At 46.2% G+C, this 71,674-nt stretch overlaps 3 protein-coding genes across 3 annotated transcripts; 2 read left to right on the top strand and 1 right to left on the bottom strand.

Moving 5' to 3' along the window:
- The first annotated feature begins 7,476 nt into the window (after positions 1–7,476).
- LOC137829069 (uncharacterized) lies at positions 7,477–8,490 on the top strand. Its single transcript, XM_068635864.1, has 2 exons — positions 7,477–7,653; positions 7,774–8,490. Exons 1-2 carry the CDS (start codon positions 7,477–7,479, stop codon positions 8,488–8,490), a joined length of 894 nt encoding a protein of 297 aa, XP_068491965.1.
- Positions 8,491–30,462: 21,972 nt separating this feature from the next.
- On the top strand, positions 30,463–31,200 carry LOC137829068 (uncharacterized). Its single transcript, XM_068635863.1, has one exon. It carries the CDS (start codon positions 30,463–30,465, stop codon positions 31,198–31,200), a length of 738 nt encoding a protein of 245 aa, XP_068491964.1.
- Positions 31,201–44,748: 13,548 nt separating this feature from the next.
- Positions 44,749–46,026, bottom strand: LOC137829067 (uncharacterized). Its single transcript, XM_068635862.1, has one exon. The coding sequence runs from the start codon at positions 46,024–46,026 to the stop codon at positions 44,749–44,751; it is 1,278 nt and encodes a 425-aa protein (XP_068491963.1).
- Positions 46,027–71,674: the final 25,648 nt, after the last annotated feature.

Genomic DNA, 71,674 nt, shown 5'->3' with positions numbered 1-71,674 from the left:
AGCACAATACTGGAAAAATAATCGGTTGTTTTACCGAAACAATCGGTTGTTTATACCAGTTATCAATTGACAAAACTGAACTTAAAGAGATAGGTGATGGAGATCAAGCTCAAGAGGACATGGAGGCCAATCAACAAGATCAAGAAGAGGTAGAGGCACAAATGGAGGACGCCCATGGAGGTCAAAGCCCACCTCAAAGGATTACAAGAAGCATGTTCAAAGCTTTAGGAGTTAGGGGACATTTATTTTCTCTTTTTGTAATTTCTTTAGTTAAAGGTGCTTAGAGGGAAACATTAGAAACCTCTTTTGTTATAGCATCTTTTAGGCTTTAGATAGGAGCTTTAGGAGGGGGGGGGGTGTATTACTAGATAGGTGTAGGAGTAGAATAGGAGGTGCCAAAGTGAAGGAAGAGGTCACACCTTCCTCATGCATGGTTTAGGCGCCGGTTTTGTAATAGGTTTAGGGGGGAATTTTGAATTCTCTTAGCTTTGTTTTTCAGCACCTTAGGCTATAAATAGAGGTGCTCTCTTTGTATTTTTCAGATTTGAATTTATCTAAAGAAACTATACTCAAAATTGGAGTGAGCATTGGAGAGCTTTTGAGCCTTCTTCTCTAGTCTTATCTTGAAGGATCATGGTTTCCTCAAGTGGCGGCTTGCACACTCATCTAGGAGCATCCATACTTCTAGTGGCGTGATCATCCAACCTTTCTTCCATCTTCGTGAGCATTCTCTTCTCCTTCCTTTCTTCTCTTGTTAATTTCCTTGTCTTAGCTTGTTTCCTAGTTGTTTTGGTTCGGCAATTTCAGCTTGGTATTGTGTAGCTATGGTTCATTTGTGTTCTTGGCTGTTCTTCATCTTTTCTTCTTCAATTCCAGCAATTTGATTCGGTACCTTACTGTTTTGTTTTGTTAATTAGTGTTTTTACCTTTCCTCCATCTCTTTTGGTTCAATTTGACAATATGTGGAACATCCAAATGAGTTTGGGATTTGGTACTAGTTTTTGGTGAGTTCTTGTCTTAGAACAATGATCCAACTCTAAAAAAAGTGCCTCAATAATGTCCAGCTCAAGGTGATTCCTAAAAATGTCAAGAATCATTCTCTATATGGCTAGTGGAATCACATCATGTGGTATCATGAGTCTTAGGTTCTTCTTGTTTAATTGTTGAGTTGTGTGCACTTTAATTTCAAGAGCTCTTTAATTTTCTTGCAATTTAAGTTTCTGTTTTAGGTATTAATTGAGTTTTCTTGTTGTTTTTCTTTTGTTACACCAAGTGCTTGTGAAAAGGTTTATGGCACTCATTATTCATGAGTATGGTTGCTCTTTTGGAATGGCATTCTCCTTCCTTGAGTTTACCTTAAGCTTCCTTTCACTTGTTGTTATTTTTGTCATATGTCTTTTAATTTTGTAATCATGTCAAGTTTTGTCTTAGTCATGTTATTCCATAATTGTCATTACTTCTAGTAGTACTTTTATTGTTTTTGATTGTTTCTTGCTTTAGTGTCATATAATTTTCTGAATTGATGTTGATCCTTTGTGCATTTTCTTTTTAGAATTGAGTTCATACTTGTATTCTAGACCTATACAAGTTCCAATACATCATTTTCCATTATGTCTTTGCTAGTTCATAATTCTGTTTTTTATTCCTATTAGGATTCCTCTGTTTCTGAAAAAGAGTGCTTACTGTTTTCCTTATTACAATTGATTTACTCAATGGAAAATTCTGAAATTCTTTATTTGTGATATTCAAAGTGTTAGAAAAGAGTAGAAAAAAGAATCATTCAAAAATTCAAAGTACACAAAAAATGATAAATAAAATAAAAAAAGTGTACAATTCTGCCGAAAAGAATACGGTAATCTGGCAGCGATTTTAAAAAAATTATCTCAATTAATTGGCTTACTGTTTTTAATTGATTCCAGTGCCATTATTGAGTTAACATCTTGAAGTTTCTATGGTTTAAATTTCATAATCCAGTTCGCTCTACATCATTCCAGTTAAATCAGTGAATATCAAGCACAGTTTGCATTAAAAAAAAAAAATTTACAGTAGCTAATTTTTTAATTTCTTCATCTACTCTAGTGCTTTTCCTTAAGTATTCTTTTGTGTGCCTACTTTTCTCATTGAGTTCTTTATTTTCTTGATTGTCTTTCATTCTTACTCTTTGATTTTGTCTTACATATAGTTTTCCTTTTGCAATTACCTTTCCTTGCTTATACCTTTTCTTGTTTGTCTTTATTGTTTCATTGGTTTTGTGGTGGTTGCTTTTGATTTTGGTGTGCTTGCTTTGACATCTTTCATTTGAGGATTCCAAGGCCTCAAGATCAGATTGGTGCAAGGACATTATTTCTTTGAGAGTGACCTCTTTTTCTGCCTCATTTCACTTCGGCATTCTTGCTGGCCACACTCACTGTTTTTTGCTAATTTTTGTTGCTTAACTTGTTTGCTGTTTTTGTGTGTTTGCTGTTTTTTATTTCCAAAATGGCTGGATTTTCAAGTGATGCATCATACAAGCAGAATTCTCCATCCAAAGCTTCAATCCTTGGTGAATTACATGAAGCTCAAAGAACCATTAGACGGTTGGAGGAGAAATTGCAAAAGATGGAGGTGCAACAAGCTAGACCATCTCCTTCAATTCATGATGAGCATCATAGACCTTCCACAAGAGCTTCTTCAAATGATTTTGGCCGTGAAGATGAGCATAGGAGAAGGAGACCTCCACCCCAAGTCCATGGACAAAGACATCATCACCAAGGGGAAAGAACTCACTATGGCAATGGCTTCTATCATGATGCAAAGTCTAGGCTTCCTTCGGTCAAAGATTGATCTTAAAAGCGGCTACAATCAAATCCGTATCAAACCGGGTGATGAATGGAAGACGGCCTTTAAGACCAACTTTGGTTTATATGAGTGGTTAGTCATGCCTTTTGGCCTAACTAATGCACCAAGTACTTTCATGCGCCTCATGCATCATGTTCTTAGACCTTTCATTGGTAAGTTTGTTGTTGTTTACTTTGATGACATTCTCATTTATAGCTTATCTTTGAATGACCATAGGTTGCATGTTAGGCAAGTTTTAGAAACCCTTAGGAAGGAACATTTGTATGCTAACCTTGCTAAATGTATGTTTGCTCTTGATCATATAGATTTCCTAGGGTTTGTTGTGAGTTGTAAAGGGGTCCATGTGGACAAAACAAAGGTGGTGGCCATTCAAAATTGGCCTACACCGAAATCTTTGAATGAGGTCCGAAGTTTTCATGGACTTGCTTCTTTCTATAGAAGATTTGTCCCAAACTTTGGTACCATTGCCGCACCACTCAATGACATAGTGAAAAAGGATGTGGTCTTTCATTGGGGAGAAGCACAACAAAATGCTTTTGACACTTTGAAAGAAAAATTGACTAATGCTCCCATCTTGGCCCTTCCTAATTTCACTAAGGCATTTGAGATTGAGTGTGATGCTTCAAGCATAGGTATTGGGGCTGTTCTCCTTCAAGAGGGCCACCCCATAGCCTATTTTAGTGAGATATTGAAGGGAAGTCATCTTAATTATTCCACCTATGATAAGGAATTATATGCACTTGTTAGGGCTTTGTTTACTTGGCAACACTATCTTTTTCCCAAAGAGTTTGTGATACATAGTGATCATGAATCTCTTAAATATTTGAAAAGCCAAAACAAACTTAACAAGAGGCATGCTAAGTGGGTGGAATTCCTTTAGCAATTTCCTTATGTGATCAAACACAAGCAAGGCAAAATAAATATTGTGGCGGATGCTCTTTCTAGAAGATACACCTTGCTAAATCTTTTAACCTCTCAATATCTTGGTTTTGATCACATTAAGGAACTTTATCATGATGACCTTGATTTTTCTCTCATCTATCAAGAGTGTCTTAAGGGAGGACACAAAGACTTTTTTATTCAAGATGGCTTTCTTTTTAAAGGAAAACGTCTTTGTGTTCCTCAATGCTCTATTAGATTATCTCTTGTTAGAGCAGCTCATGAGGGGGGTTTAATGGGACATTTTGGGGTTACTAAAACTTTGGATGTGTTGCATGAACATTTCTTTTGGCCACATATGCATAAACATGTTCATATTTTGTGTGATAAATGCATAGCTTGCCGCAAAGCTAAGTCTAAAATGCATCCCCGTGGTCTATATACTCCTCTTCCTATCCCTTCAATGCCTTGGGTAGATATATCTATGGATTTCATCTTAGGCTTACCCAAGACATCAAAGGGAAAGGACTCCATTTTTGTGGTAGTGGATCGTTTTTCAAAGATGGCTCACTTTATTCCTTGCCAAAAAGTGGATGATGCATGCCACATTGCAAACCTCTTCTTCCAAGAAGTGGTTCGCTTACATGGGATTCCTAGGTCTATAGTGTCCGATAGAGATCCTAAATTCTTGAGTCACTTTTGGAAGACCTTGTGGGGCAAGCTTGGGACTAAGCTTTTATTTTCTACCACTTGCCACCCACAAACTGATGGTCAAACCGAGGTGGTGAATAGAACTTTAGGACAACTATTGAGATTTTTTATTTCGGGGAATCCTAGAGTGTGGGAGAATTTACTACCCCATGTTGAGTTTGCATATAATCGTGTAGTAAATTCTACCACCTCACGTTCTCCTTTTGAGGTGGTTTATGGGTTTAATCCCCTAACACCTCTTGATCTTCTTCCGATTCCCCTTCTTGGAGATGTCTTGTGCAAAGATGGTGATGAAAAGGCTTCTTTTGTGAAAACTTTGCATAAAGACATCAAGAAGAGAATTGAGAAGAAGGTTGGCAAGTATGCTGAACTTGCCAATAAAAGGAGAAAAGCATTGTTGTTTGATGAGGGCGATTGGGTTTGGCTTCACTTGAGGAAGGATCATTTTCCTACTCAAAGGAAGTCCAAACTAATGCCTCGAGGGGATGGACCTTTCCAAGTCCTCAAGAGGATTAATGACAATGCTTATGAGTTAGATATGTCTGATACATTCTTAGGTAGTCATACTTTTAATGTCAGCGATCTAACTCCTTTTTCTGTAGGTCTCCAGAATTCGTGGTCAAATTCTCTCCAACTCGGGGAGTATGATGGAGATCAAGCTCAAGAGGACATGGAGGCCAATCAACAAGATCAAGAAGAGGTAGAGGCACAAATGGAGGACGCCCATGGAGGTCAAAGCCCACCTCAAAGGATTACAAGAAGCATGTTCAAAGCTTTAGGAGTTAGGGGACATTTATTTTCTCTTTTTGTAATTTCTTTAGTTAAAGGTGCTTAGAGGGAAACATTAGAAACCTCTTTTGTTATAGCATCTTTTAGTCTTTAGTTAGGAGCTTTAGGAGGGGGGGGGGTGTATTACTAGATAGGTGTAGGAGTAGAATAGGAGGTGCCAAAGTGAAGGAAGAGGTCACACCTTCCTCATGCATGGTTTAGGCACCGATTTTGAAATAGGTTTAGGGGGGAATTTTGAATTCTCTTAGCTTTGTTTTTCAGCACCTTAGGTTATAATAGAGGTGCTCTCTTTGTATTTTTCAGATTTGAATTTATCTAAAGAAACTATACTCAAAATTGGAGTGAGCATTGGAGAACTTTTGAGCCTTCTTCTCTAGTCTTATCTTGAAGGATCATGGTTTCCTCAAGTGGCGGCTTGCACACTCATCTAGGAGCATCCATACTTCTAGTGGCGTGATCATCCAACCTTTCTTCCATCTTCGTGAGCATTCTCTTCTCCTTCCTTTCTTCTCTTGTTAATTTCCTTGTCTTAGCTTGTTTCCTAGTTGTTTTGGTTCGACAATTTCACCTTGTTATTGTGTAGCTGTGGTTCATTTGTGTTCTTGGCTGTTCTTCATCTTTTCTTCTTCAATTCCAGCAATTTGATTCGGTACCTTACTGTTTTGTTTTGTTAATTAGTGTTTTTGCCTTTGCTCCATCTCTTTTGGTTCAATTTGACAATATGTGGAACATCCAAATGAGTTTGGGATTTGGTACTAGTTTTTGGTGAGTTCTTGTCTTAGAACAATGATCCAACTCTAAGAAAAGTGCCTCAATAATGTCCAGCTCAAGGTGATTCCTAAGAATGTCAAGAATCATTCTCTATATGGCTAGTGGAATCACATCAATAGGGATAGAGAGATTGTACACAGTTGTTTATACTGGTTCACTCCAAACCCAGAGCTACATCCAGTCTCCTCAGAACCCTGAGGAAATCCACTAAGCAATCACACCCTGATCACTTACACAACAACCAAGAGAATGATCTTGAACACCTCAAGAAACACACTCTCCTTGGTCAACACACCAACACTAAGATTTCTGATCTTGATCCCCTCAAGAACGCACAACCAATCTCAGCAAAACACAGAAACAAATACTTGTTCAACAGAGTACAGGATTACACTTGTTACAGAAGATAATCTGAAATCAATACAAGAAGAATCCTATTCCATACACTTTGATCAATCACAAACTCTTAGCAATCTCAGTTCTTTGAAAAACTCAAAAACTGTTAGCAAAAACTTGTTAAAGATTCTTAATTCTCAAATCTGTTTTTCTGAATATATTCAAAGATGTAGTTTTGTACCGACCAGGTCCTCGGGTGTGATGACGTGTCTAGCACGTGACTACGTGAGGCGTGTTCAGCAGAGCACGTGGCTAGAGAAGGGCGAGTGGTTCAGAAGCTAGTGTAGTCGCCGCTCGTGGAAGCGGCGTGCTACAACGTACATGATCGGCTGTCGCCGAGATTGTATAACATTGACGTGTTAGACGATTGGCGACCGGGTGGCCTGACATCGCCGCAAGAAGCACGTCGCCGGATTTCCCAATGGACTTAGTTAAGGCTGCTGGGAACTCAGAAGAGTAAGTCCAAGCGTGTAAGTCCAACGAGATGATTGTTGCGGTAGCATGGGGCATGGAGGTCGAGTAGGCTGAAGGGAACAGCTTGCCCATCAGCGACAGGATTCCCAGAGTGGACATTCGCTGGTGGCAAGGTTTCCCTAGCTAGAACATGCATGGTGTAGGAAGGTACCACTAACGACAAGCGATGTCATAGAAATGGTGCATTTTGCTGCACCCGATACTCGCCTTGTCATGTGGTGTTCTAGGGCATATTGCGTGCTAGCTTGCTCCTTGAGTAGAGGACTTAGCCGCGCGGCTAGTTACTACACAGAAATAACGTTCGAGTTGCCCCAACCCAGATGAAGACACGTGTAGGGTTGGATGCTACCTGTTACTCCAACCCAGATGATGACACGTGTAGGGTTGGATGCAATAGAGAAATGACGCTCAAGTTATCCTAGCTCAGATGATGACACGTGTAGGGCTGGGCGCTACCTGCTATCCTAGCCCAGATGGCGACACGTGCAGGGCTGGATGCGAGCCACGCGTCCGAAAGCATGACGGCCTATTCAAGAGCGGGAGGAGCGCGTGGTCGGGAACAGATCCGCGCCCCCGTCCCCACCGCGTAGCTTTCCCATGCCATTTTCTCAAGAGATCATGGACTCGGTGGTCCCAGCCAATACAGTGGCGGTGAAGGCGTCTTTCACCAAGGTGGAGGACCCTGAGGCTCATCTCACGGCGTTTCACACTCAGATGATGCTCTCGAGGGGGTCGGACTCAGTTTACTGTAAGGTGTTCATGAGCACTCTTAGTGGAACAGCGTTGGACTGGTTTGTCAGTTTACCTACTGGCCACATTACCACGTTTCAACAGTTTTCCAAGATGTTTGTTGAGCAGTATATAGTGAACAAGGCACCACCATTGGTGTCTTATGACCTGTTCGACGTGAGGCAGTACCAAGGGGAGTCCCTGAAGGATTTCCTGAACAGATTCGGAGCTCAGATAGTCCGCTTGCCAGGTAAAGACGAGGAAATGTTTGTACATGCCTGCAAGAAGGGTGTGTTGCCCGGACCCTTTAGTGAGTCGCTTATCAGGAGTCACCCTGCCACGTTCGCTGAAATCCGGCGACGTGCCGTGGCTCACATCGCCGCTGAAAGCGAAGTCTCCGAGAAAAAGGGAAACGTGGCCCCAGCTAAGCCGCGTGCCCAGACGAGGGTCCAGCCGCAAAGAGTAATGGAGGCGGCGGCGGGGAAGAGGGACCAGAGGATGCGTCATCCTTATGACCCTAAGAAGAGTAAGGTGAAGGGGCCGGGGCGGCCCAGAGAGACTAATCGCCCACCAAGGTATGAGTTCGTGATGGGGTTGGCTGATCTGATCGCCATCCTGAATATCGCTGCCAGGCTCAAAGTGCCTGAGAAGACGACAGAAAAGGTTTTGGGTCCAAAACCAGACACGTGGTGTGAGTTCCACAAGAGCTTTGGCCACTCCATCAACTCGTGTTTGGCTTTGGGTTACCAACTCGCCGAGTTGGTCAAGTGTGGATTCCTGAAAGATTACTTGCTGGAAAAGCAAGCGGGCCAATCAGCAGGTTCCCAACCGGCGGGCAATGAAGGACAGCAGCACAAGGTGCCCGTCCACGGTGAGATCCACACCATAGCTGCTGGATTCTGAGGTGGAGGGTGCATTGCATCTCAACGCAAGAAGTACGCGAGGTTGGTGATGTCAGTGGAAGTTTTTGAGGATCACTCACCCGACGTGGACATCACATTCACCAAAGGAGACCTTAGGGACGTTGTACCTCACGACAACGACCCTATTGTGATCTCGCTTGTCACGGCGGGAAGGACTGTCCACCGGGTGCTGGTCGACCAAGGAAGCTCGGCAGATGTAATGTTTTGGCCGACTTTTGAAAAGTTACAACTGGCCCCCGATCAACTGAGGCCATATGGGGGCTGCTTGTACGGTTTCGCCGGCGATCGATTGGAGGTAAGGGGGTATATTGAGTTGAGGACGACCTTCACAGATGGTTTGGCCTCACGAACAGAGAAGATCAGGTATCTTGTTGTAAACACTCTGTCGGCATACAACATACTGTTGGGAAGGCCAACGCTCAACAGAACGGGAGCTGTGCCTTCAACAAGGCACATGAAGGTCAAACTACCGTCTATGGAGGGTTTGATCATCACCATCTGTTCTGACCAAAAGGAGGCGAAGAAGTGTTACGAAAACAGCCTCAAGAATAAGAGGTCTGTATGCCACGTAACCACAACGCCTCCCCCTGGCACGGAGCCTGCGCGGGAAACCTTGCGAGTGTTGGATACGGCGTTGGAGGTGGCCGCCGAGGGTGACGTCCCAATGGAGGATATCGAGGCGAGGTCCGAGAACGCCGCCCGGATGGAGGGAGAGAGAAACTGCTCGGAGACTGCCAGGGAAGCAGGTATCAAGATCAAGATCAAGTCCAGGATCAAGATCAAGTCCATCTATTTTGTTAGCAAGGTGCTGCAAGGCCCAGAAGTGAGGTATCAGGCCTTAGAAAAGGCGGTGTTAGCGGTTGTATTTTCGGAGAAGAGGCTGCGCCATTACTTCCAAAGCTTTACGGTGTTGGTAATGACTGACTTGCCCATCCAGAAGGTTTTGAAGAAACCGGATGTGGCTGGAAGAATGGTGAAGTGGGCAGTGGAGCTGTCGGAATTCGACATTAAGTACGAGCCCCGGGGATCGATCAAGGGACAAATCTTCGTCGATTTCGTGGTTGAGCTGTCTTCCGAAACAGCGCAAAACGCCAAGGATGACTTTCGTTGGGTACTCTCGGTGGATGGGTCGTCTAACCAGCTGGGCAGCGGGGCTGGGGTTATTTTGGAGGGACCCAACGGTGTGTTGATAGAGCAATCACTGAGGTTTGCTTTCAAAGCAAGCAACAATCAAGCAGAGTATGAGGCCTTGATCGCCGGTATCCTGTTGGCAAAGGAGATGGGGGCGAAGGTACTGATGGCCAAGAGCGATTCCCTGTTGATCACTGGACAGGTAACTGGCGAGTTCCAAGCCAAAGACTCGCAGATGGCAGCCTACCTGGAGTATGTGCAAGAGCTAAGGAGATCTTTCGCTTTGTTTGAAGTGGACACGTGTCGAGAGAGCAGAATGCCCGAGCTAACTTGCTAGCCAAGCTTGCCAATTCGGGCAAGGAGGGCAGACAGAGGACCGTTATTCAAGAAACTTTGAAGACTCCTCGGGCTTTTGTCGCAGATCACCAGGTCCTTTACGTTTGTAAATCGACGAAAAGGACAGCAAGGGGCCATAGATCTCTAACGCAGGAGACCTTGAGGACGCCAAGGGTCAGGGCGCACCCAGCGAAAGAGGTAAGAACGATGCAAGTTTGCGCTATCCCTGAGCCAGATACGTGCATAACGCCATACCAGCACTACTTGGCAGATGGCGTGCTCCCAATGGATTCAACAGAGGCCAGAAAGATGAAGAAAAGCTCCAACAAGTTTACCCTCATTGATGGCGAGCTGTACAGGTTCGGATTTACACATCCTCTTCTTGTATGTGTACACGGAGAGAAGTGCACGAGAATTATGGCCGAGCTCCATGAAGGGATTTGTGGGAGCCACATTGGAGGTCGAGCTCTGGCGACAAGGATTGTCCGTGCAAGTTATTACTGGCCCACAATGAGGGAAGATTGCAAGAGATATGCCCAGCGTTGCAAGCAATGCCAGCAGCACGCCGACTGGCACAAGGCGCCCCCAGAAGAGTTAAAGTCAATCTACAGCCCCTGTCCGTTCCACACGTGGGGAATCGACATTCTGGGGCCCTTCCCGTTGGCGATCAGGCAAATGAAGTATTTGGTTGTGGCGATCGAATACTTCACGAAATGGATTGAGGCAAAACCAGTAGCCCAGATCACCGCACACAAAATCCAGAGTTTTGTGTGGAAGAATATTGTGTGTCGTTTTGGCGTACCCAAGCGTCTAGTATCAGACAATGGGACTCAGTTCGCAAGCCACCTGTTGAAGAAGCTGTGCGAGGACATCGGGACATAATAGGTGTTTGCTTCCGTGGAACACCCGCAAACGAATGGGCAAGTGGAGTCCGCTAACCGGGTTCTGTTGAGAAGATTGAAGAGGAGGTTGGAAAAGGCCAAGGGGTCTTGGGCTGAGGAAGTTCCCCACATAGTGTGGGCATATCATACCACTGAGCAATCGGGAACCCACGAAACCCCGTTTAGCTTAGTGTATGGATGCGATGCAATGATTCCAGTTGAAATCCAGGAAAGCTCGCCGAGATTCCAGAACTTCGTGGCGGAAGACTCGAACGAAGAAAGGAGAATGAACTTGGATTTGCTGGACGAGGTCAGGGAGGAAGTGCGGGTGAAGGCCGAGGCAGTAAAGAGAAGAGTTGAGCGTAAGTACAAATCCAAGATAAAGCCGAGGCAATTCAGAGATGGCGACCTGGTGATGAGGAAGGCCCACCAGTACGAGATGGAAAACAAATTGTCACCCAAGTGGACAGGACCGTTCAGAATAACCGAAGCACTCGGGAACGGCGCCTACCGCTTGGAGACGCTGGAGGGAGGGGCTATTCCTCGCACTTGGAACGCCACCCATCTCAAGTTTTACTACAGTTAAGGCATTGTAAGTAGCAATTAACTCCAACAGTTTAAGATGTATCAGTTTAAACAATTTTTCAAGGGGGCACTCTTTCTCCCTAAGGAGGGTTTTAATGAGGCCACCCAGTAAAGAAGGTTTCGAAGTTTATCAAAGTTTCCCAGCTATTAAGTTTGCATGCTGTCTGTTTGCCAAGTTTGTGGGGAGAGACTCTATCGCCCTTGTGTAGTTTTAAAAAAATGGTAAATCCAAACCGCATGCATCCAGTACAAAATTTTCGAAACATGAAGTTTAAAACCCTCATCGCCACCCGGCGATCGGAGGCGCAAGTTTAAGTTTTAAGTCCTCATCGCCATATTGCGATTGGAGGCACAGGAATAATGTTTTTTAAGTCCTCATCGCCATATGGCGATCGGAGGCACATGAATAAAGTTTTTTAAGTCCTCACCGCCTCCCGGCGATCGGAGGCACAAGTATTAAATTTCCTATCGGCGAGAAAGAGATTTAAAAGACCTCCTCGCCTTGAGCGAGTGTAGGCGAGAAAGAGATTTAAAAGACCACCTCGCCTTGGGCGAGCATAGGCGAGAAAGAGATTTTAAAGACCTCCTCACCTTGAGCGAGCGTAGGCGAGAAAGAGATTTAAAAGACCTCCTCGCCTTGAGCGAGAAAGAGATTTTAAAGACCTCCTCGCCTTGAACGAGCGTAGGCGAGAAAGAGATTTAAAGGACCTCCTCGCCTGGAGCGAGTGTAGGCGAGAAAAGATTAAAGTCCTCCTCGTCCTGAGCGAGCACAGGCAAGAACAGATCACAAGACCTCTTTGCGTGAGCGAATTGAGGCAAGTTGAAAGCCCTCAGTGCATCCGGGGGAGGAGGAGATGTAAGCCCTGGGCAAGTTGAGGCATTAGGGAAAGTCCTTCTCACCCTCGAGTGAGTTCAGGCAAGATGAAACTGAAAAGTCAGGGGTGTTAACGATCTCAAGTATGGGAAAGGAGGGTTGGAGAAGAACTCTTTTCCCCCTTGAGAGAGACACCAATATTGACCTAGTAAGACCAGTTAAATCAGAGGTTAAAGGGTGGTTGGGGAAGGTTCGCAGAGGGCACCTCATCACCTAAATCGTTGTTCTAAAACCCAGGGAGGTAGAGAAGGATCCGAAAGGCGGCTCTACCCCCAGATGGGGGAACAATGATGTAAGTTATCTCAGGGTAAAGACTCGGGGAAGGTAGAGAGAGATCCGAAACACAGCTCTCCCCCCGGATGAGCAAAGATGAAATCCGGAGGTGGTCCTGCAGGGGACGCTCTCAGTTAAAAGGAAGATGACGTCGCCAAATGCCCATGGTTTGAGATTGAAATAGAAAGAGAATCGCATGGCGAGGGCCGCATCAGCGAAGTTCTGGGCGACGATGTAGAAATGCCTTTGGCCCTTGGTAGATCGGGCGAGAGAGGTTTCAGATACTAAGATTGACCTAAGCCCTTTTTGCCGAGTAAGTGATTTCGTATTAAATGTTATTGTTTCGATTTAACCGTTTGTTTAAGCTAAGGGAACTCAACGACTTAAGGACAAACCTATGTGAACATCCGATGGCCTTCGAGAAACTCGTAGGCGATGATGGAGGAAGTAGGCAGAATCACACCGGAGGAGGCGACTCTTTTCCAGAAACCGCACAAGTCCTTGTCGAGCTCCCCCATTTTTTCTGGCCCCCTGGCCTTCCTGAAGCTCGACTCCTTTTTTCCCTTGTTCACCCAATACAAGGGGAACCCGTCGAGGAGGGAAGGGTCTTGGTCGCTGCAGCAAACACGCACGAATTTCCCCTTCCAGTCCTTATAGGATTGCTGGAAGATGGAGAGAATGGACCTCCCAGCGACCCCATTGAGGCTAACCCATAGACGATCGCCCGAGTTCTTGGTCTCGAGCAGGTAGAGGAACACATCCACCGAGGCTGGATGTCCCAAGTGCGCGCAGATGATCTGGTAAGCCCGGACGAACGCCCAGCTTTTGGGATGAAGCTGGGCGAGGGCTGTGTCGAGCTTGGTCAGGAGCTCCCTCTCAAATCGTGTGAAGGAAAATTGAAGCTTGACCTTCTTGAACATAGTGGTGTAGACGAAGCAGAAAGGGGCGTCGTCGCTCCCCTGATTATCGGTGCAGATGGGCTCACCGGGAGGACAAGGGCGCACAGATACTCTGTCATCGTGCTCTTTGCTGAAAGAGAGGTGATCCTGATCACCTTTCTTGAGACGAAGGATATCGCGATCAGATTTGATGGATGAAGTCTCACCCAGCAGGGTTGCGGAGGCCCACGGATATAGTCGCTTGTAGTCTGGAAGAGGCCCCACCATCGCGCTGGGTTGTGGTGGGTTTGGTTGTGGTTGGCTAGGTTGAGAGGACGCAGGTCTTGCGTCTCGGTTGGAAGGGACGTTAAGATCCCTTGGGGGATCGCGGGAAGAGGAAGGGTTTGCCCTACGGGTTTTCGTCGGAGGGTTGCGAGGAGATGAAGGAGGGTTTGGTGTGATTTTTGAACGAGCCATCGAGGAAGCTGCAAGAAGACGAAAAGGGAAGATATGAGAGTTCGTAAGTAGAGAGACTCGACAGAAGAGAAGGAGATAGAAGAACGAGGGGGGGCTCGCAGAGAAAAGGTTCAGAAACCTTAAACGCAGAAAAGAGAAAACAAAGTAGAGAAAACATCCCACAACGTATGCTCCAGACAGTTAATGGATGATGCAAACCGATTAAAATGCAGCAAATATCAGTGGAAGTGATAAAAAAGTTACCTTTGGATGATCAGAAGAGTATTCAGAAAGATGGTAGTTGGGGGAACCGAAGCGTTCGCTAGAGCGTTTCGAGAGTTTGAAGAGAGGTAGAAGATAATGAAACAGTGAAATGGCGCGAAGTGTTTAAGAGTTTCGAAGAGTTTCGAACGTTGCGAGAAGCGCAAACGACAATGAATAATGGCCGTTGATGAGTCCACGTGTCGAATGATCGAAGGAGTTGGTGAAGTGTCAAGTCAGTGAACAGTACGAGCGCCAACGCGCAAAGCCACGTAGGCCTCCGGATTTAAACCTCTTTAGTCTTCTCGCTGAACAAGTCGCAGCTCGAGACTGGGGGGCTTGTGTACCGACCAGGTCATCGGGTGTGATGAAGTGTCTAGCACGTGACTACGTGAGGCGGGTTTAGCAGAGCACGTGGCTAGATAAGGGCGAGTGGTTCAGAAGCTAGTGTAGTCACCGCTCGTGGAAGCGACGTGCTACAACGTACATGATCGACTGTCGCCGAGATTGTATAACATTGACGTGTTAGACGATTAGCGACTGGGTGGCCTGACATCGCCGCAAGAAGCACGTCGCCGGATTTCCCAACGGACTTAGTTAAGGCTGCTGAGAACTCAGAAGAGTAAGTCCAAGCGTGTAAGTCCAACGAGATGATTGTTGCGCTAGCATGGGGCATGGAGGTCGAGTAGGCTGAAGGGAACAACTTGCTCATCAGCGACAGGATTCCCAGAGTGGACATTCCCTGGTGGCAAGGTTCCCCCAGGTAGAACATGCATGGTGTAGCAATAAGGAAGGTACCACTAACGACAAGCGATGTCATAGAAATGGTGCATTTTGCTGCACCCGATACTCGCCTTGTCAGGTGGTGTTCTAGGGCATATTGCGTGCTAGCTTGCTCCTTGAGTAGAGGACTTAGCCGCGCGACTGGTTACTACACAGAAATAACGTTCGAGTTGCCCCAACCCAGATGACGACACGTGTAGGGTTGGATGCTACCTATTACTCCAACCCAGATGATGACACGTGTAGGGTTGGATGCAATAGAGAAATGACGCTCAAGTTATCCTAGCTCAGATGATGACACGTGTAGGGCTGGGCGCTACCTGCTATCCCAGCCCAGATGGCAACACGTGCAGGGCTGGATGCGAGCCACGCGTCCAAAAGCATGACGGTCTGGAGAGAGAAGAAACCTAGCTATAAAGGTAAACTTAACAGAATTTACAGAGATACGTTTTTCATTACGACTCATTGCTAGGGTTGTGTGCCTTTAGTACGGTTCTACAGAGCATATTTTCTCTCAGTTTTTGAGTGTTCTTGTTACTGACTTGAGCGTCGGAGCGCCACCGGCCGCAAAGGCGCCACCTTGTGTTTTCAGGTTCTCAGAGAGGCTTTTTGTGGTGTGGACTTGAAGGGCACGTGGAGTCAAGCTGGTGAGGAGGAGGTTCGTGACGAGGCAACGCTCTTGTGCTAGGTCAACCGGCAGGATCAAGTTTGTTATCAAATCTTAACAAACTCTTAAAGTGCATTAAATAATTGGTCAAAGCATTTAATGAATGGAGCGTAAGCAGTTAAATCATTTAAAGCTCAGTCAAACAAAAAACAGTTTTTCTGTTATGGTCCCAAAACAAAAAATCGGTTGTTTCCTAGAATCAATCGATTGTTTTGGTACTTAACAGTTCAACCATTTTAAAAACAGTTTTCAATCTTTTTCTCAAAACACCTAAGTATAAACAATCGGTTGTTTCGACAAAACAATCGGTTGTTTCGACAAAACAATCGGTTGTTTTAACTTAGTTTGAAAACATTTTATTTTCACAAAGATTGAGAATGCCAATGCTTTAGATTTAATCAAAGGGTGGATTACAACATATAAACTACCCCAGAACTAAGCTAAACCAGCACAGCAACACCAAGCACAGCCAAGGCTTCAACATCCTTCAAGGGGTTTGGATTCTTCAAAACTTGAACACCACTTGGTTCAACAGAAACTAGGGTTTACCTTTGTGTTGTTACACTTGTGTAGGGTTCCTTGGGGAACGTCCTTGCGCAGCTATTTACATAATCTTAGCGTATCTGGCATATAGAACTTCCTTTAACTGGAGTGCAACGAATAACAGAGTGGTTGCCTGGGTACCAACTTGTGCACCTAATCTCTGGCGCCATCTGTTTCTACGGGTGCCCTTAGTATCCACGTGCCATGCATGTAGCAATCCTTGGAAACCCTAACCCTAATGGTTCTTAGCGCCTCCAAGGATTATTCTCACGTGTCGCGCCTGTATGCGATATACACACGACATGCATGGATCCCTCGTGACTTAGGCTTCCCCCGTATCTGATGTTCTAACTGATGATTTAGGATAATTCTGGAACTCACCTCTCATGGCCCATCATTACGTTTAGACTGCCGATGTCCAATCTCTCCTTCTTTTAGTAGATATTGTCTTGAGCAAATATTTTCAAAACAAACTAATATTTTTGTATTATAATTTTGACTGTACTTTTAAAATTGCAGGATGTTGATTTAAAGGTTTTAAACAGTTTAGGATTTTTATCATATCAGTTGAAAGGATTTCTAAGAGGTAAGTCTTTCTGAAATAGATTAAATAAGTATACTCATATGCGTATCCATTGCAATTTATTAGGATCTACATTATTTTGACTAATTGGTGACATGTTGGACTTCTCTTAGTAGAATAAGTGGGTCCAAAATTTGCTTTATTTTTTGTTAATTTGTAAATGGTTCTAACTGAAATTACATACTACATAGACTTGTAGTTTATGATAATCGTTTGTTTATATCATAATGGAGAAAAGTAGATTAGGAAGTGATTGATGTCCTGCATAGAACTTATATAAGTAATTGATGTTTTCATATAATGCAATAATTTAGGAAACAATTTGTTATTAAGAGATATCTTTATATTGGTTTAAGAGATGCTTTGTTCATAGATATAACCCTGAACAAGATACAAGCCAACATTTTTTTAACACAATTGATGGTTACATTACTTGCTACTTCAGCTTAAATACAAATGTGAAATAATTTATAATACTCTTTTTTAATACATCAAAGGGCTAAAAACATCTTTGTGGCAACTTCAATCTTTAGTTGTCATTGCTTCAGAACATGGAATGGTTTCATGTAAATCGTAGTTGGATGTACGATAGATGCTATATTGGTAGAGGGGGTTTAAAAGAAAGTTTTGTGAATGGGGTTGAAGAGTTTGTCATTAAAGCTTGTCAACAACAATCTTATTTGAATGAAAGGAAGCTTAGATGTCCATGCAATAAATGTGAATGTACAAAGATTTTTCCAATTGAAATGGTCAAGCTTCACCTCTATAAAAACGGTTTCATGTATGATTATTATGTTTGGATTCATCATGGTGAATAAGTGCCACATGTTAAAGACAATCATGATGACATTCATGTTTCAAGTAGTGATCTACATGTGGATGAAAGTGAACAATTTGTAGCATTGCAAGACATGGTGTATGATGCTCTTGGGCAACATGAGATATTTGAACCATCTAATTTTAATAATAGAGAGGAGCCTCCCAATGAAGAAGCTCATAGATTTTATGATCTGTTGTTATAGGCTAATGAGCCATTGTTTGAAGGGGCTGTAGATTCTAAATTATCAATGTGTATGAAATTGTTAGCTTGCAACTCTAATTGGAATGTTCCTAACCAATGCTTAGATTTTATCACAACAATGTTGTCGGATGCTACACCAATAAAAGAGGGTTTGCCAAAAAGTTATTATGATGCTAAGAGGTTAGTGTCAATGATGGGGTTGAAGGCTAAGAGGATAGATTGTTGTGTAAAAGGTTTTATGCTTTTTTATGACAATGAATATGGGAAAAATTATGGACAACTACTACAATTTAAATTTTGTCATCATGCACGATATCACGACCCAAAAGTTGGAACAAGTAAAAGAAAACCAATTCCTTTGAAAAGAATGTTCTATTTTCCTATAATTCCAAGATTAGAAAGATTGTTTGCATTTATGCAAACTGCAGGACAAATGACATGGCACTATGATAATAGAAGGCCTTCGGGTGTGCTACGACATCCCTCAAATGGTGAAGCTTGGAAACATTTTGATCAATTACATCCTGAATTTGCCGCTAAGAAACGTAATATACAACTTGTTTTATGCTCTGATGGATTTAATCCATATATTCAAGCATCAGCAAAACCTTACTCTTGTTGGCCAGAAATTGTCACCCCATATAATCTTCCTCCTGAAATGTGTATGTCTAAACCCTATATGTTTTTGAGTTGTCTCATTCCTGGTCCACATAATACCAAGGCTTGTATCGATGTTTGTTTAGAACCACTTATCGATGATCTTAAAAAGTTGTGGAGTGGTGTTCAAACATACGATATTTCAAGGAAGCAAAACTTTATGATGCGAGCAAGTCTAATGTGGAAAATTAATGACTTCCCTGCAGTAAGTGCAGAAAAAATAGTTCACAACCGATGAAACCAAATTTTGGTTTTATTAAGAAATATGGGAAACAAAGGTGTTCATAGCAATTACAAAAAAGAGCAATTTTGTGCAAGTTTACAAAGTGTTACAAAGGAAAAGCTAAGCTGGTCTTCAGAGGCCTCTAAAGGCACAAGTTCGCCATCGACCACCTCGTTGAAGGGGCTGCACTCCGTAACGTCGATGCCAGGGTTCGCGCAAGCCGCCTGAACAAGGGCCTCTGCAAACCCATCAACAAACCCCGTCGCAGCCTCTTCGCTTAACTTTTCCTCTGCAGCTTTGAAGTGCTCAGCCTAAAAAGCCATCTCTTGCTCTTTGGCCGCTAAAGCAGCAACAAGCTCCTCAACCTTGGCTTGCAGAGTGTTGCAGTCGTTAGTTTTAGCCTCGAGCGCAGCCTCAGTCTTTCCCAGCTTCTACTCCCAATCAGTGCAGTGGTCCTCAAGCTTATTCTGCTTCGCCTCAGAAGCCTTCACTGCTTCTTCGAGCTCCACGACTTTGACTCGGAGGGGCACGACCTAATTAAAGAGCTCAGCATGAGCTTGCCCTGCCTCATGCAATCGCTTGCTGGCCTCCTCCTTAGCTTTTTGAGCCACCTTCAAAGAGACCTTGTAGGCCTTCTCTTGACGCTCCCAGCGACGGGCCAAGCTCTCTTTCTCCTCCTTTAGTGAGGCGTTTTCCTTCTTCAAGGCTTGAAAGGCAGAGGCTTCGATAGTTTTGGCTTTAGCTTGGTCCCGCCAAGTGTTCGCACAGGCAATGAAGGCACCCATGTAGTAGTTCATGTTTTCCTTCTTGGGCCCTTCAGCTTGGCCGCGTGGAGATATCTTCTCCAAGTAACCCCTCAACGTGTCTTGGATTGGCGGGGGAAGTTCTGGAGCAGGTGGTGGAGCTGATGTGGGCTCAGTTGCAGTCCCACCCTCCAAGGCCATTGGTTGAGGGGGTGAGGTAGCGCTTGGAGGGTGCTCCCTTAGCGAGTCGGCGCCATAATTGGAAGAGGACGTGGAGGTAACAGCTTGGGGGTTGCCCGGGTGGTCCTTCTTCTCTTGAAGACTTGTCCCTCAGCAGACTCGTCTTCGTCCTTAGAAAGGGGTGGAGGAGATGCTGTTGTAGGTGGGTGTTGGGGGCGAGGGCTAGGGGAGGTAGGAGCAGTTTCAGAGGTCGAAGGTATGGAATCCCCAACCCCTTTTGACGAAGCCTCGCCTTTGGACTTCAAAATCTGGGCGAGCTTTAATCTTCTTTGTTTGTCCATCTTTGAATCTCCACCACGAAGGTAAACGCAGTAGGGGTTAGGCACAAGCTAAGTTACTACACAAGAAGAGCAGATAAGTCATACACAAAGCGAAAACAAGTAGAAGTAGAGAATAAGAGGCTATAAGGGGCGACTCTCATACTTATGTATTTAGCAAGAGCCTCAACATCGTACTCGCGGCTTATCAGGATAGAGGTGTCAAGAACCCCCACACTGGGCAGGATTTGGCAAACCTCTCGATCAGTCGAGGGTAGCTCGTCGAAGGATTTCGGTTTTTTCAGCTTGACCTCCTCCACCCAATATAGGGGAAAGTCGTCCAAAGCCGCGTGGTCATACTCGGAGCAGCACACCTTGAAGAACTTCCCTTTCCAGCCTTTGTATGATTGCTGAAAAAGGGAGAGGATGACCTCCCAGCAATGCCGCTCAGGCTCACCCACAAGCTCTTCCCCTGTTTCTTCACCTCAAAGAAATGGAGGAAGATATCGACTGAGGGTGGCTGGCCAAAGTACCCGCACAAGATGTTGAACGCCTTGATGAAAGCCCAGCTGTTCAGGTGTAGCTGGGCTGGGGCGACGTTGATCTCCGTGAGCAGTTCTCGTTCGAACTCCGAAAAGGGCAAGCGCATCCCAATGCGCTTCAATACGGTCTGGTAAAAATAGAAGGGAACTCCATTGTTGGCCCTCTCATCCCCACAGATAGGCTCGCCTGGAGTACAGGGAAGCACAGCTATATCTTCATCGTGCCTCCTAGCAAAGGCACGATGCTGATAGACCCATGATCCTTCGATATGATCCCTCCAAGCCTTCATGGTGGTCAGGCTAGAGCACTCAGTGAGCAGCTCGTCGGGAGCCCAGGGGTAAAGGGCCCTATAGTTGACCTTTGGGGGTGAAGGGTTGGCCGTCGTTTTAGTACGCGCCATTGGAAAAGCTGAAGAATGAAGAAGAAGAAAGGTTCAGCGAATGGGGTTAAGGCGTAAAGGGGAAAGAAACCCTGAGAAAACCCCTACCCACGCGAGAAGTTCAGAAAGGGAGAAACAGAGAAATGGGGAAGAAGAACACAAATGCAAAGGAAATAAACAGACCCAGGCAGTTATATCAGTGCAAAAGTTAAAGGGGAGAGCCATTGATGGAGAAAAATTATACCTTTGAGTATCTGGTTTGGTGGAGGTTGGAGGTGCGAAGAAGAGAGCAAAGATTGCAGAGAAAGTTTGAGAAGATGAACAGTAGAGGGAATGCGAAGAAGCGAATGAAACAGTGATTTGAAGTTGAGGAGCGCGAGAGGCGTTAAGTTGTGGCCGTGCGATCGAGCCACGTGTCATGAGATTAGAGCATAACTTAAAGTGTCACATCCTCAGCGCAGAGAATGTCACGTCAGTTGTTCAGAGAATGTCACGTCATCAGGAATGCCACGTGGATGGAAGGGCGAGGCCTTAGTCTTTTTGCTGAAACAAGGGGGCTTGTGTACCGTCCCGTCCCCGAGCGTTGACCAGTTTGGGCGTCGCCAGAGGCTGGCGTCGCGATGATAGGCGTTGGCAGACTCATGTGGTGATGCTGTCATCCCCCGATACCCACGGGTAGGAAAGACCGTGGAGGGGATGACACGCTAAGAGGCAACGGTACGGGCGAGGGGGCCTCGGGCCCCGGTCCCTCAGAACAGTAATGAAGAGAAGAGAAGGGTGGCTTCAAGGCCATACTCCCAGTACCGGTAGGGGGTAACCTGACTCGTGAAGTACCCACGCCACATCTGGAGAGTCCCTGGGACAGATACGACCCAGGAGAGGGCCACACCAAGGGGCGAACCATGTGCCCAGTACGAGAGGAAGGCAGATACACTCCCAAGGCGAGTGACTAGAAGCTGGGGCGCATGAGTTGGCACCCAGGTAGTTACCCCTCGCGCCAGGTGCACTCCAGAAAAGGAAGACTTACACGTTGGAGTTTCCCTAAGTTGGGTTACAGCGTGGTAAGGCCTTCCACGTGGAATGGCGGTCAAGTCAGAAGGACACGTGGCAGTAAGCACTGAAACATCAAGGTATATAAGCTTCAAAGAAAAGTTTACTAAGGTACGTTTTCATCAGTTGCACACTTTGATCAGTTTACACACTCACTCAGAGAGAGAAAGATCAAAGTTTGTTACGATTCAGTTACAGTTCTCCTATACGGAGGTTTTGATGTTCTTGCTTCGCTGACTTGATCGTCGGAGTGCAAACGGCCGCGAGGGCGCCTTTGCTCATTCCTTTTTCAGGTTCTCACAACGGCGCAAGGCGGAGATCTGAGTTGAAGACGAAGGAGTCCTCGAGTGCAAGTTAGAGCCACGCGCGAAGACTTTCTTAGTCAACCGGCAGGAACAATCACATACAGGTACAATAGTGGATCCTAAATATGGAATTGTGGACATTCACATGGAGAAAAGGTATTTTACCCTTTGATCCATTTATCCTTGCACATAATGTAAGACAAGTATATTATGCCCCCTGTCCAACATCAAGAAAGGAAAAAAAAAGTTGGTGTGTTGCAATTAAAACAAAGCGTAGAGGTCGCATTGAATCTCTTGATATGGGAGATGATGTTCCTTACCAAATAGATTAAATGTCACATGTAAATGAAGTAATTGAAGTTGAAGGTATTTCGGGATTCCAACATTCGCAGGTGCATGTTGAAGAAGTGGAAGATAATGAATTTCAAGATTTTCAAGAAGAGGACAATGAAGAGGAGTTTGAAGGTAGTGAAAATGGGGACACTAAAGATGATTATACTGGAGAGGATAGTGAAGATGGGCAACTTGAACAAAATGATTCAGAAGAAGACAATGAAGAATATGAATTTGATGATGATTGAATTGTGTGTTATGAATACATGTGACTGTTAGTGTTGCTATTTTCTTGTTTATGTAATAACATAATGATTCTTCTGTGAAGGAAATTTTTATTATGTTGTGTGTTTTTAATTACAGTATGTTCCTTTCATTTATAATTGATAATGTAATTTTTTTTGTTATAGATGTCTTCAGGAGGATGTGACCAACCAAAACCTTACTTATCTAGTCAAAATAAGGGGAAAAGGGTAATGAAGCGTAAAAGGCCACGATATGTGCTTAAAGTAAATATCCCACCCCCACCAAATGCACCTATTGCACATGTACCTTCCCCATCCCCAACTCCTGCACATACATCTTCTCCTACCCCAAGTCTCACGCCTATCTCAGAAAATGTTGTACCTACAGCTGCATCTTTCCCATGTCCTAGGACTGTAAACATACCCTCTCAATCAAGAAGAGACATTTCTCCCACCACATCTTCCCCAACCCCAGTTGTGGCATCAGCGCCTTCTCCATCAGGTACAGGACCCTCAACATCATCAATACCATCACCATTGCCAAGGGTTACACCATTATCAACACCCTCACCGCTATCAGTGCCTTCTAGAATCAATGGTTGTGCTATTAGGGAATGTGCACAAATTTATCCTGATAGAGGTGATGCAAAATCAAACATTGAGGATGACACTCTCTCAGTTGGTCATGCTCTTCCTATGATTTCACCTTATGGTCATGGGTAAGTAAAGACCATAAATAAAATCTTTCACATTATTTCTTTTATCAATTTATTAACTAATAATTTCTTTATGACTTGTTTTTTTAAGGTTTCATCCATATAGGGTTGCATCACAGGCAGTCACATTCATCATTAAACAACAATATTGTCAGTCATGGCTTACATGGGGTTCAATGACTGATGAAGACAGAGAAATATTCTTCTAACGTTTTAAAGTATTTCTTCTTATATTTAATATTAACAATACTTGTTATATTATACTTGTTGCATTTAATTAAAATGTCTATTTCTTTTGGTATTGAGCATTTTTCATAATTGAATTCTCAATTATTATTTCTTTAAAGTGTTCTATTAAAAAATTCTTCACATTTTTAACCAAAAATTTTGTGTTTACATAGAAAAAAGTCTGTTGGAAACCTGAAGATGAGGAAAGGATTAAAAAATACTTCCACTCAAAAGTTGCACATAGGTTGTCTGAAATGTTCATGGAAGCTAGAAAAAAATGGGAAAAAGCCTATTTGGATGTTTGATGATGTGTGGACTTCTTTGCTATCCCAGTGGAATTCACCTGACTTTCGTTCCAAGTGTATTCAAAACCAAAAAAAATGAACATCTGACACGGGTTGTTCTTTACACACAGGTGGCTCCATTAGTACACATGAGCATGCCATTCGCATGGTATGTATTCACGAAACATATAAGTTGAATTGGAATTTGTTTGTAATTGGTTTTGAATTATGTTTATGATTACATATGTATTCACGAAACATATAAGTTGCATTGGATATTGTTTTTAATTGGTTTTGAATTATGTTTTATGATTACATATTATTCTATTATACAATGTTTGAAGGTTAGATATTTGATAATACTACATTGGATTATATCAAGTTTAAGAAGTTGGATGATATTGTTTTGCATAAGAATAATATTATTTATGTTTGTTGTTTATAGGCAAAACAGTTAGGTTGTCCTCCATATATTGATGAGGTATTTGTGAAGACTCGTATACGAAAAAGTAATGGTGAATTTGTTGATGAAAGATCGAGACGTACACACGTGAGTTATATTTTGTTGTTATATTTCTTTATTTTAGTTATATATTGTACATATGACATTATTTTTGTGTATCAATAATACAAAGAATTTTAGAGTAGACTTTCCCAAGTCAGATCAGAGGTTTGTAGATCAGAATCTGGATCATCCCCCATAGATTCTGCAGAGGATGACAGAATTAAACTTGAAAGTTGGCTTCTTGCAACAGGTGGCAAGAAGAAAGGTCAAATCTACGGGGTTTGAGACTTGACTCATAACTTTAAACAAGGTAATACTCTCACCTATAATCAACCTTCGACTTCCTCTGAGGATTCACCAAATTACAACATCCAGTTCTCAGAACAACCTCTGAGTTCCACTAGTAATCACTCACAGATTACAACACACAACCACAAAGAGATGACCTTGAAAACCACAAGACTCACCATCTTTGCAACTACACACCTCAAGTCAAAACACCCTCTTACTTTGTAGGATTTCACACACACTTACAAGTTTATGAAAGTACAATTACAAGAATCATGAAAGGAATAGAAAACACCTGAGATTACACAAACCAAGAAGTACTATGATAAGATCTTGTATCAGTGCAAAGCTTAACAACAATCTTGCAAACGTTTTGAAAACTTCTTTCAAAAACTAATCTCAATCTCTATTTGATTTCAAACTGTGTAAAAACTTGTTGTTTTTGTTTTGAAAGAAAGGCTATATTTATAGCACTTAAAAACTAGTCGTTCAAGGCATCATTAATGACCCAAAGAAGTTTTGATCACACCCAAAACAAAATAACAGGTTTTCAAAAACAGTGTTACAGAAAGTCACAATAAATCGGTTGAAAAGACGATTTAACCAGTTGAATTGGTTAGGCAGTTAGATAACCAAGTCAAAAATAGTTTTGAAACCTTTAAGCCAGCCAAGTGACAAACAACCGATTATTTTGATAATCCAACCGGTTGTTTTTCTCTTTGCTTAGAAAAACACTTTTCTTTTTATTAAACAGATTGGGCAAGCTTTGTGCAAGTGTCAAGAACTTGTCTTTACATAAATTCTAAACATTCTTATCAAAAGTCAAACCAAAAGCAACACAACTTCAAGCTTCATCATGGATTTGAAACATCAAAGCTCTCATGCTCTACAATTTTGACCATGGTCAACCCCCTTGGTCGCCCCCCTTCACATGACTTTTATGCCCTTCCCCAAATTGCCCACTAAGGCACCCATTCCTATAAACAGGGTGTCTTGCCTCATGTATTTGGACACATATTGAAATTTGAAGTAAGAAAACTTTGCTTGAGTGAAATTGTGAGTCTGAGTACTTTGGGTATTTGGGTCTTATCTTAGGTGGGTAACATCTCAAGTGGCGGCTTTAGCACCATTCATCTTGGAGTTCATCTGCTCCAAGTGGCATGACAACTTCCATACTCCATAAGTTTCTCTGTCTTTTCATCTTTTCCTTTTCATTCCTTTTGTGCCATCTTCCTTTTCTTCTTCATCTTAGGGTTCTCACCTTTAAATTACTAATCCACAAATTCTAAACAAAAGTGAAACCTTTAAAATGTGCAATCTAAAATCAACTCACATCACAAACACTTGTTGTCATATGAGAAAGTTGTCACCAATGAGTTTAAGAGAGAGCCTATCGAAGACATGTGGAAGAGAAGAGAAAAAAAATTGAAAAATTTTAGAGTTATGGGTAGGAAAAAAAATTGTGAAAGTCATAGTAGCTTTAGATTTTTTTTTAGCTATAAATAAATTAAATAAATTTGGAATACTTCAGAGGTATTCCAACCCTTATACAAAGAGCTCAAAGCTTGTCTCACATGTAGAAAACCATGACCACATAAAATATTTTGCATCACAGCACCTTTCTAGCTCCAAACCTAACAACACACACTAACTGCACAATGAGCCTGATATAACCGGCCCCAATAAAATACACAACCATCCCAAAAAGAACCACTCCAAACACATATCATATAAAGTTCTTACATCCGTTAAAAACTAATGTAAAGGACAGCACAAGAATATAATGTAAACAAAATACGAAGAATTATTTCCTTCATTACACCGGAAACCATCTCACAACCTATAACAAACAACAAATCCTTTTGTTGACCAAAAACCAATGTTATTAGCACTAGAAAATGAAAGTATTTATATATATTGAAGACAGTATTAAAAAATCACTATTACAAGAGAGGATAAAAAGCATATAATGGAAAAAATAAAGTAGGTGATATTGATGGGAAATTCAACACAATAACAATAATATCTCAACAAAAGCAATAAGCAGCGGATAATAATTTCCCCAACTTGCAAGAATCTGTGAGGAGCAATAACAAATAATGGCAGCAGCACAAAACACACTTGAGGGAAGACACAAAAATTTTAACGTGTGGAAAACCTTCTCAAATGTGAGAAGTAAAAACCACGAGCACAACCCAGTCAATCAAGCTCCACTATGATCAAAGTTATGGTTACAAGAGAGTCTCAAATCACAGCACAAATTATGCTCAATAACCAGCCAAATAGTAATACAACAAAGATGAAACAGAGAACAAGAAACCTGAAAAATTCACAAACACCGTACGTGGCCTATATGTCTATGTTCCAGTGACTTTTGAACAATCCGAACGGTCCACCCGAAGAACCACAAGGTATGAACCTTCTGACAAAATTTCAGCTCGATCCAACGGTGGATGAAACAACACCAGCAATCTGAAAATTTTCGTCCTCAATAGAAACGCTGAGAACACTGCTTTAGTGTGAGATGAATTTATCTCTGGTCAAACAACTTATTCAAGATCTGAACTGTCAGATTGAAGTCACACAAATTATGAAACCTGGTGACAAAATTTCAGCCCGATCCAACGGTGAACAAAGTGTCGGTGGCGGCCGGAAGTTGTTGAGCGAAACTTTCTCTCTCTTTAATCTTTTCTCTCTCTTCTCTCTCACTCTCTGAATCTCCTGACGGCTGTCTGTCTGTTCGAAAAAACCCTAAGGTTAATATTGGACTGGGTCTCCACATAGAAAGTGAGCTCAACCCAACAGATATAACTAAATTAATTATTCTTTTAAAGTGTTATTAGGTATTTACAAGTTTTTCAAGTTCACAAATGTAACTTATTAAGAAATGTTCTACTGTATCATACCGAGTTTGCACTTCATTGAGGTTGTTAAAGGTGAAGGGAGGAGAATGAATATATGATTCTGGATGGAAATTTAGATGTTGCATTTGTTGGGTTGGTATTCTCAATTACTCATCCGTTTTGTCCATTTGGTGTGAACATATTCTTGTGTGCATTTGTATTATTTGCGTCATCATTCATTTTATACTACGAGTCCATGTTTTTAAACATACTTTATAAACTAGAGAAAAGGGAGGAGAATGAATAATGGGTTGGATTTAAGATTTTTCAGAATTCTCTTTTATTTTCAACATTACGTGCATAAGTAAAATTAGGTGGTTATTGTTTTAACTAGCTCATTGCTTTTGCATTCTTATAAATACAGATAAATCTCTAAACAAATATATGATAACACTGATATCATATGCAAGCTTTAAGGATATATATATATATATATATATATATATATATATATTAACAAAATCTAAACAAACTTTTGCTACAAAATTTATTTAGTAATAATTTGTGTTAATCTAATGTAGTAAAAAAGACGAGTTAGCATTATTATTTGATACTGTACCGTCCCGTCCCCGAGCGTTGACCAAAGTCAAAGTCAAAGTCAACATATGGTGGGATCCCTCAAGGGGGCCCAAGGGAAGAAAGTCAACAGGTTGACCACTTAAGGCGTCGCCAAGGTAAGGCGTCGCCAGGTGTAGGCATCGCCAGGCGTAGGCGTCGCCAGGTTGGGTGTCGCCAAGCTGAGGCATCGCCAAGTTAAGGCATCGACGGCGTCACCCCCTGATACCCGTGGGTAGGAAAGACCGTGGAGGGGGCGACACCGCGAGAAGCCTCAGTACCTCAGAACAGTAATAAAGAGAAGAGAAAGGTGGCTTCAAGGCCATAGTTCTAGTACCAGTAGGGGGTAACCTAACTCGTGAAGTACCCACGCCACCGCTGGGAGACCCTGGGATAGATACGACCCGTGAGAGGGCCACGCCCAGGGGAGAACCACGTGCATGGTACGAGAGAAAGGTAGATACACCCCCAGGGCGAGTGACTAGAGGTTGGGGCGCATGAATTGGCACCCCAAAAGTCACCCCTTGCGCATATGCACTCCAAGAAGTAGGACTTACACGATGGATTATCCCTGAGTTGGGTTACGACGCTGTAAGGCCCTCCATAAAGAGCAGCGATCAAGTCAGAAGAACACATAGCAGAAAGCATTGAAACATCAAGGTATATCAGTTTCCCTGAAAGTTTGCTAAGGTACGCATTAATTTAGTTTACGTTTCGAACGCTTTAAAGCATTTTAAATGCTTTAAATGGTTTAAACGTTTTAAACGCGTGGAACGTTTTTATACGCTTTAAGACGCTTTAAATGCTGGAGGTGTTTAAAGGGGGCTTTAGACGTTTGAGAAAGGGATCAGAGGTTTTTTGGACCTAGTTATCACAAGTTTTACACACACTCTAGTTGCTTGCTCGCGCACCCACTGTACGCATAGGCAATTAGGGTAGCACTAGTTACTCAGTTATTTGACCACCTTCAGAGCATCTATTCACGGTGTTCCGATACGGAGGAGTGTTCCTTTGATGTTTCTTGCTAGCTGACTTGATCGTCGGAGTGCAAACGGCCGCGAGGGCGCCCCTTTGTCCACTTCTTTTCAGGTACTCATAGACGGAGCAAAACGAAGGTGCCCTAGCTCGCGAGGAAAAGCCACGCACAAAGACGACCTTGGTCAACCGGCGGGAACATTTGGCGCCCACCGTGGGGCTGATTTAAAACACCTGTCCCACCGCAAGAATTCAATTCCAGTCACAGTTTCCAATCTGGTTCCCTCGAGAGTTTACCAAGAACCATTGGTCGTTGGGAAATTGGTGTAATTTTCACTAGTTGCTCTTGACTGATCCACTCTCTGGTTGTGTTCGTTCGAGTTCGAGTTCCTAGCACTCTCTTCATCCTGAGGAGTCGCGCGGCAGTCGGGAAGGTTTCCATAAACCGCAAAAATGAGACCCGTACGCGCTAGGAGTGAAGAGATGACCATGCAGCAACTCATGGGTATGATGCAGGGATTGCAAGAAGCAATAGCTGCGTCAAAGGCTGAACAAGATCGCTTGCAGGAGGATCTCGCGGCGTCCCAGGCGAGAAATGAGGAGCTCCATCGCATAAATGAGGAGTTGCGTCGCGGGTTGCGTAACCCCGCAGGACAACGCGACGTAGATGAGGCCGAACCCTTCACCCCACCAAGATAGTTTTCTACGCCGTTCTTGCAGCAGGTCATGGAGACGGTGAACCCCAACACAATCACTGGGCCCAAGGTGACGTTCACAGGGATGGAGGACCCTGAGGCGCATCTCACTGCGTTCCACGCGCAGATGATGCTGGTTGGCGGCTCTGATGTTGTAAGGTGCAAGCCCTTCATGAGCACCTTGACTGGAATGGCCATGGACTGGTTCATCAGCCTCCCGGAGGGTCATATCACATCTTTTGCACAACTTTCGCAATTATTCAGAGAACAATATCTAGCCAACAAGGCTCCCCAGCCAGTTTCATACGACCTGTTCGATGTGAAGCAGTATCAAGGCGAGACCTTGAAGGAATATATAAATTGTTTCGGGGCGCAAGTAGTGAAGGTTGGCACCACCGAAGAACCCATGATCGTATACGCATTCAGAAAGGGAGTGTGACCTGGGCCTTTCTGCAAGTCACTCTTTCGCAGCCGCCCCAAAAATTTTGCTGAGATAAGGCGTCACGGGGTGGAGCACATCGCCTCCGAGGGTGAAGAGTACGAGAAACGCACAAGTATGGCGCCCACGCGCCCCAGAATGCAGCCGCGCGTGCAACCCGCCAGGGTCCACGAGGCCGCAACAGGGAGGAAGAGCCAGGAGAGGAGACGCCCCTACGAGGCAAGACGCCCCCAGCCTAGGGGTCAAGCAGAGGGAGACAGGCCGGCGAGGGAAGGAAATAGGCCGTTGAGACACAATTTTGTGGTGGAGCTAAAAGACCTCATTGTTGTGCCCAACATAGCGGACAGATTGAGGCCACCGGTGAAATCCGAAAAAGTGCTAGGACCCCGTAAAGAGTCGTGGTGTGAGTTCCACGAAGCGCTCGGGCACCATATCAACAACTGCTTAGCGCTGGGCTATCAGTTGGATGAGCTTGTGAAGAGTGGATTCCTAAAGGATTATCTTGCTGGGTCTGCTGTGACCACGGTCTTGGCGGTACTAGAGGAGGGTCAAGCGCACGAAATGTCGATCCATGGAGAGGTGCACACCATTTATGGTGGCTTCTTCGGAGGAGGGCCCACTGCATCTCAGCGTAGGAGGTATGTGAGGTCAGTGAATTCAGTCGCTGAGGGGGATTCGGATGACCAATGGGAGTCAGACCTTGTGTTCACCAGGGCTGACCTACGAGATGTCGTCCCACACGACAACGACCCCGTGGTCATTTCAGTTGTCACAGCTGGGAGGAAAGTACATAGGGTTCACGTCAACCAGGGCAGTTATGCGGATGTCATGTTTTGGTCAACGTTCAATAAGTAGCAATTGTCCCCTGACTTGCTGAGGCGCTACACTGGCTACTTGTATGGGTTCACAGGGGACCAAGTTGAGGTACGAGGTTACTTGGAGCTGAGGACAACGTTCACAGACGGGACGACGTCCCATACGGAGAGCATTCGCTACTTGGTAGTCAACGCCAATTCAGCTTACAACATTTTGTTGGGAAGACCAACGCTGAATAGGCTGAGAGCAGTGGCCTCCACGCGCCACATGAAGATGAAGCTGCCAGATCTTAGTGGCAAGGTGATTGTGATCAAATCTGATCAAGAGGAGGCCCGAAAATGCTATGAAAATAGTTTAAAGACGAAGAGGGGGGTGTTTAGGGTGTGTGAGCATCCCTCAAGCACAGAGGCGACGCCCAAATCCGTCAAGGCCTCACTCCGGAGGCGACGCCTAGGGAAGTGCAGGCGATTTAGAGTTCTCTTTAGTTAAAACTCATTGTGAAACGAATAATTGTAACAGGGACACTCTTTTTCCCTCTGAGGGGTTTTTTAATGAGGTCACCCAAATAAAGGAAGAAAAGTTCAAGAAAAACTCTGCCTCAGCTTTCCCGCTTACCCGAATGTAAGATCCAAAATTAAAAGAACAAAAGACGAAGACTCAGGGCATCGCCAGGCGTAGGCATCACCCAGGGCAGGCGTCGCCAAGATGGGGCGTCGCCAAAATGAGGCATTGCCAAAGATGAGGCGTCGCCAAAATGAGGCATCGCCAAAGATGAGGCGTCGCCAAAGGTGAGGCATCGCCAAAGGTGAGGCATCGCCAAAGGTGAGGCATCGCCAAAGATGAGGCGTCGCCTAGTTAAGACGTCGCCCGTTGTAGGCGTCGCTAGATAAGAAAGTAAACGTCAAAATTCAGAGCAAGTAGCTGGAGCGCATGCTCATACCCATAGATCAAGACGACAGGTATGTTAAGATATAAGTTGAAATCCGGGCGCCTAGTCCTTGAGCAGGGGTTGAGGGATTCCTTCGGGACGCCCCTTCTTCAGGTATGAATAGTTAGCCTCGGTGTCAGGTGTTAAGATATAAAGTGAAATCCGGGTGCCTAGTCCCTGAGCAGGGGTTAAGGGATTCCTTCGGGACGCCCCCTCCTCAGGTATGAATAGCTAGCCCCGGTGTCTGATGCTTAGACACCTCACGAGGAAGTGGCGGGGGCGTTTCCTTCGAGCGTGGGCATCAGACAGCAAGAAGCTTCGGAGCAGTGGAGAACCAGGTCACTTGGTGCAGATACACGCAGTTGAGGAAGAAGAGCCATCCTTCGGGAAACCTTCTCCTTGGGCGTAATCGCCAAAACCCCTGGTCATCTTGGTGTTTAGACACACCAGGGACGATACGACGATGCTTACAGCACGCCTCTCCCTGGGCGTGGGCACCAAGAACACTGATCGCCTTGGTGTTTTCAAACACCCTGGGGACGAAACGGCACTACCCCTGGGTGGGTCTCTCCTCAGCCGTGGGCACCAAGCGCGCAGAGATAAGGGCTAGGTTGCCTTGGTGTTTGAGACACTCCATGGACAATACGGCGCTGTTGTATAGGCCTATCCATGAGCGTGGGCATCGAGACGTGACTTTAGTCCCAAGTGTCTAGACACGCTGAGGACACCCAGAGCAGGTCTCTCCTCGAGCGTGGACACCCAGTACAGTTAAGATAAGCCCTCCACGCCCTCGAGCGATGTCGAGGCCATAGAAGAGATCAAGTCCTCCTTCGCCTTTGAGCGATGTCGAGGCCAGAGAAGAGATGAGACCCCTTTCTTTTTCCACCTGGAAGTGATGGAAAGGCCAGCAATGCCTTTGGCAGTGAGTGCGAGAGGGCTCAAAACAAGTAAGTACAAAGCAAGTCGAAGGCTTTTACGAGTTCAGAGGGATGGAAGCACGAGTTACCAAAGATAAGAGAGTAAGAGAAGCTAAAAGACTCACGAGAAGGCGGAGACAAAGGTCGAATAGGCATTTAAGCATAATCAAGAGTTGTAATTACAAAGAAAGTTCATGACGGTTACAAATTAAGTAAAAGCCAATTATATACACGTCAAATGTTTTGTCGAGGCGCAAAGTAAAAACTATTCTTCGGGGACCTCCAGGGGCACTATTTTGCCATCGACCACTTCATTCAGAAGACTGCACCCAGAGACGTCAATGCCAGGGTTAGCACAGGCCGTTTGGACAAGAGCCTCTGCGAACCCATCGGCGAACCCAGTGGTAGCCTCCACGTTCAATTTTTCCTCTGCCACCTTGAAGTTCTTGGCCTGAGTGGCCATGTCTTGGTCTTTGGCAGCCAAGGCAGCAATCAGCTCCCGAACCTGGGCCTGAAGTTTGGTATTTCCAGAGGTCAGCTGAGCACTTTCATTGGTCTTTTCCTCGAGCGCAACTTCGGTTTTCCCAGTGTTTGCTCCCGATCAATGCACTGGTCCTCAAGTTTCTTCTGCTGCGCTTCAGAGGTCTTGACTGCCTCTTCAAGTTCGACGATTGTCACGCGGAGAGGCACCACTTGGGCGAGGAGTAGCATTGGCTTGCGACACCTCATGCAAACACTTGTTGGCCTCATCCTTTGCCTTCTGCGCCACCCTCAGAGAGGTCTTGTACGCATCCTCTTGACGCCCCTAGTGGATGGCCAACCTCTCCTTCTCCTCTTCCAGGGAGGCGACCTTTTTCTCCAGCGTTTGGAAGGCAGAGGCTTCGACGCCTTTGGCCTTGGCCTGCGCATGCCAGGAGTGGGCGCAAGACATGAAGGCGCCCATGTAATAGTAAATGCTTTCCCTATGGGGCCCTTCAGCTTGGTCGCACGGAGCCATGCTACCCAGGAAACCCCTCAGCGAATCTTGCATTGGGAGGGGGAGTTCTGGGGAAAGTGGTGGAGCAGTGGCGGCCTCGGGCTCAGTCCCACCCTCCATGGCCATTGGTTGAGGGGGTGAGTTGGCACTTGGAGGGTTCTCCCTAAGAGATTCAGCCTCATGTGAGGAGGAAGTGGCGGATGTGGTAGTCTGAGGGGCATGATGGCTTATCCTTCGCCGCTTGATGACTTGCCCCTCGGCAGAGTCTTCATCATCGTCGGAGGGCACCACCACTACCCCTTTCCCCTAGTCAAGGGGGGCTGATGGAGTAGTAGTTTCAGCCAGCGCAAGAGGCATGGCCGCAATGGGAGGGGGTGAGTTTGGAGGTTGATCAGGAGAGAGTTGTGTTGGTGGAGTTGATAGTGTTGGGGGTGTTGAGGGCAAGAGTTGGGGGAAGTGAGGGCGGTCGCAGAAGTTGAAGGTGTGGAATCTCCAACCCCACGTGAGGAAGCCCCACCCTTAGACTTCAGAATTTCAGCAAGCCTCAGCCCCCTTAGAAGGTGGTAAACGAAACTGTGTATTGTGTCTTTTTTCTCCTTCTGGTAAACAACCTTTCTCTAATCCCTTGTGCGTAGCCTCAAGACTCGAGCAAGCAACTAGAGTGTATTCTGGGAAAATTTGCCAAAAGTTCGAACCCCGTTTCCAACATCCTAGGTTCTATTTAAACGATCCTCGCATTTAAAGCGTCTTAAAGAGCATTTAATTCAGCGCCCTTAAGACGTTTAAACCGCTCGAAGCATTTAAAGTACCTTAAACGCTCGAAACGTAAACTTTAATTTAAATAGCTTTAATTGCCTTATACCTGACAAATTGATGTTTTTGTTATGACTTGGCTGCTATTACACGTGGAGGGCCTCACAGCACCGCGACCCAACTTAGAGGTATTTCGTCGTGTGAGTCCTCCTTCCTTGGAGTGCATCTGGCATAAGGGGTGACTTTTTGGGTGCCACCTCATGCCCCCAAACATCTAGTCACTCGCTTTGAGAGCGTATCTACCTTCCTCTCGTACCCTGCACCTGGCTACCCTGGGCGTGACCCTCCTCATGAGTCGTATCTATCCCAAGGGCCTCTCTGGGGTGACATGGGCACTTCGCGAGTCAGATTGCTCTCCACTGGCGCTAGTACTATGGCCTTGAAGCCACCTTTCTCTTCCTTTTATTGCTACCCCGGGTTATCGGGGTTTGAGGCCTTCCCATGGCGTCACTCCCTCCATGGTCTTTCCTACCCATGGGTATCGGGGAGCAACACTGTGGATGCCTTGCTCTGGTGACATTTTACCTTGGCGACACCCTACCTTGGCGACACCCTACCTTGGCGACGCCTTGACTTGGCGACGCCTTCTCTAGGCAACGTCTTATCTGGGCGACGCTTCCTCTTGGCGACGCCTCGCCTTGGCGATGCTTGCACTTGGCGTCGCCTCACCTAGGCGACGCCTTATGTTGACTTTGACCTTGACGCTGACTTTGACCTTGAGTTTGTCAATGCCCGGGTACGGGACGGTACACAAGCCCCCCAGTCTTAAGCTGATGACTTGTTTTCAGCGAAAAGACTAAGGCCTCGCCCACGCCATCCACGTGGCATCATGGTGACGTGTCATTCTTGCTGACGTGACACTCCTCAAACTATTGACGTGACATTCTCTGAACCATTGGGGTGCTCTTAATGGCTGATTGGACATCCTCTGAAACGGGGAAAGCAACACTTTTTGGGGCCACGGTTAATCGCTTGCCACGTGGTTCATCACGCGGTCAGCCTCAAAAGTCTCTTGCGCTCCCATTGAGCGCCTAATCCTACGACATGTGGTCTCATCGCACGGTCACCATCTGTTGCCCCTCGCGCTCCTCGTAACGTTTAAGTTACCCAAACTCCGCGCTCGAAACCACTGTTTCATCCACTCTCTCTGCATTCCCGCACTGTTCATCTCCTTCGAGCTCTTTCTCTGCAATCCCTGCTCTCTCCTTCGCGCTTCCATTCCTCCCTTACTTCGACACTCAAAGGTACGATTTTTCCTGCCCTTGCTGACTCTCCTTCTCCATTGCATTGCATTGCATTGTTGTGTATGAACTGCCTGGGACTGTTTATTTTCTTGTGTTCTCGTGATGTTCGTGTGTTTCTTCGTTCCCCCTCGTTCTTCTTTTCTTACGTGGGTAGGGTTTGCCTAGGGTTATCCTTTTTTCCCCTTTTTCTTCTTCAAACCCCCTTTTCGCTGAACCCTTTCTTTTTTCTTCACTCTTCAGCTTTCGATCAGATGGCGCGAGATAAAACCACTGCCGATCCTCCGCCCCCCGTGTCCCCCTACAAAGAGGAGTATGGATGGGCCTCCGATGACCTCCTCGTGGAGTGCTCTACATTGAACTCCATCACAGACGTGGAGGCCCACCAGGGAGACCCCACGGTTTACAATTTCAATGCTTTCCACAAAACCCACGATTCCCACGTCCTAGTGTGCCGTGTGAAACCGGGGGAGCCTGTTTGCGTGGACTCGAGGGCCACCGGGGGAAGTCCCTTCTTCTTCCTCTACCAAATGGTATTCAAACGAGTGTGCTTGCGTCTCCCCTTCACTTCCTTTGAGAGGGAATTGCTCACCGAAATCAACACCGCCCCTGCCCAGCTCCATCCCAACAGTTGGGCCTTCGTGAGGGGTTTTCAAATTCTTTGCGGGTATTTGGGCATCCCCTCCTCCGTGGATGTCTTTCTTCATTTTTTCAAGGTGAAGAAACAAGGTAAAAGCCTTCATTTTTGGCGCATTATCCTCACCCTCTTCCAAAACTCATTCAAGGGGTGGAAGGGGAAGTTCTTCAAAGTGCGTGCGACCAAATACGACCCTACTGCACTGGAGGGCTTCCCCCTGTACTGGACGGACAAACCCATAACGATCAAAGCCCTAGCTTTGGATCAACTCGCCCCTGCTGATCGGGACGCGTGCAAAGCTTTGGCTGGGCTCGGGGTGGTCTTTGACACCGCCAAGCTCATCGCCAATGAATTCAACGCCCATGGACTCTCCACCTACTTTGGTACCTGCTCTTGATTGTTTGTACTGTATGAGCTGTTGTGGTTATATGAATTCACTTGCGTCGCTTGAACCCCTATGATTATTTGCATGTATTTGGCTGTAAATGCTCCCATTCTGCTTTATCTGAATTGGTCTTTGCTCTGTTACTCTGACTATTGCAGGTTCAGTGATGACTTCTTCGAGGCGACTTGCACTTACCAAATTCTTGAAGAAGGCAAAATCTACCAAAGGAGGTGGAGACACCATCGTCCCCGACGTGCCACCCCTCACTCCTCTGGTTCCTGTCGCTTCCCAACAGACTCCGCCACCGTCTTCTCGAACCTGCCGGACGTCCGCCTCTCCTCCCCCTATTGTTGCGGTTCCCTTGGCCGTGGCATCGACACCTTCTCCAGCACGCCCCGACAAGGGAAAAAGGGTGCTGGTGATAAATTCTGACAGTGAAGACTCGGGTTGCGCCCTGGTCTTCAAGAAGAGGAGAGCCACGGGCGTTCCTACCCTGTCTACCGCGTCTCCCGGTGGCGGGGGTTCTCTCAGGGACGATCCTCCGAGCGCCACATCGCCTCTGCCTCGAACAGTCCAAGAGGAACAAGATGAGGGGGCCGATTTGGTTCCCCCGCCGCTACCGCTGCATGAAGTGGTTGAGGCTTCGGGTTCTGCCCCCCTGCATCAGCTCCTGCTCCTTCTTCCCGCGAGCCACGGATTCCCCGCCTTGACGCAGGGATTTACTGAAGGAATGTCGCCAAAGGACCCTCGCAAGGGGGGAGGCATGCCTTATTACATGGGGGCGTTCCTGGCGGTGGCGCTCAAGTGGCGCACCCGGGCCCGAAGCGCTGCCAAGGGGAGGGAGGCCCTCCGTAAACTGAGGCAAGAGGTAGGAGCGTTGAAGGAGGAGAAGCAAGCTTGGGGGCTTAGGGAGGAAGCCTGCCAAGCTTCGCTGAAACTGGCCCAAGAGGGTAGGGAGGGGGCCGAGGCATACGCGCGCGAACTTGAAAGAGCGCATGCAGACCAGCTAGCCCAGCTCACCTCCTACCAAGTTCAAAGCATTGGCCTCCAAGAGGCGGCTCTTGCCTCCGAAATGCAGCGGTAAAAACTCGAAGAACTGGATGCTGCTTGGAGGCAGAAGCTAGCTGAAAGAGAGGACGCCTTGGGGGTGAAGGTCGAAGCCTTGGGCCTTCTCCAAGCTGAGGCCAATAAGCTCCGGGTGGAGAAGGAGTTCTTGGAGAAACAGCTGGTGTCCAAGGACTCTAGGATCGCCGAGCTGGAGGGGGAGGTCCAAGAGCTTACGGGGGAGATGGCAGGTGCATTTGACGAGGGCTTCCAAGAGGCTCTGACTCAGGCGTCTTGTGAGAACCCAGGAATTAATGTTTCAAACTGCAATCCCACCCACCATGTCGCCGACGGAAAAGTCGTGCCTCTCGAATTGGATGACTGAACCGCCAAGTCTCAGCTGCCACCTTTACTTTTGTGCTTTTTCATTCGTTCTTGATAGTCTTTGATAACCGTGTAAATATTTTGAACCATTTGCACTTGGTTGGAACAATGGATTTTGTATAACAATTGCATACTTCTGAGGTGTTGAACTCTGTTTGTATGAATCTTCACCTTCGTTCTTCATTTTGTATGCTTCAATTGTTTTACCCGTACTTTTACCTGTTTCTTTCGCTGTGTCGGGCGATCCCGTACGTGCGGCGCCTCACTTCCAACGCGCACCTCAAAACCCGTTCCGTCTTCGTATCTATGAGGCCTCTACCTCGTGAAGGCGCTGGCCACTCCACCATTGCTGCAAACGCAAAAGTCGAGACCTGCTCGGGGTCTAAGCACTTGGGACAAGATCGCACTTCAGTGTCCACGCCCATGGAGAGGCATATCTAACAGCGTCGTATCGTCCATGGAGTGTCTTAAACACCAAGGCGATCTGTCCCTTAATTCTTGGTGCTTGATGCCCACGCCTAAGGAGAGGTCTGCTACAGCAGTGCTGTATCGTCCCCAGGGTGTCTAGAAACGCCAAGCACCGGGAAGACTTGAAGCCCCCATGGGGTCGCTCCCTCCATGGTCTTTCCTTCCCATGGGTATCGGGGAGCAACCCTGTCGGTGGCTCACTTGGCTTCTGGCGATCTCGTCTCCCTCCACAGTCTTCCCTAACTGTAGGTATCGGGGAGGCGACGCCGTTACTTCTGGCGATCTCGTCTCCCTCCACAGGTTTTCCTTCACGTGGGTATCGGGGAGGCGACGCCGTTACTTCTGGCGATCTCGTCTCCCTCCACAGTCTTTCCTTCACGTGGGTATTGGGGAGGCGACGCTGCTGATGTCTTACACTGGCGACGCCTCCAGCGTCTTATACTGGCGACGCCTTCAGCGTCTTATACTGGCGACGCCTTCAGCGTCTTGGCGATGCCTGGTGCGATCAACCTGTTGGCTTTGACCTTGGCATTGACTTTGCCTTCGACTCTGGTCGACGCCTGGGGGGTGGCACTTGCCGTAGCGGAAAGCTTAAGGTCTCGCCCGCACCATCCACGTGGCATTTCCCATATGGCTGATGGGATGCTCCCTCACCTGACTTGATCTAGATTCTGAGCCTTTGACAAGATGATCCATCCTCGACGACGCACCGTACCCTTGGGCATTCTGTCGACGTGACGTTTTCTGAATGTTAACCAGTGGCGCCAGGGTCATCCTCCCATCTCCTGACACGTGGCTCGATCGCACGGTGCTTGCTTTTGCGTCGTTTGGCGCTCCAACTGTAATATTTAGGTCTTTGAAATCTTGCCCCTGTACTCATCATCCCTGTGTTTTTGCACCCTCCTTGCACCGCTCCTACCACACAAAGAGTTCCTTCTGCGTTCTTTCTAGTTGGCGCTTTTCTCCCGTATTCCTAACGCGTTATTCTCCTTCGATCTTCTAGCTCCTTCGCTGATACTTTGTGCTGACATGTCTACCCATCCTCCTCCCCGTAAGGTTAACCCCAAGGACCTTTATGCATGGGCCTCGCGCGAGCTCCTCGACGAGTGCTCCAGCTTACTCTCTACCAAGGCCGTAAGGGAACACATGGGGGATTCGTGCTCCTACGATCATCGTGCCTTCGCGAAGAGGCATGATGACGATATCACCGTGCTCCCTTGCACCTTAGGGGAGCCAGTGTGCGGAGACGAACGAGCCAACGACGGGGTCCCCTTCTTCTACTTCTACCAGGTGGTCTTCAAAAGCATCAGCGTGCATCTGCCCTTCTCCAGGTTTGAGAGGGAACTACTGACAGAGATCAACGCTGCTCCAGCCCAGTTGTACCCTAATAGCTGGGCTTTCGTGAAAGCCTTCGACATACTCTTTGGCTTCCTGGGGTGCGCACCCTCGGTTGACATCTTTCTTCACTTCTTCGAGGTGAAGAGGCAAAGGAACAACCTCTGGGTGACCCTCTGCAACGTTCCCGGCAGGGTTCTCCTAACTCCCTTCCAAAACTCCTTCACAGGGTGGAAGGGTAGATTTTTCAAAGTTTGCTGTTCCGATCTCGTGCCTTCCACCCTGCACGGTTTTCCACTATACTGGGTGAGGGAGACGAGAGCCTTGAAGTCCAAGCCTTTCAAGAGGCTACCCTTGAACGACCAGGTGGCATTCCGGATCCTGGCTGAGGCGGGGGGCTTTGACGCTGCCGCTTTGATTAGCTTGGAGTACAACGCCGAAGCCTTGGAGAAATATATATATGTACGAGAGATTACCTTAGAACCTCCCGCTCTTCATCTTTACTAGATCTTTGCATGTCCTGTCTTGTGGTGCCTTCACCATGCTTGTTTTCTTCGGTGCAGGTTCGAAGATAAACCGGCAACAGAGGTCACAACTTACCCAGGCGCTGAACACCGAGGACGGAGCTTCGTCCTCCTCCCATCCAGACTCCGGAGGCCACTAAGAGGTGGCATGTTTGCACTTTTCGTTCGAGCATAGGGCATGTACATATTTGCCTCATTTATCTCATTCGCCTTTACCTCCAACTCTATTTGTAATCTTAACTCTCGCGCCATGTTTTGATTTCTGTAACGCTGGTCCTTTATTTTTTCCCACTCTTGTCTACATTCGCTACCTCTGACATGCTGTGCGCGTTTCTTCCGTTGCGTTTCTTGGCGACGCCTACGTTTGGCGACGCCCCCTTCTTGGCGATGCGTACGCTCGGCGACGCCCCCTTCTTGGCGACACGTACGTTCGGCGACGCCTGTCGCCACTTCGAGTCTTTGTCTTTTATCTCATTACCCCTTAATCTTACACCTCGAGTGGGAAGAAGATAAGAACTGAGGCAAGGTTTTTTTGAACTTCTTTTTCTTTTTATTTGGGTGACCTCGTTAAAAAACCCCCGAGAGGGATAAAGAGTGTCCCCTACGATAAGATTGTTACATGGCTGTTCACTTACATAATTCAACTAAAATAAAACTTCAAATTGGCCGCATTCCAGCTGCGCGGAATGGGGCCCCCTTCCAAAGTCTCTAGGTTGTACGAACCATTCCCCTTAGCCTCGGTGATTCTGAAGGGTCCGGTCCACTTGGGAGACAATTTGTTTTCTAGCTCATATGGGTGAGCCTTCCTCATAACTAAGTCATCAACCTGGAAATGCCGTGGCTTCACCTTAGAGCTATATTGTCGCTCTACTCTTCTCTTCACTGCCTCGGCCTTTATTCTCGCTTCTTCCCTGGCTTTGTCTAGTAGGTCCAGATTCACCCGCCTCTCTTCGTTGGATTCTTCAGCAACGAAATTCTGTTAACGTGGCGAGCTTTCGTGAATCTCAACCGGGATCATCGCATCCGACCCATATACTAAGCTGAAAGGCGTCTCCATGGTGGAAGATTGGGGCGTGGTGTGGTATGCCCATACAATCCTTGGCACTTCCTCCGCCCACGCTCCTTTAGCCTTTTCTAGCCTTCTCTTTAGTCCTCTCAGCAAAACTCTATTCGCTGACTCTACTTGCCCGTTAGTCTGGGGGTGTTCGACTGATGCGAACACTTGCTTGATGCCTACCTCTGCGCATAGGTTCCTCAATTGTTGGCTGGCGAACTGGGTTCCATTGTCGGATACCAGCCGCCTAGGTATGCCAAAGTGACACACAATGTTCTTCCAAACAAAGTGTTGCACCTTATGCGCAGTAATCTGGGCCACGGGCTCCGCCTCTATCCACTTGGTGAAGTATTTAATGGCAACGATCAAATACTTCATCTGCCTTATCGCCAATGGGAATGGACCTAGGATGTCAATCCCCCACGTATGGAAAGGCCACGGGTTGTATATGGATCTTAGCTCCTCTAGCGGTGCCTTGTGCCAATCAGCGTGTTTTTGACACTGCTTGCAATGCTGGGCGTGCCGCACGCAATCCTCTTTTACTGTTGGCCAGTAGAAACCTGCGCGTACCACCTTAGAGGCTAAAGACCTTCCCCCCATGTGACTCCCACAAATGCCTTCGTGGAGCTCCGCCATTATTCTGGTGCACTCGTCGCCGCTTACGCACGTTAGGATAGGGTGGGTGAACCCGTGTCTGAACAATACTTCATCCACTAGGGTGTATCTTGCGGCATTCCTTTAACCTTCTTACCCTCCTCTGGTTCCGCTGGGAGAACCCCATCTTCCAGATACCGTCTGTATGGCGTCATCCAGGTGTCTCCTTCGGCTAAAGCATATATTTGCGCATGCCTTCCTCCTTCGGGCGTGTCCGCGTATGTGCTAATATGGGGCGTCTTTACCGTATCTTGAGTCAAGGAACGATGACTCCTTGGCCTCCCTCTCGCAGTACTAATATGGAGGACATCCACCCTGTTGTCTTCCACGAATTTTCTCGGAGCTTTGAGCGTCTCTTGGATTACTGTCCTCTGCCTGCCCCCCTTGCCTGAGCTGGCCAGCTTGGCCAGCAGGTCAGCTCTGGCATTCTGTTCTCGTGGGACATGTATCAACTCAAGAGCGCTAAATGCTCCCTTCAGCAGTTGGACGTACCTTAAATACGTCGCCATTTGTGGGTCTTTTGCTTGGAACTCACCCGATACTTGTCCCGTGATCAACTATGAATCACTTTTCACCATGAGGTTCTGCGCGCCCATCTCCTTAGCCAGGAGCATCCCTGCAATCAGTGCTTGGTACTCAGCCTGATTGTTACTTGCTTTAAAGGCGAAACGCAGAGCTTGCTCAATTAGCACACCATTGGGTCCCTCCAAGACTATCCCCGCACCACTTCCTTGCTGATTGGAAGAGTCGTCGACCGAGAGCAACCAGTGCGAGCCCCCCTCCACCTCTTGTTCGCCTCCGGGCGAGAGCTCTGCTACAAAATCTGCATATACCTACCCTTTGATGGATCCTCTAGGCTCATACTGGATGTCAAACTCTGACAACTCCACCGCCCAGCGCACCATCCTTCCCGCTACATCATGTTTCTGCAATACCTTTTGTATAGGGAGGTTCGTCATGACTACTACTGTAAAACTGTGGAAGTAGTGGCGGAGCCTCCTGGCCGAGAATACCACGGCCAATGCTGCCTTTTCCAACGACTGGTATCTCGTCTCTGGGCCTTGTAAAGCCTTGCTCACGAAATAGATGGGCCTTTGCATTTGGTCCTGCTCCTGGACCAGCACAAAACTAATAGCTCGTTCTGTTACCACAAAGTATAGCCGGAGGGGCACGCCTGCTACTGGTTTGCAAAGGACCGATGGCGTCGCCAAGTGCTCTTTCAACTTGATGAAAGTCGCTTCACATTCGTTGGTCCATGCAAAGCGACTATTTCTTTTAAGGCACTGGAAATAGGGGTGCCCCTTCTCTCCTCCCGCAGAAACAAACCTTGATAATGCTGCCATTCGCCCTGTCAGTTGTTGCACTTCCTTTACTGATGTCGGGCTCCGCATGGCTATGATTGCTACGCATTTATCAGGGTTCGCCTCTATTCCCCTCTCCGTGAGCATGAAACCTAGGAACTTACCGGCCTCCACCCCGAAGACACACTTCTCGGGGTTCAGCTTGAGACGGTATTTTGATATGGTGACGAACAACTCCTCTAGGTCCGCCACGTGCTGCATCCTTTCCCTCGACGCCACTACCATATCATCCACGTAGGCATACACATTCCTCCCTAACATGGGTGCTAGGACCTTGTCCATCATCCTTTGGTAGGTGGCGCCTGCGTTTTTTAGCCCAAAGGGCATCACCTTGTAACAGTAACTGCAAGTCTCTGTCATGAACGCATTTTTCTCTCGTCTCTTGGGTGCATTTTGATCTGGTTGTAACCCGAGAATGCATCCAAAAAGCTAAGTACCTTGCAACCGGAGGCACTGTCCACAAGTGCGCCGATGCTGGGTAGTGGGTACGAGTCCTTCGGGCACGCTTTGTTCAAGTCTGTGAAGTCCACGCACATCCTCCACTTCCCATTCGCCTTCTTCACCAGAACGACGTTGGCCAACCACTCAGGGTATTGGATCTCCCTGATGTGCCCAGCATTCAGCAGCTTCTGTGTCTCTTTCCTTATCACAAGTCGCCTCTCTTCATTAAACTTTCTTCTTCTTTGTCGCACTGGGCGGACCGTGGCGTCCATGCTAAGGTGATGGCATAGAAAGTCAGGGTCGATGCCCGGCATGTCTGAGGCGGACCATGCGAAAGCATCTAAATGACGTGAAATCACCTCCGCCACCTCATCCTGCTCTTCTTGGCTCAACAAACGCCCCAGCTTAAACGTTTTGCCGCCAATCTACCTCTCCACCACGTTGGCCGCTGGCTGATCCCTGCTATCTTCCTTAAGGGGCGTCGACTCTTCTACGGGCGACGTGTCGTCAGGTCCCTCCTCCATGTGCGTGTCTGCCTCGGGCGTCGCCCTCACGGGTGTGGCCTCGCCAGGCGTTGACTCCGTGGGCGTCGCCTCATTCAAGGGTTCTACCTCCATCGCCGCGTCTGCACTTGGCGAACGCTCGAACACCATGAACACGCCTCTCTTCGTTTTCAGGCTATTCTCATAACATTTTCGCGCTTCTTCCTGATCTGACTTGATGACGATCACTTTGCCACTGAGATCAGGCAGCTTCATTTTCATGTGGCGCGTGGAGGCTACTGCGTTCAGCCTGTTCAACGCCGGTCTGCCCAACAAGATGTTGTAGGCTGAGTTGGCGTTTACGACTAAGTACCTAATGTTTTCGGTACGTAAGGCCGCTCCATCCGAGAATGTCGTCCTCAATTCCAGGTAGCCTCGTACTTCCACCTGGTTGTCAGCGAACCCATATAAGCACCCTGTGTAGGGCCTCAAAAGGTCAGGAGACAAGCGCAACTTGTTGAATGTCGACCAAAACATTACATCTGCGGAGCTTCCTTGGTCGACTAGAACCCTGTGCACCTTTCTTCCGGCCGTGATGACCGAAATGACCACGGTGTCATTATCGTGCGGCATAACATCCTGTAGATCCGTCCTCGTGAACACGAGGTCTGACTCCCATGGGTTACCCAAGATTCTTTCTTCAATCGAATTGACCCCCCTCGCATATTTCTTCCGTTGGGAGGCAGTGGGTCCTCCCCTGGAAAAGCCACCAACAATGGTGTGGACTTCGCCAAGGACAGGCATCTCGTGCGCTTGTTCTTCCACTGGTGCCGGCAGGGTTGCGGTCGTGGAGGGCTCCGCGATGTAATCCTTCAAAAATCCGCTTCTCACCAACTCATCTAGTTGGTATCCCAGCGACAGGCAGTTATTGACGTGATGACCGAAAGCTTCATGGAACTCGCACCAAGAATCCTTGCGAGGCCCTAACACCTTATCGGTCTTCGCCGGTCGCCTCAACCTTTCAGCTATATTGGGCACGACAATCAGATCCTTCAATTCCACCACAAAGTCGTACCTCGCTGGCCTGGCCCTTTCCCTGGTCGGGCGATTTCCACCTACAGGACCCCTGGGCTGGGGTTTTCTTGTCTCATATGGGCGTCTCCCATCTGGCTTCTTCCTTCCCGTCGGGGTCTCATTGACCCTGACGGGTTGAGCCCACATCTGCGCTCTCGGGCGTGAGGGTACGACGCTGGTGCATTTCTCACACACCTCTCCCTCAGAGGCGATATGCTCCATGGCGCGACGCTTTATTTCAGCGAAGGTCCTGGAGCGATGCGGGATTCGCAAAAAGGTCCGGGACACACGCCCTTTCTGAAGGCGTACACGATCATGGGCTCTTTCGTAGTACCAACCTTTACTACCTGGGCCCCGAGACGGTTGATGTACTCCTTCAAGGTCTCTCCTTGATATTGTTTCACATCAAACAGGTCATACGAAACTGGCGGCAGGGCCCTGTTCGCTAAGTATTGCTCCTTAAACAACCGCGACAGCTGCTAGAAGGAGGTGATATGGTCGTTTGGAAGGATGATGAACCAGTCCATGGCCATCCCCGTCAAGGTGGTCATAAAGAGCTTGCACCTCACGGCATCGGAGCCGCCTACTAGCACCATCTGCGTGTGGAAAGCAGTGAGGTGCGCCTCAGGATCCTCCATCCCGGTGAAGATCACCTTGGGTCCCGCGAACGTGTTGGGGATCACAGCTTCCAGAATCTCCTGCGAGAAGGGTGTGGAAAACTCCCTTGGTGGGGTGAGAGGCTCGATCTCATTTTGGTCACGTTGCCCTTGGTTATCGCCCAAACCACGGCGCAACTCTTCATTGATACGATGGAGCTCATCGTTTCTTACGTGGGAAGCCGCGAGATCCGCCTGCATACGCTCTTGCTCCGCCCTTGATTCCGCCATTTCATCTTGCAGCCCCCGCATCATGTCCATGACCTGCTGCATGGACATTTCCTCGCCTGCTACGCGCACGGAACCTTGTCTCGTGCCCCTCATTCTTCACTGTTTTCCTCTGAAAACTCCTCCAGTCGTTAGGGTAGCTCTGGTATATTGACTGAAACTTGCGGTGGGACTGATGTTTTAAATCGGCCCCACGGTGGGCGCCAAATGTTCCGGCCGGTTGACCTGGGACGTCTTTGTGCGCAACCTTGCCCGTCAGCTAGGGACACCTTCCCTCTGGCTACCTGTGGATACCTGCAAAGAAGGACAAAAGGGCGCCCTAGCGGCCGTTTGCACTCCGACGCTCAAGTCAGCTAGCAAGAAACGCCAAAAACTCTGCACCTCCGTATTGGAGCACCGTGAATGGCACTCTGAAGGTGGTAAACGAAACTGTGTATTGTGTATCTTTTCTCCTTCTGGCAAACAACCTTTCTCTAATCCCTTGTGCGTAGCCTCAAGACTCGAGCAAGCAACTAGAGTGTATTTTGGGAAAATTTTCCAAAAGTTCGAACCCCGTTTCCAACACCCTAGGTTCTATTTAAACGATCCTCGCATTTAAAGCGTCTTAAAGCGCATTTAATTCAGCGCCCTTAAGACGTTTAAACCGCTCGAAGCATTTAAAGTACCTTAAACGCTCGAAACGTAAACTTTAATTTAATTAGCTTTAATTACCTTATACCTGACAAATTGATGTTTCTGTTATGACTTGGCTACTATTACACGTGGAGGGCCTCACAGCACCGCGACCCAACTTAGGGGTATTTCGTCGTGTGAGTCCTCCTTCCTTGGAGTGCATCTGGCGCAAGGGGTGACTTTTTGGGTGCCAGCTCATGCCCCCAAACATCTAGTCACTCACTTTAAGAGCGTATCAACCTTCCTCTCGTACCCTGCACCTGGCTACCCTGGGCGTGACCCTCCTCATGAGTCGTATCGATCCCAAGGGCCTCTCTGGGGTGACATGGGCACTTCGCGAGTCAGATTGCTCTCTACTAGCGCTAGTACTATGGCCTTGAAGCCACCTTTCTCTTCCCTTTATTGCTACCCCGGGTTATCGGGGTTTGAGGCCTTCTCATGGCGTCACTCCCTCCATGGTCTTTCCTACCCATGGGTATCGGGGAGCAACACTGTGGATGCCTTGCTCTGGTGACATTTTATCTTGGCGACGCCCTACCTTGGCGACGCCTTCTCTAGGCAACGTCTTATCTGGGCGACGCTTCCTCTTGGCGACGCCTCGCCTTGGCGATGCTTGCACTTGGCGTCGCCTCACCTAGGCGACGCCTTATGTTGACTTTGACCTTGACGCTGACTTTGACCTTGACTTTGTCAACGCCCGGGTACGGGACGGTACAACACCTAAGGCAATGTCTCAAGAACTCTATACTCCTTCACCTTTTGCAATTGATCCTTGGGAAGACACAAATTTCATATTAGAGCTTCCTAGGACAACAAAAGGTTTTGATTCCATTTTCTTGGATATGGATAAACTCTTCTCTAGAGAAGTGATACATCCTCATGGTTTATCATCAAGCCTAGTGTTGGATAGAGCTCCAGATTTTGCAAACCATGATTTGAGGATTCTCTTGGGAAAACTTGCAACTAAGTTGTACACTTTAAATTCTTATCATCCTCAAAAGCATGGTCAAAATACATTTGAAAATCTAGCTCTTTCTACTATGCCTAGAATAATCATAAAGGACAAACACAACTCTAGAGATGAGCATGCACACCATAAAGTAGTTCACAAAACTACTTATATTTATACTTTTGAGGTTGTATGTGGGCTAAATCATCTTTCTTCTTTTGAGTTGTTACCATCTCCTATAGGATTTGTAACTAAGGAGAAAGTAACCACAATTGAAAATTTTAAAATGCATAAGATGATTAGAGAACACATACAACAATCAAAAAAGAAATATTGTAAAAAGTTGCCAAACACAAAAGAAAAACAAAAATGGCAACTTAGTGAAATTAATTTTCAAACTCACACCTCTGCTTTATTTGATGATTTCCGTAGGTACACGTTTGACCCGGAAGGGCACTCCTAGTTCTCCATGCAAGAGGCTGCTATCCGAGATCAAGCCTGAAGATCTGAGGATAGATCTTCTCAAGAAGGAGGAGATGATGGACACCATCCAGCCACACTCATCCCCCTAGTTGAAGAAAAAGCATTGGATTTGAGGACAAATCCTTTTCAAGAGGGAGGGGATGATGGAAGAGGGCCAAGCACAACCTTCCATGAAAGGCAAGAGCCAAGTCAAGAGCGTCTAGACCCCAAGCCAAGAGCGTCTAGACCCAATCCAAGCATCTAAGACCAAGCTAGGAGCGTCGAAAGATCAAGCTAGGAGCGTCTAAGATCAAGCTAGGAGCGTCTAAGACCAAGCTAGGAGCATCTAAGATCAAGCTAGGAGCGTCTAAGACCAAGCCAAGAGCGTCTAGAACAAGAAGACTTGGATCAAGCTATGAATGGGAAAAGGCCTAATAACACATATTCCGTGAAGGCCCATCAAGTGTAGTTTAGCTTTAAATGAGGTGTAAATAGCATAACCATGTGGACAATTGTTTAATTTTCTGCACATTAGAATTAAGGAAGCATTAACCTTGATTAGCTAAAGGTTTCTAGAAGCCTTTACTAATAAAGGACCATATGCACCCATGTGCACCCATGTGCCATGTGCACCCATGTGCTTCACATTTACATTACATTTAGCTAGCATTTCATTTGCACTTAGCTTAAGAATTACGGCCTCCTTAGCCTATAAAAGGAGATGCCTATCACTTGTATTTGGAAGATTAATGAGAGTAAAGTTATGCTGCCAACATTGTGCCATGCTTTGCTTCTACCTAGTTTCTAGGCTCTAATCTTCATCTTCCTCACTTACCATAGGGCTGGCCGAACCTCGCTACTTCCATACATATCATGCACCTTCAAGATCACCATAGCTCCTAGGAGGATCTTGCACATGTACAACCATGGCTTCCACACCATTTTTCACATGATTCTAAGAAGAGCTTCATGAATTTGCCATCATCTTCTGCGCAGAGAATGTTGCGTCAGACGCTCAGAGAGCGTCACGTCAACTGATCAAAAGAATGTCACGTCAGCAAGGAATGCCACGTGGATGCAAGGGCGAGGCCTTAGTCTTTTTGCAGAAACAAGTGTCAGCTCAAGACTAGGGGGCTTGTGTATCGTCCCGTCCCCGAGCGTTGACCAAAGTCAAAGTCAAAGTCAACATATGGTCGACCCCTCAAGGGGGCCCAAGTGAAGAAAGTCAACAGGTTGACCACTTAAGGCGTCGCCAGGTTGGGCGTCGCCAAGCTGAGGTGTCGCCAAGTTAAGGCATCGACGGCGTCACCCCCGATACCCGTGGGTAGGAAAGACCGTGGAGGGGGCGACATCGCGAGAAGCCTCAGTACCTCAGAACAGTAATAAAGAGAAGAGAAAGGTGGCTTCAAGGCCATAGTTCTAGTACCAGTAGGGGGTAACTTAACTCGTGAAGTACCCACGCCACCGCTGGGAGACCCTGGGATAGATACGACCCGTGAGAGGGCCACGCCCAGGGGAGAACCGCGTGCATGGTACGAGAGAAAGGTAGATACACCCCCAAGGCGAGTGACTAGAGGTTGGGGCGCATGAGTTGGCACCCCGAAAGTCACCCCTTGCGCAGATGCACTCCAAGAAGGAGGACTTACACGATGGATTATCCCTGAGTTGGGTTACAACACTGTAAGGCCCTCCATAAAGAGCAGCGATCAAGTCAGAAGAACACATAGCAGAAAGCATTGAAACATCAAGGTATAACAGTTTCCCTGAAAGTTTGCTAAGGTACGCATTAATTTAGTTTACATTTCGAACGCTTTAAAGCACTTTAAATGCTTTAAATGCTTTAAACGTTTTAAACGCGTGGAACGTTTTTATACGCTTTAAATACGCTTTAAGACGCTTTAAATGTTGGAGGTGTTTAAAGGGGGCTTTAGACGTTTGAGAAAGGGATCAGAGGTTTTTTGGACCTAGTTATCACAAGTTTTACACACACTTTAATTGTTTGCTTGCGCACCCACTGTACGCATAGGCAATTAGGGTAGCACTAGTTACTCAGTTATTTGACCATCTTCAGAGCATCTATTCACGGTGTTCCGATACGGAGGTGTGTCCCTTTGATGTTTCTCGCTAGCTGATTTGATCGTCGGAGAGCAAACGGCCGCGAGGGTGCCCCTTTGTCCACTTCTTTTCAGGTACTCACAGACGGAGCAGAACGAAGGTGCCCTACCTCGCGAGGAAAATCCACGCACAAAGACGACCCTGGTCAACCGGCAGGAACTGATCCCACACTCAATTTGGTGGAGACATCTATGTAGTGGACAATCTATATATATCACTTCGTATGAGAAAATATATAAAATGGTATATATCTATCATTTATGATTGAAATCAAATTATTCTGGAATGAAATTTCTCTAATTTCTATTGAAGTTAATTCACCTGATTAATATGACGAAAAATTTAGATAGTTTTGCATAAACTATACCAGATCTCATATAGATCCAATGAATGAGAAATTTTAAACTATAGAGATGGTATTTATGGTTTAGAGTTTCAAAATAAAAAGAATCTGAAGTAAGATAGTTGTAGTTGTAGACGTGAAGGTTGAGATGTTTTTACTTCGCTGCTTTATTAACATAGTACCAATATATATATTATACACATATGTTACAATTGAAAGGAATTTTGGTATTCATTTTTCAACAGCAAGGGTAGCTACCTCATGAGTCTAAGTTCTCATGTGTGATTCATAGACCCCAAGAACATCAAGGTTCTTATGGGCTCTTCTACACGGTGGCTCCTCCTCCGTCGTCTCTCTGCTTGATTATACATTACAAACCAACCTTGCTTCGCAGCGTCGGCGGCAATTGCCACCGTGGTCGCCGCCCTCATCAACTTGATGAAGCTTCTCGCCGGCGGATCTCCTTAACTCATTGGCCAGAGAGCTTTCGCCGGAGATGTGAGGTTTCATCCTACTTTTTATCAGAGAGACTAAGATATTAGAACCTTAGGGTAAGATAGTGGGGCTTTATATACAAATAAAAAGCCTTGTCCATTTATTCCCCAAAAATTAAAAATAATTAAAGACTTTTTTTTCAATGTTTCATATAATTGTATACTTTGATAGTTAAATTATTTTTTGTATTAATTGATTTCTAAGTTGAACTGAAATTAAACATAATTAAAATGCATTTTAAATTGGTTTAATCATAAATTCTACGTTAAAATGACGACACCAGGAGAAAAGTTAGTTGAGTGGTTCTTGGCTACGTGTCAGTTGTCTCCTTCGTAAGTTTCAGGATTCCTTGTAGTTTTGGATAACACGGACAATTATCCACAAAAATATTTAAATATTTTAAATTAACAATGTAAAAGATAAAAAATAAAAAAAACTTAACTATCTTTTAATCTCTATGTTAAGGATAAATATCATTTTCATCTTTTAGAGTCTAAAAATTCAATGTTCTCCCACATTTTAAAAAAAAAAATCAATATAGTTTGTTCTTTTAAAAATAATTAAATGTGATAGTTTCCATTTTTTTTATATGATTTCTAGTAACAACAAAGCGTGCAGTGACACAATTAATAAGATAAATCGATTTTAATAAGAATAATCTAACCGAAAAAATTAGGTTGAACTGTTTTAAAATATTTTGAAACTACATTAAAAATTTTAGAAAAAATTGAACTGAATTTATTTTTACCATTAATATAGCAAATAAACAGTTATTTAAGCAACGAAGAAATAAAAATAATAGATATCATCCTAATAATTAGAATAAAAGATACATGGGTTCTAGGAAAAAATACTCATTACTGAACACTCTGTTCCTCTACTGTTTAAATATAGATTTTAATATTAATTCTTGGCCATTGAAAAACGTTGAACAAAATGTGAGATTATTGATAAGCACAAATCCTTCCTGACCAATAAAAAAGTTAAATAAAAATGCTCAGATAATTGATAAACAGTTACAATAGTTATTGAGGTATTTATAGGTGCAAGGGACTTATCAGAATATCTATCTAACCTAAAATATCTACTGTCTTTGTCTCACAATTATGTTAGCTTTGTTATGAGTCAAGGAACATCGTTTTTCTTCTCAGACTTCCCTTCGATCTCAGAGAATCAGATTTGTGGAAAATATTCAAGAGATAAGAAAGGGTGAGCGATCTCTTTATATCTAACAGATTAAACATCAAGAAGCAAAGGTTCGATTTTGTTAGATTTCAAGGAGTCCAGAATATTAGGGAGTTGGAATTTCGTCTAAACTCTATTTGGGTCGGGAGCTGGAAGTTGAACGTTAATAGATCAAAATATAACAGGGCAGCAGACTCAAGAAAGGAATTGAATGTTAAATTGAAGGAGAAGGCAAAGATGTCTGAGAAAGAAGTTAAAAAAGAATGGAGGGCAAAAGGAGTAAGCACATACGCAAACACTGTCAAGTATGGTCATAGAGGTAGAGCACAAACTCAAAACAGAGAAAATTTGCATGCCATTCACTTTAGAGCAGAGGAAACTCCCAGAGAATGGTTAAATAATTGTTATATTGGGAGAGTCTCGAATTTAAACAAGGTATCAAGTCTAAACGAAAGCTTTATTTTCGGGGGTCTTGGTTACATAAAGGTCAAATTTCTGGGGGGATTCAATGTGTTATTGAAAGGGGAAAGCGAGATGAAGATCAAAAAAGCCATAGAGGAGAACAAAGACTGGTTTGAAGAAATGTTTGACACTATCATCCCATGGGAAGAACAATTTGTATCGGTAGATAAACTGGTGTGGGTGAGATGCAGGGGCCTACCTTTGAAGTTATGGAATACAAACTGTTTCAAGCACATTGCAACGCTACTGGGAACCCTTGTCGAGATTGACGAGGCAACTTTGGCATTGGAAGAGCTCGAGTATGCAAGGTTCAAAATTAGAGTTTCAGTGGGATGCGAGGCGAAGATTACTAGTTATATGAAAATCAATGAGGTGTTGTATCAGGTATCGGTGGAGGAAGAATGCACTGTCCCGGACTATAAACTGTGTCAATGCCATTGGAGCGATGTATATGATGGCATGGAGTCAGAGGCGAGCTCAATCGCGTCTAATGCTTCAGTACGTTCGGGGAGTAGGGATTACGAGGACGGTGGAAAGGAGGTTGAGGAGAATCAGATGGCGGAAATGAGCAATGTCCAGCCACCGTCGGTACAAGGTCACCGGAGATCGAAACCTATTGTACCGGTTGGTGGTGGTGAGTCCTTTTTGGATAGACCAATAGGCCCTTTCTCTGCACCTATTTTCAGTACAATCATAGGTAAGGAAAATGATCCTGCCGGTTGACTTAGCGCCAAAGTGTTGCCTCGTCACGAACCTCCTCACCAGCTTGACTCCACGTGCCCTTCAAGTCCACACCACAAAAGCTTCTTCAGAGAACCTGAAAACACAAGGTGGCGCCTCTGCGGCCAGTGGCGCTCCGACGCTCAAGTCAGTAACAAGAACACCCAAAACTCAGAGAAAATATGCTCTGTAGAACCGTACTAAAGGCACACAACCCTAGCAGAATGAGTCGTAATGAAAACGTACCTCTGCAGATTCTGTTAAGTTTACCTTTATAGCTAGGTTTCTTCTCTCTCCAGGCCGTTATGCTTTTGGGCGCGTGGCTTGCATCCAGCCCTGCACGTGTCGCCATCTGGGCTGGGATAGCAGGTAACGCCCAACCCTACACGTGTCATCATCTAAGCTAGGATAACTCGAGCGTCACTTCTCTATTGCATCCAACCCTACACGTGTCATCATCTGAGTTGGAGTAACAGATAACATCCAACTCTACACGTGTCGTCATCTGGGTTGGGGCAACTTGAACGTTATTTCTGTGTAGTAACCAGCCGCGCAGCTAAGTCATCTACTCATGGAGCAAGCTAACGCGCAATGTGCCTTAGAACACCACCTGACCAGGCGAGTATTGGGTGCAGCACAATGCACCATCTCTATGATATCGCCTGTTGTTAATGGCACCCTCCTCATCACTGCGCCATGAATGTTCTTGGGCTGAGGAGACCTTGTCACCAACGAATGTCCACTCTGGGAATCCTGTCGCTGATAGGCAAGTTGTCCCTTTCAACCCACACGCCCTTCACGCCCTATGCTGGCGCAACAATCGCCTCACTGGAATTGTACACTTGAACTTACACTTCTGAGCCTTCATCAGCTTCAACTGAGCTTACTGGGAGATTCGGCGATGTGCTCCTCGCGACAGCGTCAGACCACCTGATCTCCCCTCGTCAACACGTCGACGTTATACGATCTCGGCGACAACCGATCATGCGCGTTGTAGCACGCCGCTTTCACAAACGGCGACTACACTAGCTTCTGAACCACTCGCCCTTCTTTAGCCACGTGCTCTGCTAAACCCGCCTCACGTGGTCACGTGCTAGACACGTCATCACACCCGATGACCTGGTCGGTACAGAAGCCCCCCAGTCTCGAGCTGCGACTTGTTCAGCGAGAAGACTAAAGAGGTTTAAACCCGGTGGCCTACGTGGCTTCGCGCGTCGGTGCTCATACTGTTCACTGACTTGACATTTCACCAACTTCTTCAATCACTCGCCACGTGGACTAATCAATGGCCATTATCCACTGTCGTTTGCGCTTCCCGCAACGTTCGAAACCCTTCGAATCTCTTAAACACTTCGCGCCATTTCACTGTTTCATTATCTTCTACCTTTCTTCGAACTCTCGAAACGCTCCAGCGAACGCTCCGATTTTCCCAACCTTCACCTTTCTGAACATTCTTCTGATCATCTAAAGGTAACTTTTTTATCACTTCTACTGATATTTGTTGCATTTTGATCGGTTTGCATCATCCATTACCTGTCTGGAGCATACGTTGTGGGATGTTTTCTTTTTTCTTCGTTTAGGGTTTCTGAACTTCCTCTGCGAGCCCCTCTTGTTCTTGCCTCTTCTTCTCTTCTGTCGAGTCTTTCTGTTTACGTACTCTTATACCTTTTCGTCTTCTTGCAGCTTCCTTGATGACTCGCTCAAAAATCACATCAAACCCTCCTCCACCTCCTCGCAACCCTCCGGCGAAAACCCGTAGGGCAAACCCCTCTTCTTCCCACGACCCCCCAAGGGGTCCCAACGTCCCTTCCAACCGAGTCGCGAGACATGCGTCCTCTCATTCTAGCCAACCACAACCAAACCCACCACAAACCAGCGCTGTGGTGAAACCTCTTCGAGATTACAAACAGCTATACCTGTGGGCCTCCGCAACCCTGCTGGGTGAGACCTCATCCGTCAACTCCAATCGCGACATCCTTCGGCTCAAGAAAGGTGATAAGGAGCACCTCTCTTTCAGCAAAGAGCACGATGACAAAGTGTCCGTGCGTCCTTGTCCTCCCGGTGTGCCCATCTGCACCGACGATCAGGGGAGCGACGATGCCCCCTTCTGCTTCATTTACACCACCATGTTCAAGAAGGTCAAGCTTCGGTTTCCCTTCACACGCTTTGAGAGGGAGCTCTTGACCGAGCTTGACATAGCCCCCGCCCAGCTCCATCCCAACAGCTGGGCGTTCGTACGGGCTTACCAGATCCTCTGCGCACACTAGGGCCATCCGGCCTCGGTGGATGTGTTCCTCTACTTATTCGAGGTGAAGAACCCAGGCGATCGTCTATGGGTCAGCCTTAATGGGATCGCCGAGAGGTCCATTCTTTCTATCTTCCAGCAATCCTACAAGGATTGGAAGGGAAAGTTCGTGCGTGTATGCTGCAATGATCAAGACCCTTCCCTTCTCGACGGGTTCCCCTTGTATTGGGTGAACAAAGGGAAAAAGGAGTCGAGCTTCAGGAAGGGTAGGGAGCCAGAAAAGATGGGGGAGCTCGACAAGGACTTGTGCGGTTTCTGGAAGAAAGTCGCTTCTTCCAACGTGACCCTGTCGACTGCCTCCATCGTCTTCTTCGAGTTCTATGAAAGCCAATTGGACTTTCACATAGGTCTGTCCTTAAGCCTTCAAGTTTCCCTAGCTTGACTTTGCATTTTCTCGTTTCTACTCTGATGTTGTTGTTCTAACTTCGCATATGGTTTCAAACTCCTTCATGCATTATTACCTGTCAATTCTCTGTGCTAGTTGATAACTGTTGGCTCCCTTTGCAGATACGATGCTGGGACAAGATAGGATGGCTGAGCTACGCGCCATAGCCAGGTCCCATAAGCTTGCGGCGGGCTCTCAAACGATCCTGAACTCTGTTGCGGAGATCGCCGCCTCCCAGGGCCAATCCCCACCAGTTGGTCCACCCGTTGCTGCCGCTCTTCCAGCCCCCCAACGCAAGAAACTACCTCTCAAGAAGGCCGAAAGGAAAGCCCCCAGGGTAGTATTTGACGAAGAGGTGGATGAAAGCACCGAGGACGGGCTAATCTGCAAAAGGAAAAGGGTGGCGGTGACCGAGCCCCCAGCAATTGAGAGCGTCGTTCCAAACTTCACCGAGAACCCCCCCCCCAGCGCCTCCATACCATTCGAGTCTGCTGGGGATGTTCTCGTTTCAAACGCTTCAGTTGCTGAGGCCGCTCCTGAGCAACTTGCTGATACGCAAGCCTCCTCACAAGCCGCCGAGAAGCTCCCTGCCTCACCACCAAGCCTCGAAGCTCCCCCCGTCGTCCAACCTTGTGAGGATGGCGGTGAGCACCAACCTTCGCCTCCACCAGCAACCCCAAGCCTCCCAGCCGCTCTTCAAGAAGCTTTGAAGTCCTTCACCGTGCACCTAAGTGCCATGGTTGACGATTGTCTTCCCCAAATCGTCGGCGAAGGGCTCAAGGACTCCTTGGAGAAGTTCGAGCTCGATAATCGGATCAACCAGGAGGTGGCAAGTACCGCGAAAGCTGAAGCCGAGAAGACCAAGTGCGATATGATGATGCAAGGCTTGGAGTTTTCGCGAGTTGAAAACGCCCTCAAGGACGAGCTCAGGAGCGTGCGACAAGACAACAAAGAGCTGCGCAAGAAGCTTCATGACAAACTCCAAGACGCCGTCGAGCTGGAGAGCAAGATCGTCCCTCTGAGGGAGAAAATTGCCGCGCTGGAGGAGGCAAAGAAAACTGACGCCGAGAAGATGGTCAACCTGGAGAAGAGGTCAGTCGAGAGAGAGACCCTTCTGGGAAAGGTTGAGCAAGATCGGGATAAGGCCTCCCAGGAACTTAGTGAAACTGCTGCTAAGCTTGCCCGAGTTCGCAAGCAGAACAGCGGCTCAAGAAGAAGGCCGACGAGCTCGAGCTTGAAGTCACCCAGGTTCGTGAAGAGAACAGTGGGTTCAAGACGAAGATCGACGAGCTTCAGCTTGAGGCTGCCCAGGTTCTAACTTCCGGCTTTGGCGCTGCTTTGGAGCAGTTTGCTTGCAAATATCCTGACCTTGATCTTTCTGAGTTCTCAGTATACAACGAGGTGGTGGACGGCAAGATCGTGCCCCCGATTGACTTATCTCCTTGAAAACTCTTATGCCTTACCTTGGTCTGTAATAATTTTCATTCTGTTCGAATTGTTCGATACTCATGTGCACACACACACACACACACACACACACACACACACACATATATATATATATAATCTTCTAATTTATCTACTGTGCAATCAACTGGTTTGACTGGATGGTTTTTTCTTAACTCAACGTACTTTGCACCAACCGGTACTTAACTTTTCTCAACTCAACGTACTTTGCACCAACCGGTACTTAACTTTCTGCAAACCGCCTTAACTTAAATAAACGGTTAATTTGAAGCAATAACGCTTAATACGAAATCACTTACTTAGCACCTGGAATTTCTCTTGCCCGACCCGCCAAGGGCCAAAGGCATCTCTACATCATCGCTCAGAACTTCGCAGACGCGGCCTCCGCCGTGCGATTCTCTTTCTATTCCAATCTCAAACCATGGGCTTCTGGCGACGTCATCTTCCCTTTAACTGATAGCGTCCCTTGCGGGACCACCTTCTGGTTTCATTTTTGCTCACCTGGGAGGAGAGCCGTCTTTCGAATCGCTCTTTGCCTTCCCCGAGCCTTTACCCTGAGATAACTTACACCATTGTTCCCTCATCTGGGGGTAGAGCCGCCTTTCGGATCCTTCTCTACCTACCTGAGTTTCAGAACAATGATTTGGGTGGTAGGGTGTCCTCTGCGAACCTTCCCCAACCACCCTTCACCTCCGATTTAACTGGTCTTACTAGGTCAACATTGGTGTCTCTCTCAAGGGGGAAAGAGTCCTTCTCCAACCCTCCTTTCCCACACTTGAGATCGTTAGCACCCCTGATTTTTCGGTTTAATCTTGCCTGAACTCACTCGAGGGTGAGAAGGACTTTTTCTGATGCCTTAACTTGCCCAGGGGTTACATCTCCTCCTCCCCCGGATGCACTGAGGGCTTTCAACTTGCCTCGATTTGCTCACGCAAAGAGGTCTTGGGATCTGTTCTCGCCTACGCTCGCTCGAGGCGAGGAGGTCTTTAAAATATCTTTCTCGCCTACGCTCGCTCAAGGCGAGGAGGTCTTTTAAATCTCTTTCTCGCCTGCACTCGCTCAAGGCGAGGAGGTCTTTTAAATCTCTTTCTCGCCGGGAGGAAATCTGATACTTGGGCCTCCGATCGCCAGGGGGTGGTGAGGACTTAAAAAACTTTATTCTTGTGCCTCCGATCGCCATATGGCGATGAGGAATTAAAAAACTTTGTTCCCGTGCCTCCGATCGCCATATGGCGATGAGGGCTTAAAAAACTTTGTTTCAGAAATTTTGTACTGGATGCATGCAGTTCGGATTTGCCGTTTTTCTTTAAAACTAATCAAGGGCGATAAGGTCTCCCCCCCACAAACTTGGCAAACAGACAGCATGCAAACCTAATAGCTGGGAAACTTTGATAAACTTCGAAACCTTCTTTACTGGGTGGCCTCGTTAAAACCCCCCTTGAAAAATTTGTTTAAACTGATACATCTTAAATTGTTCGAGTTAATTGCTACTTACAAAGGCTTAACTGTAGTAAAACTTGAGATGGGTGGCGTTCCAAGTGAATGGAATCGCCCCTCCCTCCAGCGTCTCCAAGCGGTAGGCGCCGTTCCCGAGTGCTTCAGTTATTCCTGTCCACTTGGGTGACAATTTGTTTTCCATCTCGTACTGGTGGGCCTTCCTCATCACCAGGTCACCATCCCTGAAATGCCTTGGCTTTATCTTGGAGTTGTACTTACGCTCAACTCTTCTCTTTACTGCCTCAGCCTTCACCCACGCTTCCTCCCTGACCTCGTCCAGCAAATCCAAGTTCATTCTCATTTCTTCGTTTGAGTCTTCCGCCACGAAGTTCTGGAATCTCGGCGAGCTTTCCTGGATTTCGATTGGAATCATCGCGTCGCATCCATACACTAAGCTAAACGGGGTTTCGTGGGTTCCCGATTGCTCAGTGGTATGATATGCCCATACTATACGAGGAACTTCCTCAGCCCAAGACCCCTTGGCCTTTTCCAGCCTCCTCTTCAATCCTCTCAACAGAACCCGGTTAGCGGACTCCACCTGCCCATTCGTTTGCGGGTGTTCCACGGAAGCAAATACCTGTTGTGTCCCGATGTCCTCGCACAGCTTCTTCAACAGGTGGCTTGCGAACTGAGTCCCGTTGTCTGATACTAGACGCTTGGGCACACCAAAACGACACACAATATTCTTCCACACGAAACTTTGGATTTTGTGTGCGGTGATCTGGGCTACTAGTTCTGCCTCGATCCATTTGGTGAAGTATTCGATCGCCACAACCAAATACTTCATCTGCCTGATCGCTAACGGGAAGGGCCCCAGAATGTCGATTCCCCACGTGTGGAACGGCCAGGGGCTGTAGATTGACCTTAGCTCTTCTGGGGGCGCCTTGTGCCAGTCGGCGTGCTGCTGGCATTGCTTGCAGTGTTGGGCATATCTCTTGCAATCTTCCTTCATCGTGGGCCAATAATAACCTGCGCGGACCGTTCTCGCCGCCAGAGATCGACCTCCAATGTGGCTCCCACAAATCCCTTCATGAAGTTCGGCCATAATTCTCGTGCACTTCTCTCCATGCACACATACAAGGAGAGGGTGTGTAAATCTGAACCTGTAAAGCCCGCCATCAATGAGGGTAAACTTGCTGGAGCTCTTCTTTATCTTTCTGGCCTCTGTTGAGTCCACTGGAAGCACGCCATCCGCTAAATAGCGTTGGTATGGCGTTATCCACGTGTCTGGTTCGTGGATAGCGCAAACTTGCATCGTTCTCACCTCTTCCGCTGGGCGCGCTCTGACCCTCGGCGTCCTCAAAGTTTCCTGCACTAGGGATCTATGGCTTCTCGCCGTTCTTTCCGTCGATCTGCAAACATGAAGAACCTGGTGGTCTGCCACGAATGCTCGAGGCGCTTTCAAGGTTTGTTGAATGACAGTCCTCTGTCTGCCCCCCTTGCTCGAACTGGCGAGCTTGGCTAGCAAGTCAGCTCGGGCATTCTGCTCTCTTGGACGTGCACCACTTCGAATAAAGCGAAAGATCTCCTTAGCTCTTGCACGTACTCCAGGTAGGCTGCCATCTGCGGATCCTTGGCTTGGAACTCGCCAGTTACCTGTCCGGTGACCAACAGCGAGTCGCTCTTGGCCATTAGCACCTTCGCCCCCATCTCCTTTACCAACAGGATACCGGCGATCAAGGCCTCATACTCTGCTTGATTGTTGCTTGCTTTGAAAGCGAATCTCAGTGATTGCTCTATCAACACATCGTTGGGTCCCTCCAAAATAACCCCAGCCCCGCTGCCCAGCTGGTTGGACGACCCATCCACCGAGAGTACCCAACGAAAGTCATCCTTGGCGTTTTGCGCTATTTCGGAGGACAGCTCGACCACGAAATCAGCGAAAATTTGCCCCTTGATCGATCCCTGGGGCTCATATTTGATGTCGAATTCCGACAGCTCAACCGCCCACTTCACCATCCTTCCAGCTACATCTGGTTTCTTCAGAACCTTCTGAATTGGCAAATCAGTCATTACCAACACCGTAAAGCTCTGGAAGTAATGACGCAGTCTCCTCGCCGAAAATACAACCGCTAACGCTGCCTTTTCTAGGGCCTGGTACCTCACCTCTGGGCCTTGCAGCACCTTGCTAACAAAATAGATGGGCCTTTGGACCTGATCTTGATCCTGGACGAGCACTGCGCTTATTGCCCTCTCAGTTATGGCAAAATACAGCCCGAGTGGCGTTGCGGCTTGGGGTTTGCATAGAACTAGTGGGCTCGCCAAATATTCTTTGAGCTTTATGAAGGCCTCCTCACACTCCTTCGTCCAGACGAACCTGTTGTTCCTCTTCAAACACTGGAAATATGGGTGACCCTTCTCTCCACTTGCCGATACGAATCGGGATAGAGCGGCCATCCGCCCCGTGAGCTGCTGCACCTCCTTCACAGTGGCGGGGCTCCTCATTGCCAAAATGGCGGCACATTTCTCGGGGTTAGCCTCGATTCCCCTCTTCGACAGGAGAAATCCCAGAAATTTCCCTGCTTCCACGCCAAAAACACACTTCTCAGGGTTCAGTTTCAGCTTGTACCTGGCTATTGTGATGAACAACTCTTCCAAATCGGCAACGTGCTTGTTTTTCTCCAGGGACGTCACGACCATGTCGTCAACGTATGCTTGCACATTCCTTCCGAGCATAGGCGCGAGCACCTTGTCCATTAACCTTTGGTACGTGGCTCCCGCGTTCTTCAGCCCGAAGGGCATCACCTTGTAGCAGTAGCATGACCTTTCCGTCATGAAGGCAGTCTTCTCTTCATCCATGGGGTGCATTTTGATTTGATTGTACCCCGAGAAGGCATCCAAAAAAATGAGCAGCTTGCACCCTGATGCACTGTCTACCAGGGCGTCTATACTCGGCAAAGGATAAGAATCCTTTGGACAGGCCTTGTTCAGGTCTGTGAAGTCAACACACATCCGCCATTTTTCACTACTCTTCTTGACCAGAACGACATTGGCGAGCCATTCTGGATATTGAATCTCTCTGATGTGGGCTGCTGCGAGGAGTTTTTGTGTTTCGTCTTTGATCACCTGCCTTTTCTCCTCGTTGAACTTTCTCCTTCTTTGGCGGATAGGCCTGACTTGGGGATCCATTGCTAAGCGATGGCACAAGAAATCAGGGTCAATTCCTGGCATGTCTGAAGCAGCCCACGCAAAGGCATCCAGGTGTCTGCTAATCACTTTGGCGATTTGGTCTTGCGTCTCGCTATCCAAGGTTCTCCCCAGCTTAAACACCTTGCCGTTGATCTCCTTCTCGAGCCATTCCTCCATTGGCTGAGGCTTCTTTTCACTGGCGATCAGTGCCCTCGCGATACCTGTTTCTCTGGCGGTCTCCGAGCAGCTTCTTTCTCCCTCCAACCGAGCGACGCTCTCGGACCTCGCCTCTACATCCTCCATAGGCACATCGCCCCCGGCAGCCACCTCCAACACCGTATCCGAAACTCGCCGCCGGGTTTCCTGCGCAGGCTCCGCGCCAGGGGGAGGCATTGTGGTTACGTGGCACACAGACCTCTTCTTTTTTAGGTTGTTTTCGTAACACTTCTTCGCCTCCTTTTGGTCAGAGCGAATGGTGATGATCAAACCCTCCATAGACGGTAGTTTGACCTTCATGTGCCTTGTCGAAGGCACAACCCCCAATCTGTTGAGCATTGGCCTTCCCAACAGTATGTTGTACGCCAACGGAGCGTTTACAAAAAGATACCTGATCTTCTCTGTTCGTGAGGCCAGACCATTTGTGAAGGTCGTCCTCAACTCAATATACCCCCTTTCCTCCACTTAATCGCCGGCCAAACTGTACATGGCCTCAACTGATCGGGGGACAGTTGTAATTTTTCAAAAGTCGGCCAAAACATTACATCTGCCGAGCTCCCTTGGTCGACCAGCACCCGGTGGACTGTCCTTCCCGTCGTGACAAGTGAGATCACAATCGGGTCATTGTCGTGAGGTACAACGTCCCTAAGGTCTCCTTTGGTGAACGTGATGTCCACGTCGGGTGAGTGGTCCTCAAAGACTTCCACTGACATCACCGACCTCGCGTACTTCTTGCGCTGCGATGCAGTGCACCCTCCACCTGAAAATCCACCAGCTATGGTGTGGATCTCGCCGTGGACGGGCACCTCGTGCTGCTGTCCTTCGTTGCTCGCTAGTTGGGAACCCGCTGATTGGCCCGCTTGCTTTTCCAACAAGTAATCTTTTAGGAATCCGCACTTGACCAACTCGACGAGTTGGTATCCTAAAGCCAAACACGAGTTGATGGAGTGGCCAAAGCTCTTGTGGAACTCACACCACGTGTCTGGTTTTGGACCCAAATCCTTCACGGACTCCCCCTGGTACTGTCTCACGTCAAACAAGTCGTAAGACACCAATGGTGGTGCCTTGTTCACTATATACTGCTCAACAAACATCTTGGAAAACTGTTGAAAAGTGGTAATGTGGCCAGTAGGTATACTGACGAACCAGTCCAACGCTGTTCCACTAAGAGTGCTCATGAACACCTTACAATAAACCGCGTCCGACCCCCCCGAGAGCATCATCTGAGTATGAAACACCGTGAGATGGGCCTCAGGGTCCTCCACCCCAGTGAAAGACGCTTTCACCGCCACAGTGTTAGCCGGGACCACCGAGTCCATGATCTCTTGGGAAAATGGCATGGGGAAGCTGCGCGGTGGGGATGCGGGTGCAGATCTGTCCCCGACCGCACGCTCCTCCCGCTCCTGCAGGGCTTTGCACAGCTCTTCGTTAACCCTGTTGAGCTCCTCATTCCTAGCTTGCGAGGCCACCAGGGCCTCATGCATCCTTTCCTCAAAGCGTTGCCTCGTCACGAACCTCCTCACCAGCTTGACTCCATGTGCCCTTCAAGTCAGTAACAAGAACACCCAAAACTCAGAGAAAATATGCTCTGTAGAACCGTACTAAAGGCACACAACCCTAGTAGAATGAGCCGTAATGAAAACGTACCTCTGCAGATTCTGTTAAGTTTACCTTTATAGCTAGGTTTCTTCTCTCTCCAGGCCGTTATGCTTTTGGACGCATGGCTCGCATCCAGCCCTGCACGTGTCGCCATCTGGGCTGGGATAGCAGGTAACGCCTAGCCCTACACGTGTCATCATCTAAGCTAGCATAACTCGAGCGTCACTTCTCTATTGCATCCAACCCTACACGTGTCATCATCTGGGTTGGAGTAACAGATAGCATCCAACCCTACACGTGTACACGTGTCGTCATCTGGGTTGGGGCAACTTGAACGTTATTTCTGTGTAGTAACCAGTCGCGCAGCTAAGTCATCTACTCATGGAGCAATTTAACGCGCAATGTGCCTTAGAACACCACCTGACCAGGCGCGTATCGGGTGCAACACAATGCACCATCTCTGTGATATCGCCTGTTGTTAATGGCACCCTCCTCATCACTGCGCCATGAATGTTCTTGGGCTGAGGAGACCTTGTCACCAACGAATGTCCACTCTGGGAATCCTGTCGCTGATAGGCAAGTTGTCCCTTTCAACCCACACGCCCTTCACGCCCTATGCTGGCGCAACAATCGCCTCACTGGAATTGTACACTTGAACTTACACTTCTGAGCCTTCATCAGCTTCAACTGAGCTTACTGGGAGATTCGGCAATGTGCTCCTCGCGGCAGCGTCAGACCACCTAATCTCCCCTCGTCAACACATCGACGTTATATGATCTCGGCGACAACCGATCATGCGCGTTGTAGCACGCCGCTTTCACAAACGGCGACTACACTAGCTTCTGAACCACTCGCCCTTCTTTAGCCACGTGCTCTGCTAAACCCGCCTCACGTGGTCACGTGCTAGACACGTCATCACACCCGATGACCTGGTCGGTACAGAAAACCTAGGGTCTAAAACCCCAACGGCTTTAAGCAGGGCTGACGTGGACAAACGGTTTGGGCTTTCCGAAATGGCCCAAGATGGGAATTGTCTGCAACCTACGTGGGGAGGGAAGGGAGGTGTAGAGGTAAAAATCATAATGAGGTTCTGTCAAAATCTGGCCCAGTAGTCTGTGGCGAGGAGAAGCTGTGGAATGGGTCGCTTAGAAGTCCGATTTTTTCCAAAAATCTCCGTGATCTCGACGAATCAGAACAGGGAGGCCAAATTGGGATAGGCAAAGCCACCTCACACCATGAGAAAGCCAGAAACGGAGCAATCACCGCACCACTACCCACTTCGCTTGAGGCTACAGAGGAGAGTAGGAGGAATTCTTTGCGAATGAGGAGAACGGAAGCGAAAGGAGTAGAAGGCTTAACTTTTCATGCTCTGACGAAGGTAGAAGAAAACAAGGGGGGGGGGGTTACGCTTCATATAATTCAGTATCGAGGGTGGAAGATTCGTTACGAGAGTCACAAGAGGGGGAGGCAAACCAACCATCTAAGCAATTTTCAAACAAACAGAAGCAAAGCCATTTTCAATCGGATTCGAAGTCAAACAGAATAAATGACACGTATTTTCCGTTTGGCAAGCAAAGGAAAAAGGGGAACCATCTGACTGTTGATGAAGTGGACAACCAAAAAAGGCAAGTACATAATTCGTGTGCTACTAACTCATCGGCAATATTAAAAATGAGAGTGTTTTGGGTGGGTGAATCAAGCAAGAACAGCAAGCGGGACGAATGTAAGAATATAAGGTCAGTTCTATCTCAAATTAGTAATTCTGTTTCTGATATGGCCATTAATAATTGTAATCGTTTATTTTGGTTGAAACATGGGAGTCTTGAAACAATTAGAGTGTGGGAATTGGGTAAACAGTTAGGGGCTTCATGTGGGGAAGAAGGAAAAGTTATGGTAAGTTTAGAAGAACTAGAAAAAAGGGACAGGTTTATGAAACTTAAAAGGGAAGCGGGGGAGGTTATAGGTTGTTAATGAGAATTCTTACTCTAAATGTGAGAGGGTTTGGGAGCCCTGTAAAGTGGAGGTATGTTAAGGAATTGATTAGAAAGGAAGGGATCAATATGTTGTGTTTGCAAGAAGTCAGAATGAAAAATTTCAGTTTAAATTTATGTTGTAAGTTATGGGGTGACAATGACATTGATTTCTTATACAGCGAACCAGCTGATGGGTTAGGGGGTATTCTTATGATTTGGCACAAATTGTTCTTTCAGTGTACTAGTAATTTAATCAATAGACGGTTCATAGTGTTTTTTGGGTTCTCTAAGGAGAAAAATATCCCTGTTGTGATTGTAAATGTGTATTCTTCCTGTATTCTACAAGAGAAAAAACAAATGTGGAGAGAGTTATTGGAGATTAGGCAAAGGGAACCTTGTAGCTCTTGGTGCTTATTGGGGGACTTCAATTCCATGAGAAATGAAAGGGAATGAAGAGGGGTTAGTAGAGTAAGTGGTAATTAGAGAGAAATGCAAGGTTTTAATAACTTTATTGACAATATGGAGATGGTGGATATACCCTGTATTGGAAGAAAATACATTTGGTACAGACCTAACGACAAAGCAAAGAGCAGGCTTGATAGGTTTTTGGTGTCTTTTGATTGGTTACAATACTGGACAGGTAGTAAGCAATATGTTATAGAGAGACAAGTATTTGATCACTGTGCGCTAGTGCTAAAGTCAAATGTGGCAGATTGGGGCCCAAAACCTTTTAGGTTTCTTGACATTTGGCAGGATGATAGAGAGTTTGGTAATTTCGTCAAAAGCAAGTGGGGAAGTTATTTGGTTCAAGGTAACGAAATCTTGGTGCTAAAAGAGAAACTGAAAATGTTAAAGAGCGACCTGAAAGGTTGGAATAGAGATGTTTTTGGGCACACTGATAAATTAAAATTTGAGATCCTGAGGAAAATACAAGAGTTGGATTCGAGAGATGATGAAGGCGGTTTGGACGAAAACAAGATCATAGAAAGAAGAGAACTCCTGAGTCAATTACAGGACATTAATGAGAGAAACGAATCTCTATTACAACAAAAGTCAAGAGCATTGTGGATTAAACAGGGGGACTTAAACTCTAAGTTCTTTCATGCTTCTATCAAATGGAGGAGGATGAGGAATGAGATTAAAGAAGTTAAATGTAATCTATCTGGGAATTGGGAGGAAGAACCAAACAAGGTAAAAGAGATGGTTTGGGATTTCTATAGAAATAAGATGTCGGCTACCGAAGATATTGGAGTTAGGTTGGATAATGTAGTTTTCAAGGAGGTATCTGAATCTGAAAATAGATTCTTGTCAGATCCATTCGATGAAAAAGAAATAAAGGAATCCATTTGGAACTGCGGTAGTCACAAAAGTCCTGGCCCAGATGGAGTAACTTTCAACTTTATTAAAAATAATTGGAGTTTTCTAGAAAAAGAAATGTATGGAGCCGTAAAATTCTTTCATAAGGAGGGGAAGATCCCGAAGGGTTGTAATGCGTCTTTCATAACGTTGATTCCAAAGTCTGAGAATCCCCAATCCCTTGAAGAGTACAGACCTATCTCTCTTGTTGGTTGTCTGTACAAGATTCTGACGAAAGTGCTAGCTAATAGGATTAAAAAGGTCATTGGGAATGTGATAGATGTTTCACAATCAGCTTTTCTGTCTAATAGAGGCTTGTTAGACAGTGTCCTCGTAATGAATGAGGTTGTGGACGATCTGAAAATGAGGAGAAAAAGCGGGGTGATTGTGAAACTTGACTTTGAGAAGGCGTATGATTCGGTAAGCTGAGAGTTCTTATATTATATGATGGGAAGACTAGGGTTTTGTGGGAAATGGGTTCAGTGGATTAGAGCCTGCCTTGAATCAGCTACAGTCTCGGTGTTGGTAAATGGTAGTTCGACTAAGGAATTCAAACCAACTAGAGGTCTTAGACAAGGGGATCCGCTGGCACCGTTCTTGTTCCTGATTGTTACACAAGGATTAGCTGGGCTAGTAAGACAAGCGACAAGAAAAAACTTGCTCTCAGGTATTAAAGTAGGGGATAAGAAGGTGGAGGTGAATCTATTACAATTCGCGGATGATACCCTTCTTGTTTGTGAACCAAATGTGCAGAACATCATGTGCATCAAGGCTATTCTAAGATGTTTTGAATTAAGCTCGGGCCTCAAAGTAAACTTTCATAAGAGCAAGATTGGGGCAATTGGAGTAGACAGGTACGAGGTGAAAAGGTATTCAGAAATACTCCATTGCAGTCTAATGGATATACCGTTCACATATCTAGGCCTACCTATTGGAAGTAATTCATCTAGGTGTTCTTTCTGGGAACCAGTATTATCAAAGATGAGAAAGAAATTGTCTGTATGGAAGGGAAGGAATTTGTCTTTTGCGGGAAGAGTTTGCCTCATAAAATCTATCATCACTGCCGTCCCACTCTTTTTCTTATCTTTCTTTAAAGCCCCAACTGGAGTGTGTAAGGAAATTATTAAACTACAGAGAAAGTTTTTGTAGGGGTGGGGTAAAGAAGGGAGGAAAATCGCGTGGACTAGCTGGGAAAATATCTGTAAAGCAAAAGAGGATGGAGGTCTAGGCATTAGACGTATTGATTTGTTTAACAAGGCACTCTTGGCAAAATGGTTATGGAGACTAGACTCCACAGAGAATGGACTCTGGAGGGAGGTCTTGGAATCTAAGTACAATTTGGGGAGGTTGACGAATTCATGTGCGCTGAAACGAAATAGATTCACTTCAAGATGGTGGAGTGATTTATCTAAAGTTGGTCTCTCGGACCAAGGCGCCAGCTGGTTCAATCAGAATACAACTTGGAAGGTAGGATCAGGGGTGAAGATCAAATTTTGGGAAGATGAATGGTTACCTATTGGCCAACTCAAAGCAAGGTATGAAAGATTGTACAACAACTCTGAGCTTAAAGATAAGACCATTGGAAGTTTTGGCTGTTGGAACACAGATAGGTGGGAGTGGAAGTTCAGTTGGAGAAGAGAATGGTTTGAATGGGAGAAGAATATGGTAGAGGATTTCATGTCAATTATATCATTGGTGCCTTTTCAACCGGACAATGAGGATGTAAGGATATGGAATGACCCACAATCATATACTTTCTCGGTTAAATCTGCTTATAATAAGTTAGTTAATCGCAGGATAGGGGGGAAACAATGTTTGGTTCTCTCTGGAATCTGAAGGTTATGCCCTCAGCCCTGTTCTATGTATGGAGAGCTCTCTCGAATAGGATTGCGACAAAACAGAATCTGCGTAAAAGGGGAGTGTCATTAAGGGATACTTTATGTGTTTTCTGCAGAAGGGAAGAGGAGACAACCTCACATATTCTCCTTTCTTGCAGGGAATCAAGTAAAGTATGGAACATGTGTTTTAACTGGATGGGAATTAGTTCGGTGAATCATAATGAGTTGAATTACCATTTCGAACAATTCTCTAGCATTTGCTTTAATCAGGAAGGAAATAAACTATGGAAGACCCTTTGGGTATCAATTGTATGGAGTATTTGGAAGCACAGAAATAGGGTCACTTTTAACCAAGCAAAGGTAGATGCAGAGGAAATATTCACTTTGGCACAAGTACAATCATGGGTTTGGATGAAACATAAAGATAAGAAAGTCACCTTTTCCTTCTCAGATTGGATTTTATCACCTTTAACCTGTGTTAATTTGGTATCAAGGTAAGTGTAGTAATTTGTGTACCCAACTTTATACTTATTTCACTGATTGTAAATCTAAGGAGTCTTAATAACTTCCTAAATATATTGTATGTATGGTGGGACGTTGTAATATGTTGTTTCTCTATTTTAGCTTTGTGTGGTGGGGTAGGTTGTTATCTTGGTACAGGTCATGCCGTGGGGAGCAGGGAATTTTTTCGGCGAAAGGAGCAGGAAGTGAAAAAGCACTTTGAAGGAAGGTGGATGTTTTATCTACTTATTGAAGAATAAGCTTGATACCGAAGCTTAAAGAAGGAAGCAGAGTTAAGCAGAGGTTTAAAGAAGAATCTCATTGAAATTGGAGGAGTCATGAAGGATCACTACAAAAGCATGTCGTGGTGGTACTAATGTATATCAAATTCTTGGTCTGTATTTGCAGCAATGATTATAGTTTGTCTGAAACAGGTTGTTGGACCTCCTGATAGGTAGTTTTGAGCTCTGGTTTTGCAGCCCAATAATAAGGCTCTTATGTTGTTCCTGGTTACGTTGAATGTGCCTTATAATCTGCAACTAAAATCTTTAGTTGGGGTGTTTTAATACTATCTTCAAGAGTAGGTAAAAGAGGATGGAAAATATTGTAGTGTGTATTTCTTAAGGTAATAATGGGCAACTGTGTAATCATCATGAGATGGGTGTTTTAACTTGAGAAAAGTGAGTCTTGTAGGTTGTTGGTTTCGCTTTTTTTGAATGCCCGGGGTTGTTTTGAAGGTAGGTTAGTTTAATCTAGCTGGATGACTGAGATTTCTGGTTTTTGTATAAGGGTTGGGACACCCCTAAAGTGTCCCCCATTTTAATTTAATTAATTCTTTGCTGAAAAAAAATTTTAAAAAAAATCACAAATAAAGTATTTTAAAAACCTTTATCAACTACATAAATTATAATTTAGGCGTTTAAAAGGATTATTTCACCATATACAACGCATGTTGTTTAAATACACAGCTAAAATTTATGTTACAGCTTTTTAGTTATTTTTAATACAATAATGTGTTTTTAAAGTTAAAGAAATGTATGTTTAAAAATAAAAGTATAGACCTTCAAATAAACTTTTTTGGTAAACCTTATAGGGTTTTTACTCACACTTAAAAAGTTAAGATGAAAAGAGTAATACATCATACTGAGGAGAATCTTTCTTTGGCTATATGCTAAGTTTGCTCAATAAAGGTAAATTTTCATAAATTCATTAAATTAAGAAACTAAATGTAGCATAAACTGC

The sequence above is a fragment of the Phaseolus vulgaris genome, chromosome 7, assembly GCF_000499845.2.
Source record: "Phaseolus vulgaris cultivar G19833 chromosome 7, P. vulgaris v2.0, whole genome shotgun sequence".
Classification (NCBI taxonomy): domain Eukaryota; kingdom Viridiplantae; phylum Streptophyta; class Magnoliopsida; order Fabales; family Fabaceae; genus Phaseolus; species Phaseolus vulgaris.
Note: the sequence above shows the minus strand (reverse complement) of the source record. Positions and strands in the feature narration are given on the sequence as shown.

Bases quoted from the DNA above. Each gene is read 5' to 3' on its own strand.
- LOC137829069 (XM_068635864.1), top strand. From the start codon at position 7,477: ATGGACTCGGTGGTCCCAGCCAATACAGTGGCGGTGAAGGCGTCTTTC. The intron at 7,654-7,773 runs GTCAGTTTACCT...GACGTGAGGCAG, and splicing joins GAACAGCGTTGGACTGGTTT to TACCAAGGGGAGTCCCTGAA.
- LOC137829068 (XM_068635863.1), top strand. From the start codon at position 30,463: ATGGCGCCCACGCGCCCCAGAATGCAGCCGCGCGTGCAACCCGCCAGG.
- LOC137829067 (XM_068635862.1), bottom strand. From the start codon at position 46,026: ATGTGGGCTCAACCCGTCAGGGTCAATGAGACCCCGACGGGAAGGAAG.